This window comes from Nuphar pumila, chromosome 1 (genome assembly GCF_984573655.1).
Source record: "Nuphar pumila chromosome 1, dmNupPumi1.hap1.1, whole genome shotgun sequence".
NCBI lineage: Eukaryota > Viridiplantae > Streptophyta > Magnoliopsida > Nymphaeales > Nymphaeaceae > Nuphar > Nuphar pumila.
The window spans coordinates 10,868,624-10,929,571 of NC_143249.1; the positions used below are offsets into that span (position 1 = coordinate 10,868,624).

The following is a 60,948-nucleotide window of genomic DNA, read 5'->3' on the forward strand; positions in this document are numbered from 1 at the left end:
ATCACGACCCAGTATGTTCGGATCAAACCAGACCTGGAACCCAAATAGGTCTGGTTCTGATCCAACAAGGTTGGATCCGATCATCGACCCTCTGTTCGGATCAGACCCAGACCTGGAACCCAAATGGGGTTGGGTCTGATCCAATGGGTCAATCCCGACCCGATCCAGCAGGTTCCTCAATGGTTCTGGTACATGGATCGGGCCTGACCCGCAATGTGACTCAGACCCGATCCACCCAAAATGGGTTTGGAACGGGCCTACCATCTGGTCGATATACCCGATCCGTCCTGAGTCACAGCACAGAAAAAAAAAAGGGGCCCGATGGCCATTCGGTTTAAGAGAAAACTGATCGGGAAGACGGCCGGTTGTGCAACCTACTGAGTGTCCAGTTGCGTACTGTTGAAGCAAGGAAGACGCAAAGAACAGCCCTTGGCCAGCGTCCCCAACCGAAGCTAAGGTTTGTTTTATGTTTTCCTGTTTGTTTGTTTGTTTTTCTTGATTGTTTAGTGTTTCCATTTTTTAATTTGTTCATCAGCGGTTTTATGATTTTTTAGAATAGTCAATTAGCTTAAGCAGCTTATTTGAGTGTTGAATCTGATTCCGTTGCATTGAACTTGATTTGAATTGAATTAGATTTATGCATTGAATCTGTATTTTTTTTTTTTGTTGTTGTTGTTGAAAGCCAAAGAAGTCAGAGGTGGTCGCTTTATCTGAACCAAATGGTGCGCATGTGGTTTTGTGTTCCCAAGTAATGATGCCCGCCACATGGAAGCTGACTCAGATCGAGTACGGATCGATTTATGCTTAATCAAAGTTGCCATAATGGTCATAGTTTACGATATCTTGATTAATTTCACAATGGACGGTCTGTTTAATCCCAATCATTGAGAAAAGTTTAAACAAGATAATCTCTATAGTACTGTACAAGACACATGGAATAACCCCCACTTGCACTTTTTCTACCTTTAAAAAGATGGGAGATGATTGACTCAATGCTCTACTTTGATGACGATTACTGAGTTGATCCATTTAACAATAAGCCAAAAAAAAACCCGCAGTGTGAGCCTCACTGTGGAAGAAGTTATCATATTATACGTCTTGTATGCCCCCAAGAGTTCTTTTGGAGGGACCAACCAGGGCTCCGCTTGTTTGGTTGGAGTAGCTAGTGCACGTCACCTTGTGTTGGGACATTGCAAGTTCGATATCAAGGGATGGCAATGGACTGAGGGGAGGGAGGGGGACAAGGTCTCTAACCCTGCTCCGTCTCAAAATCCTACCCTCCATCCCCGCCTTCATTCTCGTGCGAGTTTTGATTTTAACCTTCATTCCCACTTTCATCGTCGTTTCATGTCCTCCATCCTCGGTCCAAAAATGGCGAGGTGGGGCGAGACCCCGTTTCTCCTTGGTCCAATGCCATCTCTAAAGAAGGATCGAGAATGGGGCAAGACGGGACAATGTGGGGATCAAGAACGGAGACGGGACAGGCCAGAGGAAAGCTTAAGTCCATCCCCGCCTTCAAATGGAATGTGGTGGGGCGGGATGGGGCCCTATTTCCCCAAGTCCACTACCATCTCTAATGGTACCGTTGTATAACTGGTAGGGGTCTGCCTAACCTTAGTTGGTATAGCGCTACTTCAGTCTTGCAGCAAGGAACGGCCTCTTTAGGTATCAAACTGAAGTATTTCAGCTTGAACCTTAAGCCGACCTCCCTAATCAGGTGTGCCAAACCCTTGTGGGCCATTACTTCATGCCCAGTTGCTTTCTCCCTTCCAGCATCGTCAAGTCAATATAAATCATTTATTGTCCTGCTTTTTGGGACTTCAAAATCAATCGTACACAATTCTTATTTTTTTAAATAATAAAAACAGTGAGTGATTTTCCAAAAACAAAACATATAATATAATGTATAACAAATGCTTGAAGTATTTGGCTTGCAAGCAACAATTATCTTAAAATATTATTGCTTTCAGCTCTAAACAATGTATTGTTTTGTATCTTATTGCTTCTAGCTTTGAAACTTATAATAAACTAGCTTGAGCTTGACTTATTAAAGTTCAAGCTCATTGTAAGCTTGAACTTAGCTTGACTCGCTACAAGAATGAACCAAGCTTGAATACTTTTAACTTGGTTTTGTTCTGGTCACAGGTGAGAAAGTAAAAGCTTGAGAAAGTAGATCTCAAGATATGTCAACCTTGTTATCTACTTTCACAAGTTTCAAAGAAAAAAAAGGCAAAAACGATCACAACAACTACTTTTTCATGTTTCACTACCCTTGAAAAAGTATGGTGATTGTGATTCACAATCAGTGGAACCAAAAATCATCCGGGCATTGAAAACATGCCATAATAAAAAACCTGAATTGAAAGAGAGCTATGAAACATTTAAAACCTATATTTTTCATGAAGCACTTTTTTGATGTTTGGATGACACTTTATCAAACTATGAGGTGCAAAGTTCAGTTTTCTGGATATGCAGGTTGGCTTTGCCAACTGTAGTTTACAGCCGCAGGTAACTTTGACCTCAAGAGTACCACACATTTGCTTATACGCGGCAAGCGTCAGCTTCACAAACATTGGTTGTATTGTGTCTATCTCTTCACTTAGCTGGCCTCTCTAACAAGAAGCCAAAAATGGGGTCCCCAACTCCCAAGGAGTTTGGTTGCTAGTAGGGCATGGGAATAATTTCACATTCAGATAACCACGGGTCTGGTGATGTATGCATGATGTGTGGAAACTATGGGTGGGTGTTAAGGCTTTAACCATAAATACCAACCAAATTTTGCAGCCAAATCTCAACCTTTCCCTCTCCCTCTTCTCTCTTTCTATCTCCTTGTTCTAAATAACCCATTTTACTGTTTCTCCCTTTCAAAAAAGAAAAAAAGACCATTTCTCTGTTTCTCTTTCTAAAGTTTTTCAATAGCCATTTCTCTCTCTCTCTCTCTCATATATATACCATTTATTAGCTCATTCTCTCCATGACCCATTTTTCTCGTTCTTTCTAGATTTGCTGATACTGTCTCTCTAAAATTTCTTCAATAACTCCTCACTCAGTAACTGATTTCTCTTTCGCTCTCTAAAATTTATTCATCTCTCTCTCTTCATTGACTGCTCTACGTCAGTAACCGATTTCTCTTTCTCCGTCTATAATTTCTTCGTAATAATCTCTCTCTCTCTCTCTGGGCATCAGAGTTGTGATAATTGGATACGATGATAGGCGATGATCATCGGTCCCCATCTCTCTTCTCGTGCTGTTTCCGATGCTACGAGGGTTCTGATGCAGAGAAGCCGAGGCTCCTTCGGCGGTCGTCGACTTGGTTGAGGAGCCGGGCTCAGGAGCTGCCGGAGCTGAAGGACAAGTGCCGAAGCCTCTTCTCCAAGGTGGGGAGGGAGGGCGCATGCAGGACGAGGCACGCCGGCGACTTTAGGTACGACCCCCTCAGCTACGCTCTCAACTTCGACGACGATACGCTGTCCGACGAGGAGTCCCGTCTCCACGATTTCTCAGCGAGGTTTGTGCTCGCTCCCCCGCCGGTGAACCACAGCCGGACCGACGGTGGGTCGGCAGTGCCGGTGTCGGTCTCTAGGGAAATCATTTGCAGTTGATGAGTCAAAAAATGGTTTTGTTTTTGGGGTGCTCGCTTTCTTTGAGGATATTGAAGAATTTGGGGGTACGTTCTTTGTTGTGTGTATGCATATATGGAATGTTGATTACTGTGGCATGTTTGTCTTTTGCCTGGTTTATTATAAAGATGAAAACTAGAAGGAGAAACTGTGTTGCTATTGGTTCAGCAATTTTCAGATCTCTATCTCAATGGGTTGTGTTGTGTATCTCTTTTTTCAGTTACTTCTACTGATTATCTGAACTATCATTTTAATTTCTCTCTCTCTAAATGGGTTGTGTTGTGTATCTCATTTTTCAGTTACTTCTCTGAACGCCCATTTTAATCTCTCTTAAGTGATTGTCTACCTCTTTTCGGTTATTTACAGAGCAATTATCAAGATGCCCAATTTAATCTCTCTCTCTCTCTCTCTCTCTCTCCAGAGGGTGGGGTTGGTTATACCAAGAGTATGGTGGGAGAACATGTGGGGTCACGGTTTTGATTCCCCACCGCTTGTTTCGGGCTGTAGCATTGTTGGTTCATGTGTTAGGAGACACCACTTGGCTTCTTTATTCGTCTCCGAATCTGTTTATTGGGTGTGGAAGAAGTTGGCGGTGGCGGTGAGCATGATAACCCCATTACTCCAACCTATATACTTAATGGACCCTCCTCTTTTGGTAGAACGGCCATGCATCTTTGGAAGTGGCCGTTGTGGACGGTGGGAGAGGGTTTCTTTTTTTTTTTTAATATTGAAATATTTTTTTCGAAAACAACGTTGTGGGGGCGATTTTGAATGGTTATTATTGTCCTTGGGGAATAGTTGACCACCAAAAAAAAAGTGGGGAAAAACAAACAAGATAGAGAAGCATATGCTACTCTAGAAAATCTTGAGAAAATATCTGTATTTGTAAATTTTAAGAATATATAAGAAAATGTATAAAAAAATAAGAAAACGTTAAAAATATAAAATATTGTGTTAATGACGTCACTTATTTTCGAACTAGGTGATATTTTGAAAATAGCATGTTTTCATCGGGATTATGTCGGTTTTGAAAATCTTCAATAAAATGGTGATATTTACAAAAAAAAAGTGTACTGATTTTTGTGACTAAGGGTCCGACTTATGCTGACCACTGCCTGTTCGTATTACTCTCGGATGCCGTCAAATAAGAGATGTCATAGATCGGATTTGAGATGCACATCCAATCTAGTCTGAATTAAAGATTAGTCAAATTTGGTAGAACAAGTAGACTAATTCGATTAATGATCAGATTTGGTATGAAATTTCGCATCGGAATACGATAGATAATCCAACCCAATTAGATGTAAATATATCTGATTAGCTAATCAGATCTAGGTTCGGTATTACCTTTTTTTCTCATCAGACTACGAATCTGATTTGGCTGAATCTAATACTTAAATCCTGGAGGCTGAATCCTCTGCATCCCTACCCTTAATCAGGGGAACTGGCTAACTGTATATGCTTATTTACCAAAGAGCTCTTAATTAAAGAACTCTTTAATAATCATGGAAATAAGTTCAGCTGGTCAAACACAAATGATCCGTGTTTGGCTCAGCTCAGCTGGTATAGGCTTACTAACTAGTAATAAATATATTGAACATCATAGTGTAGTATAGAAAAATGGTTAAAGTATTTGACTTACAAGCAATAAGTTTAGAGTTTAAACCCTATTGCTTACAGCTAGGGCTCGAGCTAAATGAACCAAGTTTGAGCTTTATGTTTTAGCCGAATGAACTGAACATGAGGTATTCAAGTGTGACTTGTTTTGTGATGAGTTTATCCGAGTCTCGAGCTAAATGAACCAAGTTTAAATCTGGATTTTTACAAAAGGAAACATTATTTCTGAACTGAAAGTAATAGGTTTTGATCTCTAGACCCATTGATCAGTCAGGCTCAAACAGACTAATTAACATAATTTGAACTATGAACCTATTGCTTGCAAGCCAAGATAGACTCACTTGGAACAGGCACCCTTTCGTTTCAAAGTTGCTGTTGATATTTGGCATTAGCCATTTTTGCAAACCCAGAATCCCAAACACCACCGTTATATTGGAATTCGACTGGTGGATAAGTGGAAATGGCTAAGTGACTGTTGCAAACTTACCTTGCCCCCTCAATCTTCCAATAATGAGATTATATTCAGTGGCATTTCAGCTTCTTTTCATGCTTGCACTTTTCCCTTTTACTGACCTTTTGTCAACAAACATTCAGAAACATTGTTTCACACGAAGGGCTCTTCTCATCTTCTCCTAAACTGTTTAGTGTTGGGGATGTAATGTATTGAAAGCACAAACCTCTATATGGGTTTGCCTTTTGATTATTGTACTTTGTAACTTGATGTTTTTATTAGAACTGCCTTTTGAGGGGGCAGGTTGTATGTTCCCCCCACGAACACACGATTCGTGTTCGGGTCCGAATGAGCGCTACGTTGGTGCTCATTCGACTTTTATGTACGGAGGAATATCTTGGGACCCGCAATATTCCTTCATACACACCCGAACAGCCGAATGAGTGCCAACGTGATGCTCATTTGGACCACAAACACGCGGCCTCGTGTTCCGGGGGGAACACACAACCTGCTCTCCCTTTTGAGGGTTTATCTCCCAGCTTGCTTATAAAAAAACACTTAAATTATGTTATTCCAACATTGTGAAAAATGGATTTCAGAAAAGAGATTTCAAGCCTAGAGGCATGTTCTTAAGATCGCTATCTTTAGAACTTCAATCGCTCCACTCCGAGAATTCCAAAGATGCGAAAAAGGGTTTTGTTACGACTGAGTTCCCAGGATACCACTAGGCTTGAACCTCAAGAGAGTCACTGCTTCACAAGAACAAATGACCTCTCCCACACATGAACTCTGCAAGCCAAACCGAGAAGAAAGAAAAGAGAAAACTGGAGAGTCAGAAATTTCGATCATTCAAAAGACATAAAAGGAAGAGATTTATAGACTTGTGAGAAAGGCCAAAATGTTTTGAGATAAATGAGATTAATGGTCATATTAATCCAGACGGTTTGAAAACATGACGAAAAGGTCCTTGAACGGTCACCCACCTTTGACTGTCAATCAAAGGCCTTCAAAACCGTCCAACAGACACAATGCAACATAAACTCAATATAAATGTTATTAAAACCTTTCAAACGGTTAAATATCTCAAAACCGAAAATCCAAAATGGACATTTGCACCTCGCACCGTTGTGAGCGTGCGAAGTGCGCTATCAAAATGTGCCTCAAGCGCGAATGGTGCATCCGTTATTGCACATCGTGCAGCAACGTCTGCAATCCACCTAAATACTCAAGGCTTACCAAAGTAAAGAATAGATAATAAACTCTCTATTTAAACCTCTTAAAAAACTTTTCTCTCTTAGATATGGGACTAAACTTTTTCAAAACACTTTTGGTAGTAAACAAAATCATTAAGATTTAATATTTTAAAACTTTCCTAACAAATTATTGATTGTACACTACATTCCCGAGCAGCCCGAGGGCTTGGGGTGAAGGTGCTGACCCCTTTTATCGCAGGTTTGACTCGTACCAGATGTGTGGGTGCCTTTAACTGGTGAGCTCCATAAGGGCTTGGGTGTCGGTGAGGGTTCCCGGTCATAAAAAGAATATATTATGTAACAGCAGATATATCGTGAATACATATATTATTGCTTATAATAAAGAGCTTGTGCAAACCAAACAACTATTGTTGATTATGCTACATTTACTTGATTCTCAGTTTCTGTGGTTAATTTCTCGATGTGATTGGTGAAATTTTATGTTTTTTTGGTTTTCTACTCTATTATGTTGTGTTTACTTGTTGATTCTTTGTTTCTTCAATTTATGATGTGATTGCTAAATTTTTAAGTTTTTCCTGTTTTCTACTTGATGCACATGCTTCTTCTATGTTTTTGTAGTTCATCTTACATGCAATTTGTATAATTTTAAGTTTTTCTGGATTTTTACTTGTTTATACTGCGTTTATGCACTTCTTCCATGTTTCTGTGGTTCATTTGCCATTCAATTTGGTAGGATTTTATATTTTCTGAATTTCTACTTGATTATGTTGTTTTCTGTTTTTGAGGTCATTTTGCGATCCAATCGGTGAAAGTTTGCGTGTTTCCAGCTTCTGTTTGAATACGTTGCATCTTTTTTTTGTATGATTTTTTTTTTTGGACCTATAAGTATTTGGAATTTAAGGGGAATTCTCTTTTTACCTTTTGTTTTTATCTTTTTTGCCATTTTTTATTTGTGAAAGCAAAGACCGTTCTGTAGGCTGAGCAGCTCAGCTCAGTTGGGTTCGCCTGAAGCTTGTTCATGTTCGTCAACTGAGTTCAGTGAGACGAGCTACGAGCAGGTCGTACAATGTAAATGAGCCAAGTATGAACAATAGGTGTTCGTCTTGGTTCTGCTCGTATAAAGTGAATATATATAATATATGTGTGAAATATGTCACAAAAGTGCCTTCTGATAGGTGGTTAGCAATAAAAATAAATTTTGGCAATAGGTGTTCGTCTTGGTTCACATATTTTTGGCAAAATTTTGGCAATAAAAATAATTTTAAAAATAAAAAAATACTTTTTATAAGAAAATATAAATAAAACACATTTAAATATAAAAATCTCTGGGGTTTTCATGATAAATATCTGCTAAAACCGTAAATATCACAATATTTGTCACGGTTTGAAAATCTCGCGACAAAATACCGTTTTAAACGTTCAGACAATTATTTCTCACGATACAAGATTTCTAAAAATCTCACTATATTTGTTATAGAGGTTGTTAGTAACGGTGTGTATTGGCCTGAATCGGCGGATACATATCATATCGCCAGAAAATTCACATGATACTGACCTGAATCGACTATTTTTAATAAATATAAAAATAACTTAAAATTAATTTTTAATATTATTTTAATGTTTTAACACATGTCACATTCTGATTAACACAAGTACTTGAAATCGGATTCACCTTAGCCGTTGGCCAAACGATACAGGTCCAATTCCGATACTGACAACATTACACGACACCACACGCTCTAACACATGGATTTGGATACTCATTTGTCCACCATATATTTAATATTTTTAATGATATTTCAATTAAAGTGTTTTCTATTATTAAAAATTAACCAAAACAGTTTTTTTATGAAAAACAAAAAAAAAAACATGTGGCCTCGTGTCTCATTTAAAAAAAAAAAAAACTGAACTTTTGAGTCGAACCCTTATATATCCCATATCAATGTGTCGTCAAGTCCACGAATTTTAGTAACATAGCCTTTAGGGCTGTACTTGGTTGTAGGGGTGTCATCGGGTCTGGTTTACCCAGACCTGACCCGGACCAAACCATATAGGGTCCAGGTATGGTGACAAATAAGAAGACCTGATTAAGATGGGTTCAGACCTGAAGGTCCGATTAATACATGTACCCGGTTATAGTCTGTGAAATTTTAAACCAGACCCGGGCCCGACCCAAGTTTCTATTAAGACCAGTAATTTTTCAATGTAAAAATGATAAAAACATATTATTTTACCGGGTATGGTTCATGTAGTTCTTATCTGGTCCGGATATGGTTTTTCTTATAGTAGACCCGAATCTGGACCCGATATCATACCCTTAAATCTGATCCAAGTCTGGTTCAAGTGGGTCCAAACCAAACCCGACCCCTTGACAGCCATACTTGGTTGCCTTAAATCTGATATTTGAGGCAATCTGTGATCCTCAAATCTTAGAACCAAAGGTATAAGATCCTTTGTTTGCAAATCCTCTCATCTGACATGGTAGACCATAGAACCCAGGTATTCAAACACTTCCTTAATAACCAAATTAATTGTCAAATAAAATATTAATACTAAAAAAAAAAGAAAAATAAAAAGTTTGTCTTCTAATAATCAGAGAGGATCATTCTCTTGTGTAGGTAGTTGATGATCCATTGGCTGTTTCAATGGACCATAATAATTCTTGAGTCACATCCTCTTTGTGGTCAACTTTCATATGATAAAAATAGGATCAGCCAAGTTCACTGTAAGTGTTATGACATACAGAGCATTAAAGGTTTAAAAAAATAAAAAGTAATAGATAGAAATTGCATTGAACTGCACTCCAAACATTGACATGACTGTTAGAGAGTCAAAAGATTCAGCATTAAATGGCACTTTCTCTTACCGAAAGATAAATTCCGTTCCATCACAGTGGAAAGTTTGTTTATGGAAAAGACGTTCCAAAGTTTATCAAAGCATCTATCCACTGGATGGATGGTTAATCGTCACTAATTATGATGCTCATGATCCTCTGTGTCCAAAACAGAGACTATCAGAGGCACTTCTGACTAGGGGTGTCAGGGTTTGGTTGGACCCAAGTGAAACCAGACTATGACCAAATTTTGGGTATGGTATCGGGTCCGGACTCTCTGATCCAATCGAGTTTACTATAAGAGAAACTATACCCAGATCCGATAAGAAATACATGAACCAGACCTGGATTATACCCGGTAAAATAATATTTTTTTAAATAATTTTCATTAAAAATTTGCCGTTCTTAATCGGAACTCGGGTCAGGTCCGGGTCTGGTATAAAATTTCACAAACTATAAACAGATCCATATATTAATTGGACCTTCGGGTCTGGACCCCAGTCTTAATCGGGTCTTCTTTTTTGTCACCATACTCGGACCCTATAAGATTTAGTCCTGGTCGGGTCCGGGTAAACCAGACTCGTTGACACCCCTACTTCTGACCGACCATCAGAGGTGTCTTGGATGCCGTTCTATGTAATGAACAAAAACTCAAACCATAGTTACTACCAGAATCACTTTCTTGGGGGAAGCGCGTTTCTCCGGAAGCATGATTTTGAAGCAAGAAGCGCCATACTTTTTCCAAAAGGGGGAACCTTGCCTCTCCTTCACTTCCATTTTGTTTTTCTTTCACTTCTTCCTTGCTTCTTCTTCTTTTTTTGTGTTTTTCATATTATTATTTATTCTTTTCGCTTCACACTGGCTTCTCTGCTTTCGCTTCACGCATTGCTTCCCGTATCAATTTCACTTCCTGGTAACATAGTGACAAAAGTTTAAAACAAAAACTCAGGAGATTTTGAATTTTTTCATAAATCTTGCATTTTTTGGCAATAAAAAATAAATAAATAAGTAAATAAATTATTTTTTATAAGAAAATATAAATAAAATACATTTTAAAATAAAAAAATTTAGGGGTTTTCACGATAAATATCTGTTAAAAATATAAATCTTGCAATATTTGTCATGCTTTGAAAATCTTGTGAGAAATTGTTGTTTTAAACTTTCAAGCAATTTCTCACGATATTATAGTGGGATTTTTATAAATATCGTTATATTAATTTGTCATAGAGCCTGGTAACTATGACTCAAACACCATGGTTGGATAGTTTACCTCTCGTATGGGTCTTACAAAGATTTTCAGAGTCATTCATCTTGTAAATGAACGACATCCAAAGCACAAAAAATGAATGGCTGAAAAACAAGAAAAATTAGTGTCTGTCGGGTTGCCATTCATCTCATGGTTGAACGACATCCAAGGCACCCCTAACGATATTATATCGTTAGAGGTGCCTCTGACCTGATCCAGTCTTCCCAACAAAGGCCAGTAAAAAAACTCAACGAACTGAAAAGAATGTATTCAAGGTAGGCTGGTTCTTATGGCGAGCCATGTCGAGATTGAGCTTATAGCCAGTTCGAATTAAACTAGATGAGCTAGAGTTGCCTTATTTAAAAATAAATTTTTTTTCAAAATTGATAATAATACATTTTGAGCCCTAAGCTTATTGAACCAAGCTCAGACTGATGCGTTTACAAGATAAATACATTGTTTCAAAAGCTTTAAGCAATAGGATTTGGACTTTAAATGTACTGCTTGCAAGCCAAACACTTCAACCATCTAGACTCTATAATATATAATATATGCAAAATATATTTATTACTAGTTAACGAACTGAGCTAACCTGAGCTTAATACTTGCTATTCATGTTCAACTTGCCAAGCCTATTTTATGAGTCTGAACAAGTTGTTTATGTGCTGAGCCAGGAGTAGCTTGTCTTGTTTTTAAGCCCAACCAAAATTTCAAACCATATCCAATTTGAAACCAAAATTGAATTCTATGCTGCTTATGGAACCCCTGACACATGCCAATAAATGGAACAATCAAACCCTTGTGGTCCCTTGGTGACCTTTAATATGGAATTGAGTGCAGTGCATTAAAAGAAGGGGTTGAGTGAAGACGTTTTCCATCTTCAGATAAAGGTGGAATATAAGGAAATATATATAATAAAGTTAGAATATGAGGAAATATATATAATATCATCCATGTACTGCACAAGATGATACCATTTTTGACAAAAGGGTTTTGGTGGAAAATTCAAAAGCAGTCAAGACCCCTTTTGACCAATTTTCTTTGGTTAATTTAGTTTCTCTTTTCATGACATCAGGCTAGTTAGTCAAACTCCTTTCTCTACAAGACTTTGAAGATGATAAAACAAACGAAGCTTTGCTTTTTTTCAAAAAAAAACAGCCAAAAAAAAACTCACTTTTTGGTGAGAAACATTTAGAATGTAAGAAATTACACACAAAAAAAGCATACTTTTCAGAAAAAAATTATTATGGGTAGCTGCCTACCACCAGCCTACCATCAGTGTGAATAGGTGTTTTCAAGTTGTTTTTCACAAATCTAACCCTGCAGATATGTTCATCATAGTTGATTTGTTAGGAAATGACACTTGGATCATGTTTTTTTGATAAAAAAATATAATTTTTAAGCATTGAATATTTTTTTATCGATTTTTAAATATTATAAAAACCCTACCTGTGTGTCAGAATTAGAAGATTTAAGAGTCTATTCCTATACAATCAAGCATGTAGATCACATTTCTATGGTCAGATTTAAAAGAAAAAAGAAAAAAAAACCCTTCAAAAACTCAGTAAACATTAGGTTAAAAAAGTGACTCTCTCTCTCTATATATATATATTTATATATAAAGAGAGAGAGAGAGAGTGACTAGAATACCAAAAACTAGAAATATGGATATTTCCAACACTTTTTTTGCAAATCCAAGCATGTGGATGTGCTTGACATGGTGAATTTGCTAGGAACCAACCATTGAATCATGTATTTTTGATGAAAAAAGTGATCTTTGAATGCTTGAATATTTATGAAGATTATGAGCCATTGATTTTAAATCCTTAAAAATATCCTGTTTATGCATCAAAATAGATGATTCAAGAGCGGGTTAGATCACATCTGTACGGTTAGATTCAAGAGAAAAGGACAAAAAATTCATGAAAGCCGTGGTTCACACATTAGTTTTTGTATTCTTGTGATATACTCTCTCTCTCTCTCTCTCATTTTTGAACTATCACCTATGTTTGTCACCGTGATCTCGAATCAGCTTTTTGCACGTGGCATCATTAGACTGCCAGTTGATTTCTAGATTCTATCTGCTGTGAAGGAGATCACCTACATGTAGAGAAAAGCTTGTTCGGTTTGGTGTAATTCCCACTCTTTTTACTAGACGTGGTTAATACTTCACACAGTACTCGGGCCACACAAAATACAGAAAACCGCTACCACGCATAACGATTTTCTGTGCAAATCAGAAACACAGAAAATCACTACTATTGAGAAACAATTTTCTGTGTTTTTTTTGCAGGTCCGATCACTGGATCTGCTCTGCTTTTTCCTTGTGCATGCACAGTGAAAGATGTATGCGTTGCTACATGGGGCTGGTAGAATTAGCGTCACATTCTGTCCTCCCTGCAGAACCTGCAATTTCCTGCTAAGGGTGCACCAGAATTATTGCTCTGAGTGAAGTGGGCCCCAGCTTAACAGTTCCTTTATGACATCTTACAACACTCATTGAGTTGGAACTGGAGAAAAAAGAAGAAGAAGAGGAATTGTGATCTGTTTGAAACTTTGAATGCTAGAAACAGTTCCATAAGCTCACATCCTTGGATTTAAGATCCAGCTTTTGGGAGGGATAGGGATGTAAATGGTTGCTTTGGATGTGGCCGATATTCGGATTATTCGGACTTAGACGGTGAAACACTCATAAACAGATTCAAATACCTATCAAATTTGGATATTTGTCGAATTTGATAACAAAAATTCAAAACCATATCCACAGCTGATTATAATTGGATATGATTTTGGTTTGCCAAATGCAACTAAATGGAATCGGGTTAAATTTCTGATAAAATCTGGTTCATTGGCATTCCCTACAAGGTGAGATTAAGACCTAGTCGCAACTGAGTGACCCAGTTCTCGGTGAGAATTCCTAGTCATAAAAAAAAAATGAAGAAACCACTGATATGGTTTGGATGCCCCATTATGGATGGATAGATGTTATGTTGATTATGGACCTCTGGCAGTATCCACAATGTAAAACACTGCAGGTACTATTCTATATTTTTTGCCTACCGTACTTATAGTCGCTGCCCTGACAGCATTATCATAATAGTTTACCATTTGGTTTTGGCTTTGTTGAGCTGATCCATTTGTTGTGTGTGTGCCAAGCCTTTGTGGGGCATGTGATGGGAGGATTCTTTGTCTTGAGAACCCACAAATTGATAGTTTAATTTTTATTTTAGGATAAAAAAGTGGTTGGAATAAAACAAAATTCAGATTAGTTATATAATAATCTTTAACTAATACTGAAAATTTGCAAATCGAAGGGTCGCATCCAATAAGTTCATGGTTTGGCCCTGTCAAGTAAAGCTGTCGATAGCTCTGATCCGGGTCAGATCTGACAAAAATAGTTCTCGGTACCAGGTCCAGCATCACTTGGCCTGACCACATCATGATCCATATACGGGCGCTTTTTTTGAATCCGATCAGATCCAGAGATGGGTCTAATTGAAGACAATCTGATCCAGATCCAATAAAAACACTAAATATTACCTGGATCCAACCACGTGTCACCTGTTTGGGTTCACAGTTCACACCCAAATTCAGCCAAGAGTCTCTTGAATCGGATCCGATTTGTTGACAACTTAGATGTCTCAGCTGAATAATTAGTAAAATACCAGATTTGAGGACCCATAGAATCAGATCCGATTTGTTGACAACTTAGATGTCTCAGCTGAATAATTAGTAAAATACCAGATTTGAGGACCCATAGAATCAGATCCTATTTATTGAATCACTGAGATTTTTTTATTGTGTGGAGGCTATCTTTGAACTGGATCCAGATCTGACGTTTGGGATCCTTTACTTAATCCAGGTACAGATCTGACTGATCGTTGTTATTTTCTGGGTTTGAAAAACGAAACCGGTTTTCTGATTGTGGGCATTGGATCCTACTCAATCAGACCAGGCTGAACCTATGAGATTATCAGACTTCAACAGTCCGCAATGGTTCCAATTCCACTTCTAGCTACATTAATACAGCTCTTTCTGGTTCCACAGTTAACTGGACCCAAGTCCATATGCAATCTAGTCTAAGTATTTGAATCAGAACCATATCCGAATCCGAGAGCCGGGATGCAATGAGAAAGTTCTCATGTTGTCAGCAAACACGGGTTCGAAACTCGGATCTTCATGCAAAAAGCAGAATGTTAGGACACATCGAAATACAAGACCACACTCGGTACGATCCATTAAGCAAATCAAAACCCGACCAGATGAAAGCATAGGCTGTCAATACGGGTCGGGTCTGGTCACAATCACATCCTACTTTTTGTAAACAGACAAACGAACCAGGCCATATGTGATGAACCCAGAACTCCATTGACCAGTCCAGATCCATTTCCTTTCCTAACAGGGACATATCTCTGCACCCGTACCCTTAACTGCATGCCATGTCGAGATCCAACCCGTCAAGCCCCCTATCTGGACCCACTATTTTTGTCAGGTCCGGTCTTGTATATTTCGGACCCGGCCCATAGATATCCAAATACAAATATTCGTACTTGAGAAGTGAGTGAAAAAGTATGCAGTTGCGTTTAAGGTCAGGTGGGATGTGGGGCCCACTCTAATCTATAAAAGTGTATTTTCTCCACCCCGGGCCCCACCTTCCCTAGATTAAACCGGATCAGGTTAGGTGTTGGGGGCTTTATTCGCCGTTCATCTTGGAGATGGATGGCAACCAAGAACCACTTGACCGTGGCTCTATGTGAAGTTATAAACCACTGTTGTTAAAATCGAAACGAATCGGTCGATTCGAATCGAATGCGGGGCTGATTCAACACCCCTGAAAATAAGTTAATTAAGGATCCGAGTCCGATGTATCAGACAAAATCCGTCCGATTCAGCCTGAATTGTTTTTTTAATTTAAAAAATTAGTTTTTAAAGTAGGCCACGGTCAGCCTGAATTGCGTAGATGGATGCCTGGAAATACAATACAAGATAAGATTTGGAATAAAGAGATATGTAAGAAGGTGGGTGTTATACCCATTGAAAATAAGATGAGAGAGAATCGTTTACGGTGATTTGGACATATTCGGCGAAGTCCTAATGACGCTCCAAGTAGAACGATGGAGAAATAGAAAAATATATTAGTTAAAAGAAGTTGAGGTAGGCCTAAAAAGACTTGGATGAAAATGATAGGTAAGGATATGAATGTTTTGAACCTCACCGAGGCATTGGATAGAAATGGTTGGAGAAGAAGAATTCATGTGGAAGACCCGCAATGATTTTCTTTTTTGGTTCATGTGGCCGACCCCAATTGTTTTGGGATGAAGGCTTAGTTGTTGTCGTAGTTTTTGCCAAATTGTTTTTTCTTTAAAACAGTTTGGATTCAGATTAAGAGACCGATTTTGGCAACATTGATGTGAAATGTCAATTTCATAAAATTGTGGTGCCGTCCATCCAGGTGATGAACGGCACACGGGATGCAAGTGGGTCCATACATGTGGTGGGGTTCTGGATACCGTCCATCTCTTAGATGGACGGCAAAAAAGATCCTCTGACGGTTTATCGTCAGGCCATGAACCACTCCTTCCTAGATTCTCTTCTGGTCTTTTTGAAACAGTGTTTGCTTACGTGGGCTTTGACAGCAATGGCCGTTTTTGGCCTTCGCTCATGTCAAAACCTTCTCCCACTCCCCCCCCCCCTCGTGCACACACACCCAACTCAAGCGCCCCACCAACTCTTGGAGGCTTCACACTCAGGCCCATGAAACAGCACCAGGCCTCTGTAAGTTCACTCCTTAGATTCTTTCTTTATGGGGATACTTTTGGTGAAGTTGGTATTTGGTGGTTTCTCTGAGTTAATATGTCATTGCTTGTGGTTGGGGTCATTTCATGGATGAATGGATGATGGCTTTTACTTTTTAGATCGATTCGGCTTGTTGAAAACATGGTTCTGTGCTGCTTCTTTTGTTGGTGTTTGTGTTTTCTGTAGCCTGTTCCGAATCAGAGCTTTTTGGATTGTTTTGAATCAATTAGATAAGAGTATATGCCAAATTTTGATTATTATAGTTTTTTTTTGTCGGGCGGGGGGCGGGGGGGGGGGGGGGGGGGGGCGGGATGCAATAGTTAGGAAGAAAGATTGTTTTTACACAATCAGGTAGGAAACTAAGAGTATTGAACAAGTGGCTAATCATAAAGCATCATCTCCTTGCTGTTATTCAAGAGTTTCATTGACAGAAGCAACACATATTTTATTTCTGTAGTATTTTTTCCTTTTACTTCTTTCTGGCTTTTTGGTTTGTTTAGAGAGAATGATCTTTTATCAAGTAATTTGAAGTACAGAGTCAGGTGAACCTATCAAAATAAAAGAAGCAAGGAGCAAACTAGTCCTTATAGTCAATAAGATGCCTGCCGTAGGTACCCACTGGCCAGAAAGATGTGCTTATCTACAAGTGACAAAAGTTATCCCTATGACGAAGAAGATTCTACTTTTAAACCTAATTCGTAGGCGTTAGTGACTCCTAATAGTTCAAGCTCTTTCAACAAATCAGTCACAGAGAGATGAAATTACATCCCTCTGCATGATGACTACACAGAGTTGAAACTGGGCAAGCGATGGTCCATATTGCCGTGTGCATATGTGTGGAAAACAGGTGTCTGATATTTCCATAATCACTATATAATCTGTACAAAATTTTGATGAGAGAGAGAGAACGGAGAATGCAGGCAGCAGAGAAAATTATTTGATCTGTTTTACTGGAAGTCCCATGTCAATATGAAGAATTAGCATATTACTGGAATTCCATATCTGTAGTGGATGATCGAGTGGATCCAGAGGAGATTACACTTTTGATGCTTACGTAGGCTGATCTGAAGGAGCATTTCTTCGGTAGATGTTGGTCGGGTTTCTGCCTGTGATTCCCACCTATGGGAGCACCAAATTTTGATTCCTATCTGAATTAGATGCCTGAATATTGATGGTATTAATATGATTACTGCACCAAAAATTCCCTTTTTATGCAAAAAATATCAAGTATTATGCCATGCCCAGATTTGTTATCGAAGCTCCACTTGCTTTTGCCACTATTTCTGTGGAAATGGTGGAGCTTGCGTTGGATGTGAAACTCTATATGCTGCAACTAGAACATTACCATGACCAAGTCTACCTAAGTCAGTGTGGCTGCTGTGCGTGGAATTGATTCTGAAAATATTTGCAGGCATGTGTGAAAATGTAAATATTGCAACATCTTTATATCTGCTGGGATAGCTTGATGTTACCTGGCACCATAAGTCTGCTGTTACTGGTTGAAGAGTTGCTGCAATCACCATGAAAAAGCACTGCCATATGACTACTAAAAGCAGGAGGAAATGTTAATATTTGGTTTCCTGGTTGAACTGAAAAACTGCTGGTGTGGACTTGCAGCCATGGCTTATGGACAATGCAAGAGTTTAAGCGGCTGAAAGGATGGCCATTTAAGAAAACATGCCTCAAGTTGAGAATCCAGAAGCATTTGCCAGAATGGCACTGTAGGATTTTATGATATGAAGATTAAAGTTGCTATTGTACCATTAGCAACACTACTTGGTTGCATCATTCCTCTTTCCATGTAGCTGCGAATTTTGTGATGATGTATTGAGGATGAGGGATCAAGAAAGTGCAAAATCCATCCTCAGGTGATGTACTGGTGTACTATGTGCATTCCGATAGATCTAAGGACATGAAAGCACTTGAGCATTGTTACTGTAAGGCTGCCTCTGGCAATGGACTGGTTCACAAGATAACTGGTTTAATTACTTGTAGCATCACAGAATGGCCTTATAGTTATTTCCCAGTGCACTCGATGCCCTCGTACAGTTTTTTCTCCTTATATGGGATTTATGTAAATCATATTATGACTTCTAATTTTAGTGCATATGTAGAATGGAATGCTACAGGAGGACGCATGAGGATAGTTGGACATGCAAACCACATAATGTATTTTGCCAGCATTTTCTGTTTCTGTATTTCTCTATTTCCCTTTCATTCTAATCACTGATACTTATTCAGTGGTCTGTATTGATATAAATTAACAAGAAATGCTATCATTTACTGAAAAATCTAACTGTCTAGTATTCATAAATTCACAATGACTGCAGAAAGGATTTTCCCATTGTCATCACGATGATGTGCAGGAGTAAATGGATGACAAGGTAAATGGGCTATGAGGCTTAAAAATCTTTCCATAAACAAGATATAATACAATTGGTTATGGGAAGACATGTGTAATGAATGGTGCATTAGTTACATCAAGGAGATAGTTAATAAACTATCCAGAAACGTGGCTCTCCTCTGACCTCAAGGAAACAGATATCTTTCTTCTGGTGGTGCCTTAGCTTTGTTTATGTCAAGGCTGCTGTACATATTGGGAAGTCCACCTTAGGTTACCTATGCTTACTTCCATGAGATGCTGGAACCATCAAAATAATGTCATCTTTGTCTATGGACAGGCAATATAATTAAAGATAGCGTTGGAAGGACATGCTCAGGTTAGGCATTCCTCCATATGGGGTGCCCATCACATTGGTTCTTGTCATGTGTCTGTAATTGAACCTTTGATTGAGACCAACTTTCCTTAATTTGTGAGGTTCTACAACAGTGTATTATTATGAAGAACGCTTGTTGCAGAACCAGCTTTCATCAGCATTCTACTTAAGCAACTGTACTGATGCAAATTCGCTTTGTTATTTCTTGTTGAAGATGCTTCATGAAGATCAAAACTTCGAATTCACTTCAGTTTCTCATAAGAGCCAAGGAAAGCAGCAGTTCCCTACAGGAGATGTTGGTATCCCTCCAGGTTCAATCAGAATTCATGCTCCAACAAGTGGAATGGGATCAACCAAACAGCGTCTTCGCTGGACACCTGATCTCCATGATCGATTTGTTGAAGCCATCACACAACTTGGAGGGCCTGATAGTAAGTAACTTCTCCAAGATGGAAACAAGAGAATCCTAAATAGCACATTAAGTGATCTTATCTCATTGTATGTTATTGGCATCCACGTGCAAACGCATGCACACCCATGCAGTATTGGTGTTATTTGTCTATCTGAAGGCATTATGATTTTAAGTCCTAAGGTTCTTAATGGATCTGGGAAGTAGTTCACTTTGGAATGGTTTTCATCATGGTTGGCAAACTTGGTGAGTCAACTCATGACTCACCCAAGTTGTCTTGCATTGCCCCTTAATCGAATAAAAAATTTAGTAAAACTCAGTCAGGGCTAAACTTGGCCAAGACAATGCTTTGATACGGCCGAGACTGAGAATCGCCCAAGTCAGTCGGGTGTTGTTAAGACTCGCCTGAGTCAGCCGAGTTTTGTTCCTTTTAAGAAGTTTAGGCATTGGTCCTCACAACCAATAAAGCATGGCTTCTTTAATGAATTTACCTTTTCTACTGCATGCATTTCATTATTTTTTAAGTAGTTTTATTTTTTTATCAAGTTTATTTAGAAAGTCTACTTTTTTTTTTAATTATTTTACATACCTCATCTGTTAGGACCGTTACATCCAATTAGGAATTCCCTCTTTAATGGCCTATTTAAATTGCTTTTTCATTTTTTTTCTATCGAAGAGATACTTTACAACTAAAAGTCTGAAGTTTACATGTGCTGATATATATATATATATATATATATATATATATATATATATATATATATATATATATATATATGTATATGTATATGTATGTATATATAGAGAGAGTGTGAGAGTGAGAGAAAGGTTCTTATATTTACTAAATACATATTTATTAGTTATTTTTAATAAATAAAATAAATTTTTTTGACTAGTCTGAGTGACAGAGTCAAGCATGGCCGATCCAAGACCGATTCCCGAGAATCACAACCATAGTTTTCATGACAACAAGCAAACTTTCTTAATGGGTTTGGTTTTTAACTGTGATCAGCTTAAATAAGTCAAGTGTGCCAAATGCCAATAGTTTAGAATAAGACAATTGTATATAAATATATAATAGATATGCCCACAAGGGTTCCACACACCTGGTTAGGTGGGTCGGCTTAAGGTTTCAAATTGGAGGAGGTTAAGAGTTTGATATCTGGGTTAATCATCCTTTGCCGCAAGACCTAAGCCAAATGGAAAACTATCCCTAGTGGGCAGGGAGTACTCGTGGAGTTTTACACCACAGACAGCAACTTAGTTCCACGGTCAACGTGGCACCTCTCAGACCATAATGGGATGTCCAAACCATAGCGGTGGTATATATATATATATATATATATATATATATATATATATATATATATATATATATATATATATATTGATGTTCAAGAACACATAAAAATACAGAATCTGATATTGATGTTCAAATTGGAATAATCAAGGCCATAGGAAAAAAAAAGATGTGTAGCTATATATTTTTCATGTTCCTAAAATTGTTTTGAAATAGTTTATTAACTTGATAGGGGCAACACCTAAGGGTGTTCTGAAGTTCATGGGCATTCAAGGGATCACTATATTCCATGTTAAAAGCCACTTGCAGGTAAACTCTTAAGCCAAGTTCCTATTATCAATTCTAGAAAGATTTTTTGTTGTTGATATTTCTTTATATGTTTCATTTAGAAGTATCGGCTAGCAAAATACATCCCAGATTCATCAGATGGTAAGTTGATTCCGTTTACTCTTTTTATCACCAGCAGTTTGGAGTTAAGGGAGCTCTTCAATTAATGAATATTCATTTTCTCTTGTATCTTTTATTTTTCTCTGCAGGAGAAAAATCAAATATTGGAAAAGATATGGAAGTCACTAAAGATCATGATTCCCACCAGTACGTTGTGATTGGTTTTCTACATGTTCATGTTTGAATGATTTTACAGTATATTTCTTATTTTGATATGAATGGTTTCACGGGCACAACTTCCTTATACTCGGATAAAATCATAATTGGTGTTGGGAATAAAATTGATTTTGTCGTAATCCTATCTTAAGCAGAGCTCTGTATTCTGACAAATCAGTCAAAAAATGAAACAGGACACTAAGGCCTGCAGAGATATTATACCTGCTCCATTATACTTTTTATGTAGAACTAGTCCCCTTGTGAATTGTGCACCGGGTGTTGAGCTGGATCTGACAGACTATCAGCCAAAACAGAAGACCTTGCTTCTTGTATTTCTATATTGCAAGTCACCTATGAATTATATCAAGGCAGTACTTCACCAGTCAAAGGCAGTTTCACAATGTTGCATTAATCATATTCAAGGTCAATGTCCATATTAGTTGATGTTACGCATTATAGATAGCAAATCAATATAGATGATTCTCTCTCCAACAAATGTGTGTCTGTCAAAAGGAGCCACAGTGACTGGAATTTCGGTTCCACTGAAGCTAGTTGGCTTTCCCTCAGATATATTATTGTTGGACCAAGTTGAACCAATTAGGAATAACATAGAAATGTACCAACGTATAATGAATTGGAAAAATAAAGAAAAACTGAAAGAGTTGAGATGTTACAGTCCAACTGGGAAACAGGCACCATTGCTGTACTATGCTCTGCCAAGAAAGAAGCATTTCAAACTAAAGGGTTAACAATTCCTTTGCATAAAAATGGGTACAATTAAGAAGAAAACTGGTAGGTGTGGGTAACAAAGTATATAAAAAAACAATTTTAAAATTTAAACTAAATCCATTTATGTTGAACATAAAAAATAAAAAACCATGATTAATTTTGCTATCCTTAATGCTAATAGATGTCTAGTCCATAGGGTATTTTTATTGACTAATGTCATGACGAAATCTAATGGTTTGACATGGCATAAGGCATGATCTCTGTTCCCTATTTCAGATATCGACCTCAAATTGAAGAGCACTAGCCTATGGATGTTCATGGGAAAGTGAATTTTCAATCTTTTTAATGTGACATTTTCTCTTAATTGTTTTTTCCATTATATCATGATAATATCATGATATTTTCAAAATATTGTTAATATATGTGATTGTAACGACCCCAATCCATACCCTTTAAAAATGCGGAATATATATATATATATATATATATATATATATATATATATATATATATATATATAATAGTTGCAGAAAACTTTCCAGAGACCTGGGGTCCTCACAGTTCCAATTCCAACTAGATAGCACAAACAATACAAACGAACTTGCAACCATCATCCATAAGAACCAAAATAATTTCTTTATTTATGAGTAAGTAAACTGTAGAGACAATGTTTTATTCAACTGAAAGTAAAGTAACAACTGAAAAAGCAAGAATGATTGAATAAAGAGTCACTCTGTCCCCCGCTGAAGCTGTCAAGCTCAAGTATGACTCTCATCCATCCCCAGTAGCTAGTCCAACCTCACTGTTCACCATAACCTATGAAAAACCAACAAAGTAGGGTGTCAGAACCGAAATTCTGAGCACAACTACTTCTAAAGAAACCAGGTGAGACAAAGAACATGGATAAAATTTCATGCAATGATTTGAGTGCAGATATAAAATTTGCAGCATTTAAATATTCATACTTACCAACAATTACATATGCTCACCAGTCAAGAACAGTAAAGCAGTACCATATATCAAGAACTAAATAACCAAACCTTGCAGCATGATTTCAAGAAGTAAATCATATGCTACCACCAAATCATGTCATGATATAGAGAATGATTCAAACAGACATGATCTAATGCATAACAGGAAAATGCATGATTATGTGCAATGCATGATTTCTTTTGTTATCTTTCATTTAAGTTTCATCTTTCCATATGCATGCCCTATTAAATGCACGCAGCTTTAAGTTCCTCCTTTTAATTACCGTTGCCCGCGGATACACCAAACATGTACAAACCCCGAGGTCAAGTAGGTTCCTAAGGTAGCTTAACACACAATTTGTATTTTATTATTGGGTTCCAACTTAGCCCTCGACCGAATCACCTTCGGAACATTAGACCTCCACATCTAATGTTGGGGACACAAGAGACACCCCACGCCCACAAGTGTCACTTCCTTGGTACCATAAACAACAGCTGTGTCGAACACACCACTCCCGGGTAAAGTGGCAGACTCTCCCTAAAACCGTGGTCAGGAGAAAGAACCTCAATATCGGGTTCGGAGGACAAAATTACAGCACACGAAGTTTTTGTATCCTCACAGTCTCCCCAAGACCGGATCTCTAGGATTCTCATACTCCAAATGAGATATCCTAGAATGTATATTACACTGTTCTTATTCATTATTTTTTTATGTAAGTCAATTCTTCATGTTTGCAACATTATATGCAAAAGTAAAATGAAAACCCACATCCTCCCTTGCGGGAACCCTTACGGGACTCCAGCCCGTATAAACGACTAGAACAGTGTAGTAGTGTGACCTACCCACTTATGTGGTTTAAGTGATGCAGTTAAAAATATATGTGAAAAGAACCAAAACCACGGCTCTCCAGGCCGGTGACGGTCCATTTAGGCCATCGGTGCATCACATAACAAAACAAAAGTAGTGCTTTATTTATAACACTAAGCCTAAGTGCCAAATGCATGTGTACTCATGCAAATATAAACCCAATCATAAACATGTCATTGCTTAATCATATGTATCCTTGTTATGTGTGTTACCTACATCACATACGTGTATTCACCAATGCATACCTCTTTTGAGTGTGTGCATGTGCACATAGTTTAACATATTTTCATTAAGTGTACATGCTTACGTTAATTGCACAACATCAATAACTTGGCAGTTAAGTGACAATGCATGCTCACATTAATGATGGCGTAACCAAAACAATGAACTACTGCTTAGCAAGATTAATTACACATACATCTCACTGAGCATGATTTATGATTTTCGTACATGCGCATCTATGCTAACCTATCATAGATGAACCATATTAACCATGGCAAACATAAGTAACATATTGAGCGTATACCCACGCTCCTTGGACTGCTGCTATACCTGTCATTTCATCAGTGAAAATCAACACATCCTTTCAGTCCTATACATGGAGTTTAGTTTCTATTTGGCACTGAAACAAATTTCCATTTTTGTCTTAATTTCAAGATGGAATAGTCTGTTATCTATTTTTACATAGATGCAGTTTCAACTGAAATCTGCCTGCTGAAGGTGTGAAACAGTTTCCTTAAAGTAACAATACTAACCATTCATTAATCAAAGCCTAATGTATCACACAGTAACACTTGAACCGAGAAATATCAAATCAACGTATGTACTAATAGTTCATTAACAAAAACATACACAACAACACTTTGGATTGATATCAAAGGCATTGATTGCACATGGTTCAGCTAATAGCAAGCAATTTGGTTTTGGTTTCAATTTGGGTTATGTCACCTCGATGAAATGGAAGCCTGAACTTAACCCATATAGTTTTAAGAGCATCTAATATATATATTTTTACTAAAAAAAATGCATACAACATACTCGGGTCAGCCATGTCGGATTCATAGCCCAAATCCAACTAAGGATGCAAATGGGACAGATCAAGGATGGAGGTTTGCAATTTTTTTGGCTATTTGAATCTGCATCCCCATGTAATTAGCTGTTCCGTAGCCGAATCATTTGCATCACTAAATCCAGCATAACACATAAGGTACTTAGGGCTATGGAAAAACTGGAATAACCCAATCAGATTTTTCAAAATCGGCACCGTACTGCGTACCTTTCCACATTTCCATCCCTAAGGATGAGACACCAGATAAAATCAAACAGGTAGTTCAATACATCCCTGGGTATGAAGGGATCCATACAGTCCCTCTTCTTCACGAACATGAATGGGCATATACATTCAGCCCCTTTTGCCCATGGGTTTCCACCGAATCACACATGGAATCTCATCCACATTCTATCCCTCATCTGAATCAAAAGACAGTACCCGTACCTCTTTCAGCAATATTTCTGGTGATCGAAGACAACCTTTACGAGAGAAAGAGGTCGACTGAGGTCGATCTCCCCACTGTCGAACTCAGGTTGAAGGGAAACAATGAGGAGGAAGAAGGAGAAGCTCCGCTTGACAAGGGTGGCGTGTATGCCTGCCGCGGGTGGGAAGCTGCTGGCGATGGAGGTGTTAAAATATGTGTATTATCAACATTTGTAATCTCGTATATATTTATATTCATATATATATATAGATATATATATATACATATATATATGTATATATATCTATATATATATATATGAATATAAATATATATACTTTATTTCACCCAAAAGGGTATTTCTGTAAATTCCTGTTTTACGCATATTCCATTTTGGAATTATGCTTGTAATTTTTATTTTTATTTTTTTTTTATTTTTCTTCTTTTTCCCTTTTTATTTTTTGGCTTTTGCGCCACATAGGGAGGCTCCCCAAAGAGTCGTTGGGGAGCCTCCAACGGTCACATATGTGACCGTTGGGGGCTCCCAACGACTCTCTTGGGAGCCCCCTTTGTGGCTCCTTCTTATGCTTATAAATAGGGGCTCTCCCCTTTGTATTTTTGTATCTTAGAGGGAGCTTATGCTCCATTGTAATGGGGTTTTTACCCCTTCTCCATTATTCTTCAATGATATGCAACTTATGACTTTATGTCATATTTTCCCCTTTTTATGGGTTTTATGTGTTAGCACATTATGTGCTTATGTTGTTTCCCTTTAATGGGTATATTTGCATTTCACGTGCATAAGTATGGGTTCATTATTGAACCCAATGTATTCCAAGTCATTTTTTAACATGGTATCAGAGCGAGGTCACGATGGGGTTGTCCTTTGGTGCAACGGAAAGCGTGTCGCTCAAGAAATGGTGAAGTATTCATTGCTCTTCCTTTTTGCTTTGAAGTTATTCGGTATGTATCCATTTTCTTAAAATATTATGCATTTGAAAATATGTTTCTTGCATATAGTTTGTTCGTTTAATGGTTTTGATAGTTGAATTATGTCTTTTCACATTTCGTGTGCTCGTATATTTTAAAATTATCTCCCTCAAATTTGGTGAACTCGTTTGTTGTTCAAATATATAATTTGTGTTTATCGAACTACTAATCGCATATAATAGAAATTTATGTTTTTTTTTTTAAATTACCTTCAATTATGTGAGATTTATAATTCCTACATAACTATCTCATGATTGACCTATAAGTTAATTTTTAAAATTATATATATGATTTCTTGCTGAAGTAATGATCTTTGCTTAAAATTTTTTAACTCTCATATGAACCCATATTTGATTTGAGTTCCTCTTTTGATTATAAATTTTAGTGCATTTTTTGAAAAATTTGATATAATCCTTATATGAAAATCTCTCACATCTAAAAATCTTTGTTGGATCCTAAAGTAGTTCTTGTTAATGATAACTTATAAGAACTCCTAAAAGTTTTTCAATGTTTCTTTTTTTTGAAAAATTGTTTATGATAAACCATTAGGAAAGATTTTTTAAAAGGAATTTCTCACACTACATAGAGTGCATAGTTCATCTTTTGCATCCTTTTGGTATAAATGATTTCTTTTTTCATCTTTATAAACTTGTTGGTTTGTATTTTTCATAAGGTTTCGAAACCTCTTAATAATATCTTTTAAAAATGCCTACATTGACCATAATATGGTTTTTCTTTGTCCCCAATTGCAATTGTTAAATTTTGAGAATTTCAAGCATTGCTCTTTTTATAAAGTGCATACTTGCTCACTTTTGTGTATTTTTGTGTTTTGTGCACATTTGTTTCTCAAATATTTGCGCTTGTATGCATTCCCTCTTTTTTATGAAATACATGCCTTAGTGCATGTTTGTTTACACCTTGGTGTGTATTTGTTCAAGTATTGTATGAGTGCCTTCGTGCACATCTTTCATAAAGCCTTTTGTGCTCACATGTGTATTGTCTCTTCGTAGACATTTTTACATTATGGAGCTTTTATGCACATTTATTTTTGTGAAAAATATAATGAATTTAGATATTGAGTCCTTTTTAAATCATTGTAAGTGCTTTTAGCACTTTGAATGTTTCCGCATATCTCATCACAATCAAAGGTTTTTTTAAAATTGTTGTATGGGATTTAATCCCAAATTTATAAATTTTCAAGTGTTTGAAATATTCATTCCTTGAGTATTGTGTTAAAGCCTTCTTTGTGAACCATTACGGTTCTTATGATTTCTTTGATTAAAAGCTTGATTGTCTTGATGAATTCTTTATGTTGTTGTGTTTATTGCTTAATAAGTCCTTTTTGGTATAAATGACTTGTTTGAAGATTAAGCATAATTTATGTTTATGCAAAATTGTTGTTATAAAGCACATTATTGATTATTGGACCTTTTGATTCAATTTTTTAATCGGTCCTCTTTTCTTTATTCCTTAAGTGTTTATTGCCTTTTTGTGGCATTTATATTTGTCCATCACATGTTATTTAATGCATCTTCTATTTGGCCTTATTATTATATTAGATATGTTTGTTGAGGTGAGTTATGGGCACCTCGTGTTATATCATTTTAGTTTGTCCACCTTCCATATTATAGATGGTTGTTGAGGTGAGTTATGGGCACCTTGGGACTCTAAAATGATTTGTTGTATGATCTCTAATTATGAGTGTGTCACTCATTTTTTCTCTTGTGGACATTGATATTATGGATGCTTCTATGTAAATGTGATGGACATATGATGTTTTAAAACCTTAAAAGTTTTAAGGTATATTAAATCAAGGGTTTTGGGATTATTGCCCAACCTTTTCTTGTTTATGAATCTTATGAGTGCATTTGCACATTTATGATTTTGTGTTCTTGTGATTTTGCACAAGTATTCTAAGTGTTCTTGGTGTGTGTATGTCCACACATTTGCTCTCAAGAATTTTATTTTATCGATTATAGTATCTTGTTGAAGATATTTTTTACATGCATGTTATTGTTATAAGAATTCATTTTAAAAGGAGTATTGTTTTATTCGAGGTTTATTTTCATTACAAGTTTATTGCCTCAAAAGTCTTTTCCTTTTATGCCCATTATCTAAGTGTCATCATATGTAGACAAGAATTTTATTACACCTTCGTGTGTTTTTAGCCCTTTGTTGGTTTTTGCTCTCTTGGTCTAGTAGCTGAACACACTTGTCTTGAGTGTTTTTATATGTAGACAAGGCACGTTGATTCACACCATGGTGTGTGATTTTTAGCCTATGTTGGCATTTATGTCCTTGTTCTAGTCGCTTTAGATGTATGCCCATGGTTGACTTATTTCACTCATTTCAAGTGCTATCATATGTAGACAAGAGATGTATTATGTTTTAGCCCATGGTTGGCTTATTACTCTTGTTCTAGTAGCTGAACATACTTGGTTTTAAGTGTATTTTTTACGTAGACAAGAGATACTTTTTAGTCCATGTTGACATGTATTCTCTTGTTCTTGTCGTAGATGCATTTATTTCAAGTATTATTATATGTAGACAAGAGGTTCTTTTACACACCTTTGTGTGTGTCTTTGGCCTTTAATGGCTTTATATTCTTGATCTAGTAGCTTATACACTTGATTTATGGGTTTTGGAGGACTAATGAGGAAGATGTTTGTAATGGATAAACTATTGTTGAAATTTGCAAAATTTCATTCATGACTTGTGTTTTTCAAGCAAATCATATTTTTGATAAGCATATCAAGTTGATTTCTTAGCATTTAATCTATATATTAAGTGCTTATGGTTTTTGCCACCCTTATATGCAAAATGTGTATTAAGTATGTCTTTAATAAGTGATTTTAAAACCTTGTGAACTCTTGGGTTTATTTTGCCTAAAGTATGCTTGGAGACTTTGTTTCTCTTGTTTGGCACTTCATTACATGTTTGAAGCATGTTCATTAATGAGTTATTTGAGTATTAATTCATTTCATGATAAGTATATGCATATGCTCTTTATGGCCTTTTTTGGTCCTCATTCAATAATGTTTATATATATCATGCCTCTTCGTAGGCTTATTGTGGTGTCCCGTAGTGGACCATTTTGTTATTCCCCATTATGGGGTTATATTTGTCCAATATTGGACCTTATGAATGCATTATGCATTCTTGCAATTTATTTCTGCATAATTTTCTTCCGCTCATTTTGTTTTAACATGATGTATGATTTTGAAACTTTGGTGTTATTTCTGCATAATTTGCATAACTTCTAACATGTGTCATCCATAATTATGCTAGTTAGAAATGTTCCATTTGAGTAAAAGTGCAAAGATATGTTTTACTTGTTTCTTTGTTGTTTTTCTACAGGATCGCTAAGATGTGGAACGTTAGGTACATCATGGATTCGATCGATGGTGAATTGGATTTGAAGACCTAGCTCAACTGTCATGAAGATGGAGCTTTTTCCTTAAAGATTTTTTGAAGAATTGGTCTGTGTTTCAAGACTTCCCTCTGTTTTGAAGAAATGTTTTTCCAAACTTTAGGGTTTTTTCCCGCAAAGTTTGAGGGGGGATGTTAAAATATGTGTATTATCGACATTTGTAATCTCGTATATATTTATATTCACATATATATATATATATGTATATATATATATATATATATGTATATATATATATATATATATGAATATAAATATATATACTTTATTTCACCCAAAAGGGTATTTCTGTAAATTCCTGTTTTACGCATATTCCATTTTGGAATTATGCTTGTAATTTTTATTTTTATTTTTTTTTTATTTTTCTTCTTTTTCCCTTTTTATTTTTTGGCTTTTGCGCCACATAGGGAGGCTCCCCAAAGAGTCGTTGGGGAGCCTCCAACGGTCACATATGTGACCGTTGGGGGCTCCCAACGACTCTCTTGGGAGCCCCCTTTGTGGATCCTTCTTATGCTTATAAATAGGGGCTCTCCCCTTTGTATTTTTGTATCCTAGAGGGAGCTTATGCTCCATTGTAATGGGGTTTTTACCCCTTCTCCATTATTCTTCAATGATATGCAACTTATGACTTTATGTCATATTTTCCCCTTTTTATGGGTTTTATGTGTTAGCACATTATGTGCTTATGTTGTTTCCCTTTAATGGGTATATTTGCACTTCACGTGCATAAGTATGGGTTCATTATTGAACCCAATGTATTCCAAGTCATTTTCTAACAGGAGGCTCCAGCGATGTGCACGAAAACGAGAGGGAGAGAGGTGAGGTTTGGGGCAAAACAGAGAGGTAAGGGGAAGGAGGTATCGGCCTGCCCTTTTGAAGGAGGATGCCCTCCGAAACTGGTGGAGACTATTACCATCTCGTTGGTGGCTTTGGCCCATCCTTCCCCCTCTTTTCCTTCACGCAATAGGGGTTAGGGTTTTCTCTCAGCACCCTAACCTCCCCCTTCTTTCTTTCCCCCTTTTCAGAAATATCAGGCAACCCTTATCGGGTTTCCCCTTATGTGCTTGTTACACAGGGGGCGACCCGGGTCCGAACCCGGGACCCAGTAACCGACCCCGAGTTGGGTCCACGCCTAACCCCCATCATTATGGATCCGCAAGTTGGATCCAAGTGGATCCAACTGCGGATCCTCGAGTTCGCTCTCTCTCTCTCTATATATATATATATTTTGCTTTATTACTAATATTAATATTATTTTAGTATAACGCAATTATTTATGCATAAATACCCTTTATGGGTGTAAGGAAACGACTTTGAATACATTAGGTTCAATAATGAACCAATACACATGCACATGAAGTGCGGATATACCCACTAAAAGGGAAAACACAAGCACATAATGTGCTAACACATAAACTCACGAAAGGGGTAAAAATGCCTATAAGGCATAAGTTAATATTATTGAAGAGAAGAAGGGTGTAACACCCATTACAATGGAGCAAAAACTCCTCCAAGAAGTAACAAATACAAAGGGGAAAGCCTCTATTTATGTACAAAGAAGAGAGGAAAATGAGAGGCCAAAAGGAGCTCCCCATAGAGACGTTGGGAGCCCCCAACGGTCACATTTGTGACCGTTGGAGGCCCCAACGAATCTATGTGGGCCCCCCACTTGCGTGAAATAAAAACAAAAAAAATATAAACTAATTCTAAAAACAAATAAATAGTTGTTTTCTAAAAACAACTATGTAGCTAATACAAAATGACAGAAATACCCATATCAGGTATTGCTCACACACACACATATATATATATACATATGTGTACGAGTACACATATTTTAACACCCCCCCTCAAACTTTGCGGGGAAAAAAGCCAAAAGTTTGGAAATACAAAAAGAGTCTTGAAAAGAAGTCGAATTCTTCAAAAGTCTTCAAGGAAAATCTCCATCTTTATGACATCTCAGCAAATGCTTTCAAATGTAAGTCTTCAAAAAAATGTCTTTATTGACGATCATCCCCATAGTATCTCCATTGATCGAATCCATGATGTATCTAAGGCACCACATCTTAATGATCATGTAGAGAAAGAACATACCAAGAGAAGACTCAAAGTATACAAGACAAATAAAATATTCTAACCCAAGAATTGCAACAATAATATATTGAAAAGCAAGAGTGGTTTTAAACAAGATAGTAACAATTTTTCAAAACATTAGATAAGAGGCAACATTCCTTAAGGATGACGGTAAATCATGATTTACTAAGATGAAATATGTCTATTAAGAGACATTTCAAACAAATCCCAAAAAAGGATATCTAAATGGAAGATCATAGCAGGATAATTAAAAAATTACTTAATCATTTCAACACTATGTGAAAAAGTATTCAAGAAAAACAATATATAATGTCTTCAAAGAGACAATGCATATGAAGTGCACCAACTTCCACAAATCGTTTTGCATAAGGGCCCAATAAGTACTCAAAGGAATTTATCAATACTTGGAAGTAAGAAGTGTGTGAACGGGGAACACTCATAAGTGCACAAAGACACAAAATTATGAAATTTGTATTTAAGATTAAAAAGGTTTCATGTATTACAAATATCTTTAAGAACACAATGTTCACATAAGAACTAGTGACTCCCTAAAAGGAACATATGACACACAAATCAATAATAATGAGGCATTTTAACACAAGATGATCTAATGATTTCTTTCACATCTTAGAGAGAAGAAATTCTAAACAAATGTCACATGTGATTTTGCTAAAAATGTCCTCCCAAGAGTCTAGAGTGAAATATATTTGAGTAGAAATCCTTACACATTGAGGAAATTCTTACTCTACAAAAACTCATTAGGTGGCCGAAAAATAAAAAAAGCAAAATATTAAATTGGTTTTCAAATATGCATATCAATGATATGATTCACTAGAATATCTTAAAACACAAGTTATGAATAAAATTTTGCAAATTTCAACAATAGTTCATTCACTACAAGCAACTACCTCATTAATCCTCCAAAACCCATAAATTAAGTGTATAAGCTACTAGATCAAGAACATAAATATAATGTCATTAAAGGCCAAAGACACACACAAAGGTGTGTAAAAGAACCTCTTGTCTACATGTAATAATACTTGAAATGAGTGCATCAACGACAAGAACAAGAGAATACACGCCAACATGGACCAAAAACATCTCTTGTCTACGTAAAAAATACACTCAAGATCAAGTATGTTCAGCTACTAGAACAAGAGTATCAAGCCAACCATAGGCTAAAACACAATACATCTCTTGTCTACATAAAATGGCACTTGAAATGAGTGAAAGAAGCCAACCATGGGCATACATCTCAGTGACTAGAACAAGGACACAAATACCAACATGGACTAAAATCACACACCATTGTGTGAATCAACGTGTCTTGTCTATATATAATAACACTCAAGACAAGTGTGTTCAGCTACTAGACCAAGAGAACAAAGCCAACAAAGGGCTATCAACACACAAAGGTGTAATAAAATTCTTGTCTACATATGATGACACTTAGATAAGAGTTATAAAATGAGAAGACTTTTGAGGCAATAAGACTTGTAATGACAAACATATAACAAATAAAACATTGATTTTAATATACCCTAAAATATTTAAGGCTCCAACCATCATATATCCATCACAGGTTCACATAATTAAGAGCATTCATAGGAACAATGGCCAAAAAAAAAATGAGTGACACACTCATAATTAGAGATCACATAATAAGTCATTTTAGGGTCAAACTACAAGTTGACAACCTAAAATGACATAACACAAGGTGCACATAACTCACCTTAACAAACATCTTTAATATAACAATAATAAGGCCAAATAAATGATGCATTAAATAACATGTGATGGAGAAACATAAATGCCACAAAAAGGCAAAGAACACATAAGGAAATCATTTTTCAAATACGTGATTTTACAAAGCGGGCTGATTTGAAAAAATCAAATCAAAGGTCTAATATAATCAATCACAACAATAATTTTGCATAAACACGAATTATGCTTAATCATGATCAAATCTTTAAAAAGAAGTCATTTATATCAAAAGACTTATTTATGCCACAAACACAACATAGAATATTAAGCAACATCATGTGCAAGAACTGATTTGGAATAATCCAAGAATCAAATCAAACATTTAACTATAATAGATATAAAGTGCAATTATATGCACATCAAATGATAATAGATGCATTTTTACGCAATACAAGATGTCGAATGACGATAATCTTAAAATGAGCAAATAACAAATTTGGGACAACATATAACAAGATATTGCAGAAGCACTTACAATGATAAAAGAAACAATCTCACAAGTCCACTAAGGGACAAAACAAACACAAGCCCTAAAGAAGACAATATAAACAACCTTTATTGAAAAAAGAGAGAGAACTCTCAAGCATTCATAAAGATGGTAATATTTAAAAAATCTCATAAAAACCAATATTGTCATTTAAAAATAAGCTTATAACAATCATGAAATCTTCTTAAAGAGTATATACTCATAAGAAGATTCACAAGGATCAAAAGGCCTGTCAAAGATAGATTCAACACAAAAACGAATCCCCAAAAGAGGGTACATACGAAAGGAAGAGGAAAAACTTCATTAAAGTGGAGAAAATCCCAACAAAAAAGAATAATAGGATTGCGTTATGGCAAAAAACAAAAAAAATCATAATCTTATTAAAAACATATGACTTAATAGATTATAACCAACTCCAAATGTAATAAGTATGCAACAAACATTAATGAAGACCATAAATTTTGTAATAAAACACATGCTTGAAATTGAATTGAAGAATGTAAAGAAAATAACCATATTTCATGAGATCATTTTTAAAACTTAATTCAACCGATATTATAAAATGCCTTCTTAATCAAATATTGCTCATATGAAAAGAACTCATTAGGTAGGAAAATAAAAAATTAATAAGGAATTTTTCATAGTTAATATATGTCGATCACACGATATTATGAAAAACCTCATATAGGACATTTTAGTGGATAAACACATACCTTGAATATGAACCAACAATTATGATGAGAGTATGTGAGCAATGCTACATATCTCACAAACATTTTACTTTTAACATAACTTTCTTAAAAGACTTATTTTTCATATAAACGGTATTCTTACAACCAAAATTAGGTATAAATTCAAAAATTCCAATGGTCATAATTTTTTTTATCGATCCATTAGACCATGTTTTGAGCAATCAATTATTCGAAAAACAAGTTCACCGGTTCTAGAATTTACCAATAAAAAAACTTTCAAGAAAAGACATACGAAAAAGAATAATATACGAAAAAAAAGTTCAATGAAATGTTAAGAACCCAAACTCATAATGACAAAGAGAACACATATGCAACACATATCTAATTCTTCATAATGCACAATACTTAAAGAAATATAATGCATACCGAATAATTTTAAGAAACAAAAGAGAGAAATGAGGACTTCACCAATTTTCTTTAAAATTTCTTGAATAGCACGCTTCCCGATGCAACAAAAAAGCAACTCGATCCCAACCTTGCTCTGATACCATGTAAGGAAACGACTTTGAATACATTAGGTTCAAGAATGAACCAATACACATGCACATGAAGTGCGGATATACCCACTAAAGGGGAAAACACAAGCACATAATGTGCTAACACATAAACCCACGAAAGGGGCAAAAATGCCTATAAGGCATAAGTTAATATTATTGAAGAGAAGAAGGGTGTAACACCCATTACAATGGAGCAAAAGCTCCTCCAAGAGGTAACAAATACAAAGGGGAAAGCCCCTATTTATGCAAAAAGAAGAGAGGAAAAGGAGAGGCCAAAAGGGGCTCCCCATAGAGATGTTGGGAGCCCCCAACGGTCACATTTGTGACCGTTGGAGGCCCCAACGAATCTATGTGGGGCCCCCACTTGCGTGAAATAAAAACAAAAAAAATATAAACTAATTCTAAAAACAAATAAATAGTTGTTTTCTAAAAACAACTATGTAGCTAATACAAAATGACAGAAATACCCCTATCGGGTATTGCACACACACACACACACACACACACACACACACATATATATATATATATATATATATATACATATATGTGTACGAGTACACATATTTTAACAATGGGTCCTAGATCCGAAATATGAATCTTAGGTCCAAACTGCATGTTTCCAAACATTTTTTAAAAAAAAATAAATGGCAAAAACTTACGGTTTTTACAGTGATAGTGCTGCCGAGTGTCAAATTTTATTATTTTTGTGGATGTATATTCATAGGTTGTTAATGCACATGCTGATGAGAGGTTCTCTTTTCAATGCCTGCAAGTTGGGTGGAGTAGCCAGACCAAATGTTGTTTTATTGCCTTGTTGAGAATCAGGTCCATTCCACACCCTTGCATAAGCATGCCCAATGATAGGTTGGGGTATCTTCATTAACTTGGAATTTGTCCATCCTCCACTTTGGGTTATCTTTGTACCAGTGCAATAAAAAGACCTTTCTTATGCATGCATGAATGGATTTCAATTACTTAAGGAATGTATACTGCTTTGGGAGTTGTTTTTTTGTATCTCTATGTTGATTTACTTGCATACCAATGCAGTGGAGATGAAATTAATGAAGCAGTTCAAATGCAGATGGAAGTTCAAAAGAGGTTACATGAACAACTAGAGGTGCATTTATCAGACACTAATACACCAACTAGTTCTCTGAGCTGTATTGCCTAAATTTTATATATATATATATATATATATTTGCTTGTGCACTCTCTCTCTCATGCACCATAAATGGATTTCCAGGCATAGGCAAACTTCTGACATAGCAGGGATAATCCCTATGCTCATGACAACCTTGCAATTTTTTCAATTTGATTTGATCATCCTGTTTTCTAGCATCTACATTTTTTAGTATTCCTGCATTTCTCAAACCCTTAAAGCAAAGATTGAAGTTTCATGATAATCATAAGAGCCTTTTTATTCAACTTCTTAAGCTTTCTATGCGTGCAGCTTCAGCGTAGGCAGCGTTGTTTATGTAGTCTGTGAAGCGCTTTTTTATATTATTCGTTATTCTTTCTTGGGCACATTATGTGTTGCATTATTTTGTATCTTTCTTCTTCAATCTTCAGTATCTCTAGAAGGGTATTTTGGCACTTTATGGAATATAAGGACTGTCAACCTAAATATAAGATCAGTTAGTTTCAGAGCTTTTCTCCTGGTCACTGATGTGCAACTATTCCAAAATTAATATATTAATGAGATTTGATATTCTCTTTATAAAGTTAGAAACCTCAAAACTTATGGTTTAACAAATGTCATCTGTCACATGGATACAGATATGAGAACAGGTTCAGATTGTATAAACAGCAATTTCCGTAACACAGGATTTGAGGATACGGGTATATATATATATATATATATATATATATATGTTGATGATTATTTTGAGGTTCGAAAAGATGGGACCTACCTGGATTATGCAGAATCAACTTTTTAAATCGTAGGGGCCGTCGTTACAAGCTCTGACCGTTCTTCCCCTTAGAAGAAGGTAAAGACAGGACATGTTTCTTAAATCTCCGTAACTCGGATTGCTCCACCGTGGATTGCAATATGTAAACAAACACAAAAACATATATAAATACCTAATGCAAAGAATAAAAAAGATTGAAATAAATAGATTAGGAAACTGGAGAAATACCTTTTTCGGACTCGAGGTTCCGTTCTATCATTCAAGCTTGTTCTTTTGTCTGTTAGCACCTTCGTGGAGGTATGTGCGTTCTTTAATAGCGTATGGACAGCGTGTTGGCAGCATTGAAGTAGACATGTTCTCGCATGGCCAACACGTAAGTATAGGATTTCCCGATTTTCAAATACTTTCCATATGCTCAAGGTATAGGGGTGAGTCCCTATTTATAGAGTCCAACATACTTATCCAAGAGAGTTTCCTCGTACGATGACTCGTCTAGGAGGAGTCCTCCTACCCTAGAAGACATGCAAGGTGGTTGTAACCGAATAGGGATAAGCCTTGGGACTTATCTGCATGTTCAGTACAGTGGACGACAGAAGGGCTATGTCGTCCCCTAGCGGACGACACTCCTTGTTTTGTCTGTAAGGAAATAGGCGAAAACACAAATACCAAGTGATAACACTTGAAAGTCCACTAATGAACAATAAATCACAAGCACATAAAGTGCAAATATACAAACTCACTAAAAGGAAATTACAAGCACATAAAGTGCAAATACATAAACCCACAACGGGGTAATGCCAAAAGGCAAAAGAAATAATTTTATTAAGAGAATGTGTGAGAACAACTACTAAGAATGAGGGAGAAGACCCCTTTATATACAAAGTGAAAAGGCATGAGAGAGGGGGTCATTGGGGCTCCCACTAATAGACGTTGGGGAGCCCCAACGTTCATATTAATGACTGTTAGGGACCCCAACGTCTATCTAAGTGGGGCCCCCAATGGTCCCAAAAGGAAATAAAAAATAAAAAATAATAATAATAAATAAGAAAATAGAAAAAACCTAAATAAGTTGCATGCAACTTATATTACACTATAAAAAGACCAAAATACCCTTAACGAGTATTTTAGAGTAAATAGCGAAATATATATATATATATATATATATATATTTATTTTATTTATTTATTTATTTTTAACAAGTCCCCTCAAACTTTACGTGGGGAGGATGAAAAGTTTGAAAATACAATAAGGATTCCAAGTCTTCAAGAATCTTCAATGAAAATCGCCATCTCTATAGCATATCAAAGAATTTTGCAAATGTTAGCCTTCAACTGTCTTTAATGGTGATCATCCCCAAGCACCTTCATTGACTATCTCCATGATGTATCAACGGTACTCTTCCATCTCTTCTTTAAGAACCTGTGGAACAAACCAGGGAGCTCCAAGTATACAAGAAAAATATCTTTGTCGAATATAATTTAAAACAAGAATAAAAGTTTTCAAACAAGATATATTGAATCAACCTATTTTTTAAGAAACCATAGCATTGATTATAAGAAAATTTAATTATTTAAAGAGCATATGATTCATCAAAAAGAGATAAAACATTGATACATAAAAATATTCTACGTAATTAAGCATTATGTGAAAATGTCATCAGGAGGATCAAGCTCAAAAACAACTTGATAAATCTACTATATTCTTTAAAAATATATATGTGCACAAAAGCACAAGAGATTGCTCACAAAGGAACAAATGTGCACAAAGGCATAACGCATTTAAGAGATCACAAATGCACAAAGGCATAAAGGCATAAATAAGTTCTTTATTGAAAGAGAGTAAGCATCACAAAAGATTTAGAAAGAGCTAATCAACTTCATGCATGCAATTATGTGAAACCATATATGCATCATGCAATTAAAGTATTTTTAATGCACATCAAACTGTTAAAATGTATCCTATATATATATATATATATATATATATATATATATATATATATATATATATATATACTTCTTGTAATACCCTATAAAGGTAAAATTGTCATTTTCAATTTTACGCATATTCCTTTTGGAATATGTATGTAATTTTTATTCTTATATTTTTTCTTTTTCTTTATCTTTTTTTCTTTTTTCACTTTTTCTCTTTTTGAGCCATTGGGGGGCCCACGTTGGAGGGGCTTCAACGTCTATATGGAGCCCCTCCAAGGTCTCCTTTTTGGTATTATAAATAGGGGTGAACCCCCTTGTATTTCTTAAGCTTTGAGTCAAAGCTCTCTCACTTCTTCAATAAAGATCCATATTTTTTATGCATTTGTGTTCTCTTGAATGTGTTGTGCCTTGGTGCACATTTGTTCCAAGTGTTGTTATTGTGCCTTTGTGCACATGTTTCTCATTAAGAATTTAGTGTTCTTACGTATATTGTCTCTTTGAAGACATTTTCACATGGTATCATAGCTTGGCATCCAGAAGAAGAGCTCGAGTATTGCATCATCTTGGTGGTCTCCTTGAAGAACGTGCCTATTTCTCTTTCTCATTCTTTTGGACACAAGAAGCTCTTGCAAATCATTTTAAGTAAAGCGCAATACATCAAGTAAGCTCAAAGAAGACCCATTGTGGTAAGATTTTGACTGTTTCTTTCTCATAAAGGCACTTCCATGGGGAAAAAGGATTCTCATTTTTCCTTATGATTTAAACTCAATGAGTTCAACTATCATGTTTGGGCCGACAATATGGAAGCTCATATTAAAGGAAAAGGTCTTTGGAGCTATGTCAAAGGCACTATTCCCGAACCCGAACAAAAAATCACCACTATTGAAAAAGTTGAAATTAAGGTTCTTGATGGGGAAGAAAGAGAGAAGGCTTTTGAAAAATATAATAAGAAGCATGAGGAATGGAAAATGAAGAATTACAAAATCCTTTCATGAATTTTCTCTTCCATTGAGACCCGAATCAATGCAAATATTTTGAAATTTAAGAAGGCGTCTCAATGAAAATCTTGTTAAAAAGATTTTCCATTCCTTTTCATGAGATGAATCGTGACTTCATGCGCAAGATTCAAAAGAAAGAAATTGCAGAGGCTTTGAAGAAAATGAAATCAAGAAGGGCAGTTGGCCCAGATGGTATACCTATCGAGGCTTGGAAATGCTTGAGAGAGAAAGGTTTAGAATGGTTGACAAATCTTTTTAACAAGATTTGGCGGACAAATAAGATGCCTAATGAGTGGAGGAAGAGTACTTTGGTGCCTCTATATAAGAATAAGGGTGATATACAAGATTGCACAAACTATCGTGGTATAAAACTCATGAGTCATACTATGAAACTTTGGGAGAGGGTGATTGAGTCTAGGTTGAGGAAGGTTGTCATGATATCAGAGAATCAATTTGGTTTTATGCCTGGAAGATCTACTATGGAAGCTATACATCTTCTTAGACAACTTATTGAGAGAAATAGAGAGAGGAACAAAGATTTGCATATGGTTTTTATTGATTTGGAGAAGGCTTACGATAGAGTACCTAGGGACGTTCTCTGGTGGACAATGATGAAGAAAGGTGTTTCTCTCAAGTACATTAGTATAATTAAAGATATGTATGAAGGAGTAGTAACCAATGTCCGCACTTGTGGAGGGGTGACAACCAATTTTCATATAACGGTTGGGTTACATCAAGGATCTGCTTTAAGCTCTTTCCTATTTGCTATAGTGATGGATGAGCTTACGAGATCAATTCAAGAAAATGTGCCGTGGTGTATGTTGTTTGCTGATGATATTGTTTTGATTGATGAGTCTAGAGCTGGGGTTAATGCTAAGTTAGAATTATGGAGACAGACATTGGAAGCAAGAGGTTTTAAGTTGAGTAAGAGTAAGACAGAATACATGGAATGTCGATTTAGTAAGCAACGAAATAGAGATGGGAGTGTAGTGAAGCTTGGTGAGCAAGAAATACCGGTGGATGATTCTTTCAAATATTTGGGATCTATCATTCAAAAGTATGGAGAAATTGATGGAGATGTAAATCATAGGATAAAGGTTGGGTGGATGAAATGGAAGAGTGCAACTGGAGTGTTGTGCGATCGTAGAATGCCATTGCGGTTGAAGGGAAAGTTTTATAGGATGACTATTAGGCCGCTTTACTATATGGTACGGAATGTTGGGCTGCCAAGAGACATCATATTCAAAAAATGAGTGTAGCTGAGATGCGTATGCTGAGATGGATGTGTGGAAATACAATAAAAGATAAGGTTCGGAACGAAGAGATACGTAAGAAGGTAGGCGTTGCACCCATTGAAAATAAGATGAGAGAGAATCGTTTACGGTGGTTTGGACATATTCGACGAAGGCCTAATGATGCTCCAGTTAGAATGATGGAGAAATGGGAAAATATATTAGTTAAAAGAGGTCGGGGTAGGCCTAGGAAGACATGGATGGAGGTGATAGGAAAGGATATGAATGCTTCGAACCTCACCGAGGACATGGCATTTGATAGAAATGAATGGAGGAGAAGGATTCATGTGGAAGACCCAGAATGATTTTCTTTGTTGGTTCATATCGCCGACCCCAATTGTTTTGGGATGAAGGCGTAGTTGTTGTTGTTGTTGTTGAAGAAGGCGTCTCAACTATGAGAATATCTTGAGAGGATGTATACCTCAAGGGATTTGTCCCACAAGTACTATATTCAAAAAATGGCTTTGACCCTTTAATAAGGCGAATTAACTATTAGAGAATATTTCGCCGAGTTATCATCTATTTGGGATGAACTTGTTATGCTTGAACCAAAATAGAGTGAAGAAGCCATTGAGCTTCGACACAAGCAATTGAAAGAAGATCGATTTTTTAATTTTTTTAATGGGCTTAGACCTGAGTTCGAACAAATAAGATCTTTTCTTCTATCTTCTTTCACATCCCCACCACTTGAAGATGTTCTTACTAAGTTAAGTGGAGAAGAAACTTGTATGGGAATGACCAAGACCTGTAACGACCCCAATCCATACCTTTTAAAAATGCGAAATATTTTTTTTCAATGCGGAAACCTTCCCAGAGATTTGGGTGTTAGAAAGTGGCTTTGAATACTTTAGGTTCGATAATGAACCCATACACATGCACATTAAGTGCGAATATGCCCACTCAAGGGAACAACACAAGCACATCATGTGCTAATACATAAACCCATAAAAGGGGTAAATATGACATAAAGTCATAAGTTGAATATTATTGAAGAAAAAGGAAGAAGGGGGTAAAAACCCCATACAATGGAGCATAAGCTCCTCAAAGGAGTTAAAGAATTACAAGGGGGAGACCCCTATTCATAACACAAGAGAGGAGCCACCTAGGGGGCTCCCAAAGGAGTCGTTGGGAGCCCCCAACGGTCACATTTGTGACCGTTGGGGGCTCCCCAACGACTCTTTGGGGAGCCTCCCTAGGTGGCGCAAACCACAAAAAAGAGAAAAATTAAAAATAAAATTACAAACATATTCCAAATGGAATATGCGTAAAACTGTGAAATGTCTAAACTACCCCTATGCCTATAAATAGTAAAATATATATTATATATATAATTAGGATAATACATATATACCATATATGAATATGTATTATCCTTTATATATATAAAATATATATAATATTACAAATGTTGAATGATACATTTTAACACTGGGGTCCTCACAGTTCCACTTTCCATTGGATAGCCCAACCACTACAAACGAAGTTGCAATCATCATCCATAGCAACCAACTAAAACTCTTTTATTAATGAACCAATAAGAGTCTTACACACAACTCAAAAGTGAAGTAATCAACTGCAGAAAGTAAAAAGAACTAAAAAAAGCAAAAATAGAGTCACTCTGTCCCTTGCTGAAACTGACAAACGCAAGTATGACTCTCATCCATACCCAGTAGTCAGTCCAGCCTCACTGTTCACCATGTCCTGTGAAAAACCAACAAAGTAGGGTGTCAGAACCGAAATTCTGAGCACAACTTCTTCTAAAGAAACCAGGTGAGACAAAGAACATGGATAAGATTTCATGCAATGATTTGAGTGAGTGCAGATATAAAATTTACAGCATTCAAATCTCCATACCTACCAATAATTACATATGCTCATCAGTCAAGAACAATAAAGCAGTACCATATATCAAGAACTAGATAACCAAACCTTGCAGCATGATTTCAAGAAGTAAATCATATGCTACCACCAAATCATGTCATGATATAGAGATTGATTCAAACAGACATGATCTAATGCATAACAGGAAAATGCATGATTATGTGCAATGCATGATTTCTTTTGTTATCTTTCATTTAAGTTTCATCTTTTCATATGCATGCCCTATTAAATGCACGCAGCTTTAAGTTCTTCTTTTTAATTACTGTTGCCCGCGGATACACCAAATCACTGGGTTCCAACTTAGCCCTCGACCGAATCACTTTCGAAACATTAGACCTCAATATCTAATGTCGGGGACACAAGGGACACCCCACGCCCACAAGTGTCACTTCCTTGCTACCAAACAAACTCACAACTGTGACCAACACCACCACTTCCGGGTAAAGTGACGGACTCTCCCTAAAACCGTGGCCAGGGGAAAGAACCTTAATATCGGGTTCAGGGGACCAGATTTCAGCACACAGAGTTTTTGTATCCTCACAGTCTCCCCAAGACCGAATTTCTAAGATTCTCATACTCCAGATGAGATATCCCAGAATGTATATTACACTGTTCTTATTATATCTTTATTTAAGTTAATTCTTTAAGTTTGCAACACCATATGTAAAAGTAAAGTGAAAAACCCGTATCCTCCCTTGCGGGGACCCATTCGGGACTCCAGCCCGTATAAACTACTAGAACAGTGTAGTAATGTGCCAAACCATCTTATGTGGTTCAAGTGATGCAGTTAAAAACATATGTGAAAGAAAACCAAACACGCGGCTCTCCAGGCCGATGATGTCCATTTAGGCCATCAATGCACCACATAATTAAAACCATATTAGTGTTTCATTCATAACACTAAGCCAAAATGCCAAAAGCATATGCACTCATGCAATCATAATTCGACTATATGCATGTCGTTTATTAAACAGATGCATTTCCTCTATGTGTGTGTCACCTACATCACATACAGATATAAATCAAAGTATGTTTTCTTTGAGTGTGTGAGTGCATAATTCAAGTATTCTTACCCAAGAAGAATTATCAATAACTGGATCATGCTCACATTCATGAGTACCATAATCATAACAATAACAGTTACATAACTTTCTTAGAAATAACATTCCAACCTGTTCTTGACACCGATATATAGGTGTGCATATGTTCCAAGATTTCCCTTTATTCATATCAAGACTTATATCATACACAATATTTATAAAAATTTGGAACATATTTCCATTAAATCTGATTCATAACAGTCAAGTGAGATCATACACCTCCATGGCAAACATAAGTAACATATTGAAAACCAACCCTTCCCTTCAATCCTATAACAAGAGTTTAATTTCTATTTGGCACTGAAACACAATTCCATTTGTCTTAATTCAAGGTAGGATAGCCTGAACTTAACCCATCTAATATATATGTTTTTACAAAAAGAATGCATACAACACACTCGGGTCAGCCATGTCGGGTTCATAGCCCAAATCCAACTAGGGATGCAAATGGGGTAGATCAGGGATGGAGGTTTGCAATCTGTTGTCTATTTTAAATATGCATCCCTATTATCAACAACAACTTCAGATTCCAAACAGTCCTTAAGTATTCGGTTTCAAGAATACAAGCACTCAAGTTCAGATAACCCTATTTAAGGTGAATGACAGTATCAAGACTTACTTTCAGAACATAGATTGATAAAATTCAATCATGTCCATAGAACACAACATACCTAAACCGAGATTAAAATAAAATCAGCCCGTATGGATTTAACACACACAGCATATCTAAACCAAGATTTAACATAGAATCAGCCCCTGTGGATTTAACACACACAACATATCTAATATCAGGTTCAAATGAATATTTAGCACCCATTTATCTGGCTGATTAATATAACAAGAGACCATGCAAATACAAACTTGATTAGAAATCAAGTTTGATACGAGTAGTTAACACATAAGTGTCCAGACTTAGTGTCGATCAATAACAACACAGGTATGAATAGATAACAGGGCACTCAAACGTCTAAGTTCTGACTGAATATCTGCCAATGATAGTACCAGGGTAGCTATTTTGAAAAAAAAAGGAAACCAAGTCTATTAACGAATGCTATAACATAAAGATTCACTTTATTGTCAGATAGAAAAGAAAACACTAAAATAACGAGTAGCAACAACTCTATTAATGGATATCAACGACCCAAGGATTTAAAGATTTACATAGTGGGGTTCCGCAAACCCTAATCTGAACATTTTACAAGAAATAGACTTAAAAGATTCAGCTAACAGAAATTTCACCATTTAAGTTATATTCTGTCAACCCACTACCAACTAGGGTTATAAAAAATCATTCACGAACCTCCAACTTCAGATTTCGCCTTTCGTTTTCTCATCCTATGCATATTCACGATGAAGAAACCCCATGCCCTAAGTGGTATACCTAAACAGAATTTAAAACAACCTAGATTCGGGTTATCGGTTCCAAGATCGAAAACCCCCAAATCAAATTTTGTTGTATTTTGATCATAGCAGCCGAATCCCCCTTTCAGTAAATGAATGTGGACCTAAACCAAGACCACGATTCCAAACCCAAGAACGAAATCCCAAGAATACGATGCCCAATTTGAAATTTGAAATCTATTTAAACCAAAACTGTGTCTCAGCAAAGAGGAAACCGATTCCTTTTGAAAAACTATAAAAGCACAAAAAAACAATTACAAAGAACACAGGTAATCCCTGCATTACGCAAACAGGGTTCCCATGGACCCTCATCTCAAAGGATTTCACGAGATCGAACCCACATTCGATCCCTCACCTAGATTCTAGAGAAGCACCATACCTTTTTGAAGCTTTTCCGGCGGTCTTTCCGGCGATCGAAGGCTGGGGACGCGAAGGCAGGGCCGCGGCTGACGTTCCTTGTTGCTGCCGTGACAGGAGGTACTCGCTGCAGTCGATGATGGCTGCTGGTTGCCGCAGCTCGCCGGCGACCTCCTTTCCTCCGGCGCGCGCACACAGACAGAAAGAGACGGGGGGGGGGAGAGATCCGTTGAGTGAAGAGGGAAAAACCCCTCTCCACTCCTCCTTTTATCGGCCCACCGAACCCTTTTCGCGAGTTGCAGGGTTGGTTACGCCCTGCGTAACCCCCCCCCCCCTCCCCCTTCTGTTTCAGATTCTTGAAAACAAGAATCGTGCCCTAAGCACGATTCTGTTTTACGCCCCCCCTTAATAAGTGAAATCGGGTCCGAGCCCGTGACCCGCGACGCTGGGTCCATTTTAATAATGGACCCGGTTTCGCCTACGAGTGACGGATCCTTAGTTGGATCCATGGATCCAACTGTGGGTCCGACCCTATATACTAAAGTTTATTTATTTTTTTCTTCTAATAAATACTATTAATTATTTATTTAAATATTATATGTATAGTTTTAATACCCCATTGTGGGTTATTTACGCATTCTTTTATGGATCCGGTAACGGATCCGAGGCCCAAATTTAGAAAACACCCGTTATTTTCCAATAAACTTAAATAATTAGTTGTCAAAAATTGAGGTTATTACAAGACCAATCCGAGTGTTCTTGCAATACCTTCAAACCAAGTGGAAAAAGAAAGAACATATGACATTTCTAGACCGGAGAATAACTTGAAAACATACAAACCCCCTCATTTTAAAAATCAAAATCAAGGAGCGAGAGAAAATGGTGGTCAAAACAGAAGGTACCAAGGAAGATATTATAGCAAAATTATGTCATTTTTGTAAAGAGCTGGGACACATCAAACCGGTGTGTCCAAAATGGAAGAAGATGGTGGCTATGTCTACCACATTTCAACCACATATGGAAGAGGGGCCATCTACTTTCACCAATGGAGCTCTATCTCTTTAACCACTTCTCAAAGGAGCAACTTCCGGGGCCGCCATCTCAACCTTCTCCCCTCCCGGTAAGACTTCTTGGCTTTTAGATTCGGGTGTCTCCTTTCATATGACTCTAAATATTTTCTCCTTTTCGAATATTCAAAAAAATATATCTCCATCTTTTGTTTCAACCGCGGATGGCACTTCTCTTGAAATCAAAGGGATTAAAAATTTTGAAAATCAAAGATTTTTTATTTTCAAAAATAGATTTATACCAAAACTAAATTTAAATTTTCTTTCGATCTCTCAACTATCGGACCATGGGTGTGATATAAAATTTTCATCTAACAAATGTTGGATACAGGATCGCCGGTCCAGGGAGTTGATTGGGGAAGACTCTAGGAAGGAAGATCTATACTACGTTGATTTTCTTCACATTACCAAAGAACTCTTTTTGTAATATTGCCCAATATAAAGATATAAATGTTTGCCACAAAAGACTTGGACATCTCAATGTCATCAAGCTTTCTTATTTACATTTTGTTAAAGATCTTTGTAAAGGTGATTTCACTTGTAATGATTGTGTTCTTGGAAAAATGAGAAGCTTGCCTTTTAAACAAGATCTATATTTACAACCAAATCATTTGAACTTGTTCATTCGGATGTATGGGGACCGACACCCGTTATATCAAAAGGAGGGTTTGCATATTATGTTATTTTTGTTGATGATTATTCTAGATATTGTTGGATATACTTTCTTAAACATAAACATAAGGTTTTTGCATCATTTAAAGTATATCACATGATATTAAAAATCAATTTAATGGAAACTTAAAAATTCTTAGAACCGACTCCGGAGGTGAGTATCTTTCAAATGAGTTCAAAAATTATCTTGAAAATTACAGAATTGTTCATCAAAAGTCTCGTCCAAAAATACCTCAACAAAATGGTTTAAACAAAAGAAAACATAGACATATTATTGAAACCACTAGAACCTTACTTATTTCTCAAAACATTCCAAAAAGATTTTGGGCCTAGGCGGCCTTTGCATCTGTTTATCTTATAAATCGTCTTTCATCCAAAAATTTAAATAAAATTTCTTATTTTAAAATATTATATAAAAAAAACCCGAATACAAATTATGTGTCTAGAAATGTCACCTTCTTGGAAAACAGTAGCGGGTTTGAAAAGAGTGAACCTTATGAAGAGAATGTTAACTATTTTTTTCTTGTTTGAATTATTGTCTAGAAATGATGATGTTTCTAGTGATGATGAGTTCACATATAATGATATTAGTGATAATGAAGTAGAAGAAAATAACAACTCCTCTCATCAATCTACCGATCATCATATTGAAGAAAGAACATCTAGTGATCCTATCACTTATACACAGAGATAAAAGCATGTTTAGTAAATCTACCCCTTCACAAGAGATAAATCCTCGAAGAACCGATAGGACTAGAAAAGTTTCTTCTAGGTTTATATCCTATGATTCATTTTCACCTAGATATAGAGTTTGTCTTAGTGCCATTCACTCATATGTGGAACCTAAAAACTTTGAAGAAGCCAAGAAGAGTCTTGAATGGAGAGAATCTATGAATAACAAACTGAAAACTCTTAGGAAAGCTAAGACATGGGAATTTCAAAATCTTGCTAGAGGAAAGAAAACTATAGGGTGTAGATGGGTTTTCAAAGTCAAGACCAAAAGTGATGGATCTCTTGAAAGATACAAAGCACGCTTAGTCGCCAAAGGGTATAGTCAAGAATATATGATAGACTATGATGAGACATTTGCTCCAGCTGCGTGTATGGTTACAGTTAGATGTCTCATTACTATTGCTTCAATTAAAAAATAGAACATCTATCAAATAGATGTCAAAAAGGCTTTTTTGAATGATGATCTTAATGAAGAAGTGTGTATGGATGTTCCTCCAGGTATGGAGATTCCTAAAGATAAAGTGCTTCGCATATGAAAAATTCTTTAGGGTTTGAAACAAGCTCCCAAGGCTTGGTATGATCGATTTACCAGCATAATAGTAGAAAATGGTTTTGGCTCATGCTACACTGACACTGCTTTATTTGTCAAGAACTCTTATGCAAGTATTGTGATTTTGTTATTATATGTTGATCACATGTGATGATGTAGTAGAAATCAAGAGTATCAAGTCTACTCTAACAGAAAATTTTGAAATGTCGAACTTAGGTTTTCTGACATATTTTGGGGGCATTGAAGTTGCCTATTCTCACAGGGGTTATTTTTTGTCCCAAACTAAGCCTGCTTGTGAGGTCATTGACAGGTCAGATATTTCAGATGACAAAACTTGTGAAACTCCTGAAGTATTAAAGACAAAGATGAAGATTGATGATGAGATTCCTCTAGAAAATTCTACTCCTTACGGGCAATTGGTTGGTTCATTGATGTAACTTAGCATTACAAGACCAGATATCTCTCATGCAGTGCATGTTGCAAGTCAATTTCAACATGCACCTACGTCAGTTCATATGAGTGTTGTTCTTCGGATTATCCGATATGTGAAAGGATCTATAAATACAGGAGTATTTCTATCCTCATCTTCTGAATTAAATTTAATTGCCTATATTGACTCTGATTGGGCAGGTGACCCAAATAACCGTCACTCCACCACTGGATTTTGTATTTTTTAGGTGAATCTTTGGTGTCATGGCGATGTAAGAAACAACATAAAGTGTGTCTATCTTTTACGGAGGCCGAGTACCGAGTCATAACAACTACAACCATGAAAATTGTTTGGATTCGACGGTTATTGGAAGACATGGGCGTTCGAGTTCAAGGGCCTATCAAGCTATGTTGTGACAACAAAAGTGCAACATATATTGCAAAGAATCACACTTTTCATGAGTGCACAAAGCATATCGAGATGGACTGCCACTATGTTAGAGAAGAATATCTAAAGAATGTCATTGATCTACCCTATGTGACATCAAAAATCCAGCTGGTGGACTTTTTCACTAAGGCGCTCTGTTTCCCTCTATTCAGTTTTCTTCTTGGCAAACTTTCGGTCATCACACCGTAAGTTTGAAGGGGGATGTTAAAATGTATATTATATATATATCTATACACACATATATATATAATTATATATATGTATATGTATATGTATATGTATATGTATATGTATCTATATATATATATATAGATATATATAAATACTTCTTGTAATACCCTATAAGGGTAAAATTGTCGTTTCCAATTTTACGCATATTTTCCTTGGAATATGTATGTAATTTTTATTCTTATATTTTTTCTTTTTCTTCTTTTTTCTTTATCTTTTTTTATTTTTTACTTTTTCTCTTTTTGAGCCATTGGGGGGGCCACCATATAAGCGGTGGGCCCCTCCAATGGTCACAATTGTGACCATTGGAGGGGCTCCAACATCTATATGGAGCTCTTCCAAGATCTCCTTTTTGGTATTATAAACAGGGGTGAACTCCCTTGTATTTCTTAAGCTTTGAGTCAAAGCTCTCTCACTTCTTCAATAAAGATCCATATTTTTTATGCCTTTGTGCATTTGTGTTCTCTTGATTGTGTTGTGCCTTTGTGCACGTGTTTCTCATTAAGAACTTAGTGTTCTTATGTATGTTGTCTCTTTGAAGACATTTTCACAGAAACAACAATAAAAGGATAATTATTTGTATCAATAAAAAATGAATATAACAAGCATGAATTTAATATAATGAATCTAGTTCATTTAGTTATGAACCAATCGGCCCTATCATAACAATACACAAGTGTTTATGAAAGGAACATACTTATAAAACCCTCAAGGAGATACACAAAAAGACTAGGCGAAAATGCTTGAAGTTTTTATGTATAAACATCTTTCATAAAAAGTTTAGAAATTTCAAAAAGAAATTTTAAAAAGACTTATATAAGGAAGGAGAAATGAAATTTGCAAATCAACACCAATTTGTGAAAATTACGTTCTCACAAATATCAAGAAGTGATATTTTGCAAACTTTAATAATACAATGCAAGATGCACGAAATTATTTCAATCAATCATTTGTCATAGAAGACAAGATGAGTTAGACAATTTTGAATAGATTAAAAATTGCCAAACATTTGAATGAGTAAATTAGAGCATCGGTTTAACCATTACAAGCAATTACCTCCTAATTTTCCAAACCTCAAATATCAAGTGTATCAGCGACTAGACCAAGAGCATAAACATGCCACTAAAAGGCAAAGGACACACACAAAGGTGTGTAAAAACACCCTTTGTCTATATATAATGACACTTGAAACGAGTGTATCAGCGACTATAATAAGAGTACAATGCCAACAATGGGCTAAAAATCACACACGAAAGTGTGAATAAATATCTCTTGTCTATATATAGTGACACTCAAAATCAAGTGTATCAACAACTAGAACAAGAGTACAAAGCTAACAATGGGCTAAAAATCACACACGAATGTGTGAATCAACATCTTTTGTCTACATATAATGACACTTAAAACAAGTGTATCAGCTACTAGAGCAAGAGTACAAAGCCAACAATGGGCTAATAATCACACACGAATGTATGAATAAACATCTTTTGTCTACATATAATGACACTTAGATAAGAGGCATAAAAAGAAAAAGACAACCGAAGTAAGAAAGCTTGTAATGGAAACACATTAATGCAATTAATATCAATTTTAACCACACAGCTTGCCCCTCGGGTTTGGACAGTTGAGACTGTACAGGGAGATCATCCTTTTCTGTAATGGACTTTCGATGTTAGGATACTGGGGGAAGAACTTCAGTATGATTGTTATCTGGTGAGCCCAGATCAATCACGTTTATCTGACCGACTTCCTAGTTCTCCCATGAAATTTCCCTTCTTTGTACCCTTCGCCCTCCTTGATAACAAATCTGAGGTATTAGAGGCATCGAGATGGAACAATTACCACAGATGAGGGCTCGTGGAATGTAGCCCATTGTGTCGAGGGAAGATCCTTGTTCCATATTGTTCCCCGCGAGCCAGTTTTCTCTTGCTTCACAAGCTCGAATCACTTTTTCTATAATATGATCATTGTTGCTGGGCTCTGGTTGTTTCTCATTCAGAAGCAATTCCTCATTGTTTATGTGGTCTTGGATAATGTGCCTCTAGGTAAAACATTCCTTAGTGTCGTGTCCCACAACTCTGTGATATTGATAGTACTTATCCGGATTGTTTCCTTTCATTTGTGATGGGTTAGACACTTCGAGTATCCTGAGTAGGTCGTCTTCTAACAGCAAAAATCCATGACCTATGACAGAAGCTACTCGAACTTGGTGAACGTTCGATCTCTGGTCCACTTAAGATTGCCCCCATATTCGTTCTCATTTTTCTTCTTTGGGGAGCCATTCAGATTGTCTGCCTTTCACCCCTTATCATGGTTCCTTCTGGAGTTTTTTCCTGATGCTCTTACAGTGTTGACGTGGCCCTTAGACGAGTCTGTCTTCCTGTAGATGTTGTGTTCTTTGTTGTTCTTCAGGAACCCGTCATACACTCCTCTCTTAATGCCTACCTGGAAGGTTGTAGCCTTCTTGATGAGTTCAACATACATTTCAACCTGAGCCATGCTAATCAGGCTTCGTAGAGGTTGAGAGAAGTTATCCATCAGGATGACCAGTGCATGAGTGTCTGAGATCGGCTCCTTTATCCTGTTGGCCATAGACCGCCACGAGTTGATGAATTCATGGGCACCTTCCTTTTTCTTCTGTTTCAGATCGTACAGTTGGCTTATCGTAGAAAGGGCTTCAATGTTAAATATAAATCGCTCCATGAACAGATTTATGATCTGCTTGAACTCTTTTATATTCTGGAGGTTTAGGGTGGCAAACCATTCTAATGCCTCTTCCTTCAGGCTTTTGGGGAACCAATTAGATAGCCTCCTATTGTTTTGATATTTGACCATACTTTCCATACATAGGGTCAAATGAGTTATTGGGTCCTCTTTCCCACTGAACTTTAAAAACTTGGGATGCGTATCATCATCGTCGTAACATTCCTCGAGTAAAAAGTTGTCCATAGAGTACTCTCTCTGATCCATGTCCATGTATATCATTCTTGACGTTAAGCTTTGGAACGTGTCTTCCAGTGATTTGATCTTTTTGCCCGACTCGGACGACATAGTTTGGACTAGACGGGTTGGCCTGAATCTGTGGATTGTCCTCTCCATATCAGACACTTGGGACTCTCCTCACTGACTGTACTCCCTGTCTTCTCATGGCTCTGGAGTCCATCTGGTTCTTTTTCTGGTCTCTTTGTCAAATCGTGCCCTTTCATGTTCCAACTTCTTGGCTCTCCATGCTCTCCTTTTAGCTCGTGCCTTTTCCCATTCCAACTGTTCTTAGATCTCTCTCATCTTATCCTCCATCATTTCCATGTTCTATCTAGCCTGTGCTGGCATATCTTCTTCCTTTGACCGGGCTTTGAAATGCGAGGTCCTAGGAGTTTATCTCCTAGTGGACTCACCTGTGCTAGAGCTATTTGTCTCGTAACTCGTGGGAGGGATTTTACGAGACTGATGGAGGTGTTGTTCTTCAGACCAAGCTTTGAAATACGAGGTCTTGGGGACTCATCTTTTAGTAGACTCGTTCATGCCAAAACTACCTGTCTCGTAACCCGCATGGGGGACTTTACGAGACCCAATGAGGGTACTGACGTGTGCTGGACTCAGGAAGCATCAAGGTCTTTCCCCTTTTTCGGTCTTCCATAGACTCATCAAAAACGTCTGTATTGGTCCTCTCTTCAGGATCCTCATTGAATATGATATTTTGCATCATATTGGGTGACATTTCGTACATAATTTTTTTCAAAAGTGGTTTCTCTGTGATGGATTGGATAGAAATGATTGGAGGAGAAGGATTCATGTGGAAGACCCAGAATGATTTTTTTTTTGTTCATATCGCCGACCCCAATTGTTTTGGGATGAAGGCGTAGTTGTTGTTGTTGTTTGTTTCTCTGTGATGGATTGAATTTTGGATTTATGGGCTTTAAATCGGGTATACATTATACCCCAAGCAATTGATTCAAACAGGCTCAAACAAGTAATCAATTTTTTTTTAAAACAATTGGGTATCTTAGAAAGGTTTATCCACTAATCAGCGAGGTCTCTTCGGGTTCTAGGGTTTTAAGGCTCCCTTCCGGGTCCACACTGATATACCCAAGCTAACAACTGAAGGGTACTAGTGTGAAGAATCCAGCTCCAATGGTACTGCCACCGATATACTCCAGCTAACAACTGAAAGGTACTAGTGGGGGAATCCAAAGATCCAAATGATAGGACAAAAGAATTAAAAAAAAAATCTCAATAAAAGAGAAGGGATCTTTCCTAATAGAGAGGAAGATAAAAAAAATAAGTGCACACAATAAGATCACACAATGTTTAAAACAAAACCCTAACTTACTCGAGGTTATGTTTTTCCTAATTTATAATTGAACATGAATTTTCTCCAGCAAGTGTTTCTAAAATGTGAAAAAACCTAAGCCTAATATTTAATACATGAATCTAATGCAAAAACATCATATATGCAGGATAAACAAATTAAACAGTAAATCTACCAAAAAGAAGTAAAATAAGTTGCATACACGAGGGTCTACGGATGGCGTTGCCCATCAATCGACGGCAGAACGTGTAGACGTGAGGGTCTGCGGATAGCACTGCCAGTCAGCAGACGACAAAAGTTGTAGATGGCCCTGTCTATCAACGGACGGCGCTGTCAGTTAGCAGACAACCAAACTTGCAGAACAACTAAACATAAGCGGACGGTGTTGTCAGCGGACAATGCTATCTGGCAGAACTTTTCGACAAATGTTGGATTGCGAAATTTGGGCGGCTAAAGGCCAATGAACGGCAGTTAGCGGGCGGCCAAACGTGACAGACGACAGTCAGTAGACGACCAAACGGGATAGACGCTAGTCAGCGGATGGCAAAACCAGGATTGTCGTCTGACAGAGACAAAAACAAAAAAAAAAAACAAAATTTTCCAAAAAAAAAATCTTAATGCAATTCTAACTACAAAAAATTAAGAAAAATTACAGCATCCCATCACGATCATAAAAAATTGTTGATGATTATATTGAGATTCAGAAAAAATGAGACTTACCTAGATTATGTAGAATCCTCTTTTTAAATCATATGGAACGTCATTACAAACTCCAACTATCCTTCGCCTTACGGGAAGGTAAAAATAGGGCAAGTTTCTTAAATCTTCGTAGCTCGGATCACTCTATCTAGATTGCAATATGTAAACAAACACAAAAATGTATATAAATACCTAATCCAAAGAATAAAGAAGATTGAAATAAATAGATTAGGGATATGGAGAAATATCTTTTTTCGGACTCGGGGGTCCGTTCTATCGTTCAAGCTCGTTCTTCTGTCCTCTAGCACTTTCGTATAGGTATGTGTGCTCTTCAATAGTGTCTGGACAGCGTGTTGGGAAGGCTAAAATAGACGTGTTCTCGCATGGCTTGCACGTAGGTATAGGATTTCTTGATTTGCAGATACTTTCTATATGCTCAAGGTATAGGGGTGAGCCCCTATTTATAGAGTTCAACACACTCATCCAGGAGTGTCTCCTCGTACGAAGACTCGTCTAGGAGGAGTCCTCCCTCCTTAGAAGACGTGCAAGATGATTGAATTTGAAACCGGATAGATATAAGCCTTGGGGCTTATATGCATGTTTGGTACAGCGGACAACAGAAGGGTTGTGTCATCCCTTAGCGGACGACACTCCTTGTTCTGCCGTTCAGCAGCGGATGGTGTTCCTTGTTCTACCGTTCAGTAATGGACGGTGGTGCCTGTTCTACCGTCCGTGGCAGGGGTATCACAAACACTTGTCTTGAGAAAGATATTAGTAATCGTGAAATTTTTGGTGTCTACAATATACATGTGTGTGTCTGTTAGAATGATGCTTATGTTGTTGATGATGGTGGCAGATTGGATTTAAGTGGTCTAGTCAGCGGTGCAAACTTCATCCACATTGGAGTCAATTTTTTTTAGTTTTAATTATATTGTTTGACCAACTGTTTGGCCTAAAAATGGTGGTCAAATGAGTGAAATATGGTTATAAACAAAAGAGGGTAGAGGTCTATGAGAGTCTTAGCTAAATAATATTTTCTGGTTGAGACAAAAATGGTTTGGATATGGTCAAACCATGCTGGTTACGGTTTGACTGTATCCTGTCTGTATTGGAACCATATCCGACCCGTGTCCATACCTGTATCTGAACCATATCCAACCCATATCCATACATGTATCCGACCATATCCGTTCTGCACAGGTACAGGCTCAAAAGGACGTATCCCTCTGACAGATTTTCATATATGTTGGTTTTTGTGTAATGACTGAACCAAATTCATTTATTCATACCATTCACTAGGTCTTATTGTACCGAATATTGCTAACACTGCTTGTACCGATGCTTATTGAAGTCCAGGCTACTTACTGGCCAGCAAACAGGATTAGAAACCCTGAATCATTCAAGTTCGGGGTTAAGCTTTGTGTTCATCTTGCTCAAAAACTAAGTATCAGCTCTATTTGGTTGAAGATAGCTTTTATAAATAATCCCTTGTGCATCTTTAGCCTTTATTACATCCTATGTGCTTTCATACTTTGTGCCATATTGCATTCATATGACCTTAATATCAGCTGATTTGTTCAAGGCATAAAATAAAGAACTCCAACAAGTCAAGTCTTCTTCCTAAGATGATGCTGATTGGCATTAGAGATGTTTGGGAAAGAAGCATCAACTTTATATGAGCTAAGCATAAGACGACCTTACTCATGTTTGGACATCAATGCACGATGAGGCCTGGCTGTGTAGTAGCATGGAAATTTTAACATTATTAGGAACTAAAATGGAGAAATTTGGGGCATGAATCAGGACCCTTGTGCAGTTTTTGACCTAATCTTATGCAATTAATAATGCATAGTATCTTCACATTACCATCAGTGGAAGGGAAATCAGTTGTAATACAGAACATCCGATAGAGATATGCTTTTCTGAACTTCCAAATGAAAGTTCAATGACAGAAACCATATGTTGAAACTGATTTCACTCACATTTACGTAAACTAAACATTAATAACGAAATATGCAAAGAGAGCTTGAAACAAAGAGGAAAATAGAAAAAGCAAAAAGAAGGTCAAAGATGCAAATCAGAAAGTGCCCTAAGCCATACAAAACGAGAGAATAATAACCTGTGAAAAAATGATGTGCCCATCTCCCCCCACCCCAATCAATGTTAATCCCCAACAGCTTGGCCTGAAAATTTATTCTTCATAACATGAGTTATAATGAAAAGGAATAAAGCAAGTGCTTGACTAACTTAGAAAGAGGGGGTGTGGGTAAGAAGGAAAACTGAAAGGCATACAAAAATTTGGCAAGTCGTGGTCCTTTCTTTGTTTAGTCTAGTTCTGATATCATTATAAAAAGTGCAAAGAGCATCTCTAGCAGAGTATAATTATCGTCAAAGTGTGGATTGAGAACAATGATCTTATGCATACGTGAAGATTCGGAAAGAGCAAGAACAAATCTAAGCTGCCCTTGATTTTTTATGTTATCATGTATTCGTATCACCACATTACTTGTGTTTTGGCATTCATCTGCTGATTCATTATGGATATTGTGTTCGTCAATAGAATGTTGTTTTTCCTCTGTTTCTAAAAGTGACCTTTTCTATTTCCCTTTCTTCATGAGACATCTTTTACGTACAGTCAAGTCTCTTGGCATTTTTCAGCACTCAGTCTTAGTTAGAAGGTTATAGTTCAGATTAGTTAGATTTTCCAGATTTTGTTTGTCCCGCATCTTATTCTTAATTGCATTGCCCAGACTTACCTGCTTGAATCTTGTTGACCAGTTACATGGTCTGGTGAACTAGCAGGTGCAGAGACACTTGCAGATGCGCATTGAAGCACAGAACAGATACCTGCAGAAAATAATGGAGGAGCAGCAACAGCAGAACAAACAGCAGCATTCACCTACAGACAAAGGTCTTCCTTCTGCTATGGACACTGTTAATTTAGTTGACAGTACAGAGAACAAGTTTGAGGTTAACATGATTCCTAAGTGGCATGGGCAAGTGGATGATCAAAGAACAGATTCCCATTTCAAGAAGCCTAGTGAGAAATCTTCTATTGACATCTATGAATTGGCACCGAAACGGGCCAAATCAAGCTTTGCAGGTGCACAAACAAGAGTTGATGCATTTTCAGGGAAGAGTTCAATTTGTAACAATGGGCACCCTGCTCTCATGTCATCATCTGAAATGGAGGCATTCCTCAATCAGTTGTAAAGAAGATCTGTCACCCAGCAAAGGGCAACTCTTCTCAAAACAAAAGGTGCTGGGTTGGAATCCATTTTAAAGATTCTTGTGGTCTTTCATTAAAGATGCTGATGGTCGTTGCAGTGACGGGGCCAAACATCACTTTTTTATTTTCTCATCCAGACTGATCTATTCAACCATATTATACTAGTGGTTTACCTCGGGTTCGATTAGAATGGTAGTCTAGGAGTTTTCTGGCCTCCGTTAATGTACTGTTGTTTATAGCTTGTAATATTTCCTTTATTCACCAGTGTTAATTGTATTTTGTAAATCCCTTTGTTGGTAGTGTTTAAATGCAGAAGCTTTTTTCCCTCTGTTTTTTTTTATCTTTTGAAAGTGAAGGCTTTGTGATTTTTAGAACACTACATGGTAATATTGTGCTTGATCCTTGCACTGCTGTGTTTCAGTGGTGGATTGCAATTGATAATACTGGTAGTAGTCGGAAGTTCAGCTGCCATTCATGTTGAGTGTCATCAAATTCTTTCAGGCAGGGATTGTGCAACCAAATCTGATCCTATTGTAGGATTGAATGAGGTAGCTGGATGGTTAGGTCACACCAACATATCTGAGGAGTCTCAGGTTTGAACCCCGTGGGGTCATTCCCCATCTTTCCTATTCAACAGAAAAGAAAAAGTTTGATCTTATTGTAACCATGTGACTTGCATGCATGTGTTAAAATATATGTACTCGTATATGTATATATATGTATATATATATATATATATATATATATATATATATATATAATACCATCATACCCTACTAAGGGTATTTCTGTATTTCTGCCCAATAGAGGCATTTTAGTCTTTTCCTTTTTTTCTTATTTTTCTTTTTCCCTCTATTTTATTTTTCTTTTTTTATTTTTATTTTTATTTCACATGCATTAAATGCATGTATCATTGGGGGGCCCAACGACTCCTTGTTGGGCCCCCCAATGCCCACTCCTTCTCCCTTTTTCTCCCACTCTCTCTCTCACTCTCTTGTCTATAAATAAAGGGGTAGCCCCCTTTGCATTGTAAGGCTTCTTGAAGCCCATTTCTTGCTTTTATAACATTTTCATGTTTGCAAGCCATTTTTGGCTTTTGTGTATGTCCATTGTGGACTTGATCTTTGCATTCTATGTGTGAATGTCTATTATAGGACATTGTGTTTATTTTCACGTATTTCATTACATGGTAACAGAGCAAGGTTTATGCTCTTGATTCTTGCTATAGCTAGTTGATTAGTTATAGTTTGCATATTGTATTTCTCTTTCTTAGTTTGTCATCCTTTCTTGTGTTAGTATGGAAGGAGAACAAAAGATCGATCTCTCCTTCAAACTTAATGGTACCAACTACATGATGTGGGCCGCCGTCATGGAAAATAACCCCAAGGGTAAAAAGCTTTGGGAATATGTTATGGGCACTATTCTAGAACCACAACTCCAACTCACAAAGATGGACGGTGATAAAGAAAAAGCTCTTGAAGGAAATGCTCGCATGAAGGCCATTGAAGATCACCAATCTAAAGTTGAATATTGGGAAAACAAATATGCAAAGATTCTTGCATGGTTTATGAATAATGTGAAGCTCAAAATTTGTACCAACATTGCAAAATTTTGAATGGAAAATGAAGCATGGTTCTTTATGAAAGATATGTATACTCAAAAGGGCCTTGCTAGACAATTCTTCCTCCAAGAGAAAATTTATACCATTAAGCAAGGGAAAATGGGTGTAAGAGATTACTTTAGCACCCTTGGACCCTTATAGGATGAGTTATCTCTATTAGAACCAAAATGGGTTTCTAGTGAAGATGGTGAACTCCAGAGAGAACAAATGAAAAAGGAACATTTT

The 60,948-nt window shown here is 36.7% G+C and overlaps 1 protein-coding gene across 1 annotated transcript; it reads left to right on the forward strand.

Moving 5' to 3' along the window:
* The first annotated feature begins 16,436 nt into the window (after positions 1 to 16,436).
* Positions 16,437 to 59,362, forward strand: LOC149847957 (protein PHOSPHATE STARVATION RESPONSE 3-like). The gene is made up of 8 exons (XM_090002840.1): positions 16,437 to 16,458; positions 16,593 to 16,756; positions 19,709 to 19,925; positions 21,436 to 21,512; positions 21,593 to 21,632; positions 21,740 to 21,797; positions 36,914 to 36,983; positions 58,676 to 59,362. The coding sequence occupies exons 1-8, from the start codon at positions 16,437 to 16,439 to the stop codon at positions 59,084 to 59,086; spliced, it is 1,059 nt and encodes a 352-aa protein (XP_089858966.1). The 3' UTR covers positions 59,087 to 59,362.
* Positions 59,363 to 60,948: the final 1,586 nt, after the last annotated feature.

Coding starts and splice junctions, on each gene's coding strand:
- LOC149847957 (XM_090002840.1), top strand. CDS start 16,437: ATGAACGGCACACGGGATGCAA. Junction 19,926..21,435: donor ACAACTTGGAGGGCCTGATA/GTAAGTAACTTC, acceptor TTAACTTGATAG/GGGCAACACCTAAGGGTGTT. Junction 36,984..58,675: donor GGTTACATGAACAACTAGAG/GTGCATTTATCA, acceptor GTGAACTAGCAG/GTGCAGAGACACTTGCAGAT.